Source organism: Tiliqua scincoides, chromosome 1, assembly GCF_035046505.1.
Source record: "Tiliqua scincoides isolate rTilSci1 chromosome 1, rTilSci1.hap2, whole genome shotgun sequence".
Taxonomy (NCBI): domain Eukaryota; kingdom Metazoa; phylum Chordata; class Lepidosauria; order Squamata; family Scincidae; genus Tiliqua; species Tiliqua scincoides.
In genome coordinates this window covers 61,594,438-61,649,515 of record NC_089821.1, presented here as the reverse complement: position 1 = coordinate 61,649,515, position 55,078 = coordinate 61,594,438, and the positions used below count along the sequence as shown (strand labels likewise).

General features: G+C 43.4%; 1 protein-coding gene and 2 pseudogenes across 1 annotated transcript; all 3 read left to right on the top strand.

Annotated features, from left to right (window-relative positions):
• The first annotated feature begins 10,785 nt into the window (after window positions 1-10,785).
• SYT12 (synaptotagmin 12) lies at window positions 10,786-50,598 on the top strand. Its single transcript, XM_066609501.1, has 7 exons — window positions 10,786-10,819; window positions 12,010-12,194; window positions 15,223-15,612; window positions 41,572-41,787; window positions 43,412-43,532; window positions 46,009-46,142; window positions 50,425-50,598. The coding sequence occupies exons 1-7, from the start codon at window positions 10,786-10,788 to the stop codon at window positions 50,596-50,598; spliced, it is 1,254 nt and encodes a 417-aa protein (XP_066465598.1).
• On the top strand, window positions 18,980-19,096 carry LOC136638104 (5S ribosomal RNA; annotated as a pseudogene).
• A 626-nt stretch (window positions 50,599-51,224) lies between the features above and the next one.
• On the top strand, window positions 51,225-51,344 carry LOC136638277 (5S ribosomal RNA; annotated as a pseudogene).
• Window positions 51,345-55,078: the final 3,734 nt, after the last annotated feature.

The following is a 55,078-nucleotide window of genomic DNA, read 5'->3' as shown; positions in this document are numbered from 1 at the left end:
ACAACACCACAAAGCAACTCCCCAACCACCCAGCCACAGCAGAAGCCAATTGTTTTCAAGAGTTGTGCCTACCCCTAAACTTTTTTAAAAGTATAAATACAATCAAAGCCTCAGGAAAGTTAGCCCAAAATCAAACAATAGAATGAAATGTGGAAAAAGAACCCCTCCCAGCAGTCCACCTGGAGGGCAAGAATCCTGCAAAAACAGTCCCCAACAGCATCCAGCGAGGGACTTCATGTACAAACTCTTCTTCATATTTGTTTTTACAAACAGGTTTTATGATCACAAACAGGATGTGGGTCGCAATCACTATTTTTAGATATTCCAGGGCTTGGGGGGCCCTGCAGAGCTCTGCATTGATGGGCCCCTTGCACCCCCTGGAAGGCCAATGCTGCCACTGGTAAGTGAAATAAATCCCTTTATCCCTGGCAGCAGCACAATCCTGCCAATCCATGCCTTTGCCATTGCCCTGCCCCATAAAGGGGCAGAGACAGAGCTCTGACTGGGGCATCAAAACACCCCAGTTTGGGAACTACCTATTCAGAAGTAAGTCTGGGTGAGTTAAATGTGACTTACTCCCAAGTAAGTGTGGATAGGATTGCAGCCTGAGTGAGGTCTGCCCTCTGATTCAATATTTTTAGTTGATGGATCACCATCTTTTAATTGATTGCCTACATTTAAGTAACTTTGATATATTAGTACATTTCTGAGGATATTGAAGGTGTTTTAGAGATAAAATGTAGTAAAGGCAATGTTAGAAGAAAAGTCTATCTAATTTTTTCAAGTTTCTGTTACAACAATACAACTGAGGCCAACTGCCTTCAACATATGAACCATTGTGCCCTTCTTCTTATCACAATGGGTTTAAGATTTGCCTTCACTGATTAAAATTGTGTACCTATCAGTAAGTTGATCAATCTACCAATTTAGGCATGCGGCCCTATTTTAAATTAAGGGTGTATTTCCCATTTTTGCAGTGACTTTTTGCTGTCTCTTTTCCAAGAAGCCTCTGTTCTTCTTGGGGTTGTTTTTTCTTGCCTTCCATTTCAAAATACGAGTATTTATTATTTCTCTTCTGCAAATGGAATGCGATTTCCCTAGCTTCAGTTTACCCCGCCTGTCGCTGTTCTCCAGTCTGCAGCAGCTCATAAAGAAAACTAATGAGAATCTGTCTGCAATCACCTTTGTCTTCATTAGATTTTCATCAGCCACCACAGGTTCAACTGGTGACTTAGTGAAACTACTGGTGACATAAATTGTCAGTATTAAAAAATGTTGCTTTAGAATACAAATACAGAGCTTTTGCAGCAGTCCCACTGTCACTGTAAAGAAGCCAAGAAGGCTATTCCATTGAGTGACAAGAAGCCATGGAACAATAAACTAGGAAATCTTCCTTTATAGGGGAAATAACATGCTGCCAGGATACTTATACATATGAAGTTGTCACTGGTTCATCAGCCCCATGCCATCTATTCCAATCAACAGTATGCCTCCAAGAGCACAAGGCAGAGGTCTTTCTTAACCCAGCTCTTTTAGCTGGAGGTGCCAGGGATCAAAACTAGAACCTTGTGCATGCAAGGTGTGTGTTCTGTTCCATTAAGCTGTGACCTTCTTCCATGTAGAATATGTGATGTGGATTTAAATTAAATTTTAAAAAGCGTTGATCGGCACAGACCTTTAAAAGGCTGCGTAGATATGCTGTCCTCCCCCAATTCAAGATCTGTCTCATCATTCCTTTGGAGAGAAGAAAAAGTGACTTCTTTCCATCATTTTAAAATCCAACCCCATTTGAATCTGTAGCCTAGAATAGGGCTCTTAAGGACAAATCTTGAAAAGTTCAGTGGAAAGGGAAGCAGAAAACAGCTTCAATTCCTTGCAGGTATCTCTTTGTTCTTTTCATGTCATAATGCACATTTGTGCTGATAATTTCTTCCAGTTTTGTTTTGATCCTGGACTACTCTGCTAATCTTATTTGAAGCCTTTTATTATAATAGCTAGCTAGTGGTGCAGAGAAATGGCTGGAATTGTTATTCTCTTTTCACCCTGGTTAACAAATCTAGATCCTTGTATTGATGCCCAGGGTCCTCAATTCCCCAGCAAACCCCAGCCACACCTGGAAAAATTTCTTACTGGTTTTGCCCTTATGTACCATGGAAAGAACATAGTAAGCTATTTTATTGGGTTCTTTTGACAATGGATGAGAAAAGGAAAGCTGGTAACTTCTAAGCACAAGTCTTAGAACCTGGCCAGGCCGTAAATCTAATTAAATGCAACAATGTAAAAAAAAAAAAGGCCTGTTGTCTAACATTGAGATGTAGCTAAAAATGCTGGCAGATGCCAGCCCTATTCACACTGGAATAACAGGAGTGTATTTGGCCCAGTCAGAAGTCACTGCTTATTAGCTGACTGTTTCTTTTCAGGAATGAGGTGTGTTTGAAGTTCGTCTTGTGTGCATGTTGTGGCATTGGAGAGTTGGCAGGTCATTTGGGGGTGAGGCCTCAAAGCAAATAAGTTTTGGGGCATAGTTTGCATATTTACACTTAAAAACTTAGGGCACAATCCTAACCAGGTCTACTCAGGAGTAAGTCCTATTTTGTTCAGTGGGGTTTACTCTCAGGAAAGTGTGGTTAGCATTGCACCCTCAATTATTGATTATTTACATAGCATAGTATTCATGGTGCTTTGCAGGGTAATTTAATCAAAGGACAGGTTTCTGTCCCAAGGGAGGGGAGGCAAAGAGAGCGAAAGTGAATGGAAGAGTTAACAATAAATGAATATGAGCAAATACATGCATCTAGGGTTTGTTTAAGCTGGGGTCACAAATAAGAAGTTAGGCTAAAGGTGGCATGGAAAGCCCCCCTCCCATAAAGTCAAATTAATATTTCTTGTTCTGCTTTGAACAGATCAAATCTGGTGCAGACCCAGTGTGCAGCACCAAGGACAGCTCTGGGAACCATTTAGAATATGGAGGACTGCAGCCAGCTTACATATTGTCAAAATATGTAATACTGTACATATCAAAACAATTGAAAACAGGTGTTCTTATATTTAAGAATCCAACATTTTAATCTCTGGGTACCATAGTCATCTCCAAAACATACAGCAAACATTCCAGATTGAACTAAATGTTCATTTTTGGTACACAGTTGCTGGAATGCTGACATGTCAAGTGAGTATACAAGGCAATTGGGCTTACCAAGAACTATCTCTTAAAATGGAACATCACAAATTTCACTTGGTGCATAGCATTCCCAGTGAGCTGATCTTCAGAGAAAAGGGCTTTTTGTTAAATGGAGCTTAGCATTTCTTTTTAAGCTTATTTAGCATATGCCTCTCATCTTCAATTGCTCCCTTCATTCATTTTTATTCATGGAGTAACTTAAAAATCTCTTTATTTCCTAGGTGGGAAATCTGAAGAAATTTTTTCAAATCAGAATCTTAGTCTTATGCAGCCTTACATGTAAATAATGAGTAGTTATGTTCATGTGTGTGTGAACTATACACTTCAGTATATCTGTGAAGTATAGTGTCAGGTTGATGAGAATGTTATGGTTAACATTTTCTTTAGTTAGCAGGATTGATGATGGCTCTTTTGGTTTTATTTTTTATCTTTCATGGCATTTCTGTGATTTAGTGTCAGCAAACAAAGTGAAATGTTATTTACTCTTCACAGTTGTGAGCTGCTTGACTGATGGTCTTATGGTGTTAGGTTTTTTTGTAACTGCAATTTGATTGACAATCTTGTTTCATCCATTTGGTTCCTCTGTCTTAGTTAGCTGCTACTGACACCTCTGTGTATACTTGTGACATTGCTATATCTATGATCCCTACTGTGTTAAGATGGCTTTACAGAGCATCGTATGCTTCAATTGCTGGTCAAGGAAGTATAACAAGATGCTTCCTAGTGTGACATGAATAGAAAGCCAACTTTCCAGCACTAATGCAACTGTGCCAACAGGTTATGTGCTACACCCTGCTGTAGAGAGGCAGTCACAGAGGCCTCCTCAAAGTGAGGGAACATTTGTTTTCTTAGCTTGGGGCTGCATTGTGGCTGCATCACTGCTGGAAAGTTAGATCGGATTGGGCCCTAAGTTCTTTCTAACTCCTTCTAGTATCTACGAGGGTCGCCCAGAAAGTAATGCACCACATTTTTTTTCTTCAACAATTATTTATTGAACACAATGAAACTTACACACAAGAAAGAATTATGTTTCTTCTACACTCCCTATTTTTCCACATAATCTCCGTCCAGTTCTATGGCCTTCCTCCAGCGAGACACAAGGGCATGTATGCCCTGTCGGTACCACTCCTTGTTCTGGTCATGAAACCATTTCTGCACTGTGCAAATCACCTCTTCGTCATCCTCAAAATGTCTTTCGCGAATGGCATCCTTTAATGGCCCAAACAAGTGGAAGTCTGAGGGAGCTAGGTCAGGGCTGTAGGGTGGATGGGGTAACACAGTCCAACCCTGTTTAGTGATGTGTTCCGAAGTCCTCAAACTTGTGTGAGGCCGAGCGTTATCATGTTGAATCATACATTCGCCTGGGTTGTTATGGCACCGAAGTCGCTGGAAGCGCTTCTTGAGTTTGGTTAATGTCTTCACATAAGCTTCAGAATTAATGGTGCTGCCTCTTGGCATCACATCAATGAGTATGACGCCCTCACAGTCCCAAAACACAGTGATCATGACCTTACCGGCGGAAGCAGTTGCTTTGATTTTTTTCTTCTGTGCAGATTGAGGATGACGCCATTCCATCGACTGTCGTTTTGTTTCGGGCTCAAAATGGTGAACCCAGGTTTCATCACCTGTCACAATCCTGGACAAGAACACTTCCCCCTCATCTTCAAAACATTTCAGCAACTCAGAAGAAATGTTTTTTCTGAGAGATTTGTGGTCCACCGTAAGACAGCGCGGAACCCATCGTGCACACACTTTTGAGTAATCAAGAGCTCGGATGATTGCATCCACACTTCCTTTGCTGATTGACAGCTTCAGCGCCAACTGCCTAGTCGTTATGCGTTGGTCCTCGCGAATGAGCACATCAGCAAGCTGCGTCTTGTCAGGTGTGACAGCCGTGGATGGCCGCCCCGAACGCTGCAAATCTTGGAGCTCTGCCGAACCGCCTTCTAATGGCCTCACCCTCTGTGCCCAGTGACTAACCGTACTTCTGTCGACTGCAGATTCTCCATAAACTGTACACAAATGTTTGTGAATGTTCCCAACAGTTTCTTTCTCCGCAGTGAGAAATTCAATGATGACACGCTGCTTGTAACATACATCACTTACAGACGCCATTTCAAAACACTGCTGCAGCTACGCTATCTGTCTGAAGAAACCAAAAATTTGTGTGTGCACTCCTGAAAATTCAAATAATGTATATCTAAAGTTTCGCATTCGTACCATTACTGTAGGCTGAGAAAAAAAATGTGGTGCATTACTTTCTGGGCGACCCTCGTATATTGCAGCTTGTTTTTGTTTGATCCTCAGCTCTCCCCTCAACCCCCAGAGTAGTGCATGAGAAATGCAGGCACTCTGTCACTGCTGAATGATCTTGATAGTGAAGGGTTTCCCACAGAGGCGTAATCTGAGTAGGAATGGAGGTTTTGTAGGGCTAGTTGAGAGAAGTGAGCTGCTCAATCAACCCAAGGGCCCACAAAGTCCCTCCTTGCAAAGTTTACTTCAAAAGCCATCTTTTTGCCTCAGGGGAATTGGATTTAGAGACAGTATAGCCTGTGGCATTCTGCCTTTGAGTCCAAATCCCTCCTTTATTCACAGTCTCAGAAGTGGAGGAAAACTAGACTCTCTTCTTTCCCCATGAAGTGAAGAGTGTGTGTGTGTGTGTGTGTGTGTGTGTGTGAGAGAGAGAGAGAGAGAGAGAGAGAGAGAGAGAGAGACTGGGCTCTAAGACTGAGTATTCTTTGGCACATGGTCTGTGAGCGGAAATTCTTCCTCCCATTGGTCATCTTGGGGGCAAAAGGTAACCAAGGCCTCTTTTCTGCCCTGAAAATAGTCATTGGAAAGTAGGATTTTCTCCACATTTCATCTTTCCTTTCCCCATGCAAATTTCACAGAGTCCCTGCCATTTCTTTTTAAACTACATATTACATTGAAAACAAATCTTAACAGGTTTTAGAACGTGTTATTGATGTACAGTAGGATAATTCAGGTTATTGCTGTAACAGTTTTCATGGGAGGAATCTATCCACTAACTCTGTCATGATCTATCTATGATGCAGTGACCTCTGAATAAGGTCAACTCTGTATTAAATGACTATGTCATCGTAGATTAGCCAACACAGAATCATTGTACATGGAAAATGAAGCAAGTGACAGGGAAATAACAAGAACAAGCTAAAGAGCAAAATGTTAACAAGATTGTTGCAGAGTTTGTACAAGTCCAGATGGGAGTGATGAAATCAGGTGTCTTAGGGAGTGATCTGCAAGAGGGATCTGAAGGCCTTAGGAGTGGACCTCAACAGGTGGGAAACCCTGGCCTCTGAGCAGTCCGCTTGGAGGCAGGCTGTGCAGCATGGCATTTCCCAGTTTGAAGAGACACTTGGCCAACAGACTGAGGCAAAGAGGCAAAGAAGGAAGGCCCATAGCCAGGGAGACAGACCAGGGACAGACTGCACTTGCTCCCAGTGTGGAAGGGATTGTCACTCCTGAATCAGCCTTTTCAGCCACACTAGATGTTGTTCCAGAACCACCATTCAGAGTGCGATACCATAGTCTTTCGAGACTGAAGGTTGCCAGCTACCAGGGAGTGATGGTGATGGAGTGTTGATCCCAGGAACTAGGCAAGAAGAGCTTTGAAATAAATGTACATACTCTCTATGAATTTGCTTCCTTCCTTTATTTATTTGGTTCAGATTACAGTTTATTAAAATTAGAAGTATAAAATTAGATTCTAAAAATGTCAGTCTTCAGAAAACAAAGATTTCTTCCCATCAGTATAAATTATGAGTTCTAAAAGGCTAAACCAGTTCATTCAGGAAATGTGTAAGCATTGTAGAGCTGTAGTGAAGCAAAAGGCCTTGTTATGTGGGTTATGTCTACATACATTATTAAGGGTGAAACTAGATTTGATGCTAGAGATGTAAAAGAAAAAGCAGCCACTGTACCTATCAGGGGAAGGTGGATTTTTCCCCCTGTGCCATTTACCTGATGTAATCCCTCCCTTGCACATAGCTACTGTTTGCCCTGGTAAAGAAAATGTATTTGCTGCCCAGAAAGTTGTGCAGCATGAACAGTATAATAGGTAGAATCTCTGCTTTCTGACCATGTTTTTTGGGTCGCAAAAGTGCATTATTTCATTTTTTAAATGGTGGAGATTGTTTTTTAAAAAAGGTTTTTTTGTGAGGTGGTAGTGGCAGAACAAGGCTTGAAATGCTGAAACGTTGAGCTCTATTAAGTTGGGTTTTCTCATGATGGATTTTTGTATTTTAAATACTCAAGAACTGATTGCTAAGTCCATTTCTGCATCTCAACCCAGGCAGTCTTTACAAAAAGACTGTTGGGTTCTGAGAAGAGAAATCTTAAGTTTGGGAACGGACAATCTGATGTGACACATCAGAATATGCAGTGCACTCACTGAAAGATGTGATGAAAAAATGGATGAAGGTTCTTGATGAAAACCACTGGGGGTCACTGACTTTTCCCGAAGGATAGAAGCTAAGCAGGAAAGTCTTAGGTAAATCCTTACAGACCCATTCATCACCTGGACATAAAATGGAACAATGCAGTAATTCTTCTCCAACAAAGAAAGAGCCTTCAGAAATGAAAGATAAATCAGGCCTCCCCCACTAGCAAGTCATAGTATAGTACTTCTGCAAGGTTCCAGCAATCAATGACCTCTAATCCTGAATGACCTACTTGAGAAGAAGGTTTTCCACAATACACCATGTTCTTTTAACTCAAGCAGTGCCAAAGGGAGAAAATATAATCTTTTCTCACATAAATTTCTAGCACAGTGGCTGACTTTAAACTTGCTTTCTCTGTCACCTCATCAAAATGCAGCTGCTAATCAGAACCATTTGCATTGCAAACTCCAAGACCTGATTCATGTACTATGTGACTGGCACAATTGTTGTGGCTGACCTACCCATCTTGTGGCAGCTGCTACCCTTTAAAACTGAAGGTGATCACAGCCATGTCCCTAGCTCCACTTTGAGCTTTACTGATCAAATGACCCTGATAGCAGCATTAAAAATATGATGGGGGGAGGGAGGGGGAAAAGAGAAACTGGCTTTTGTAGATTGGTTCAGACATAATAGGAAACAATGGTTTACTGCTTCATGCAGCTTTTAACCCTCTTGGACCCATGTCCCCCTCCTGTTGCCTCCTTTGTTCACAGCACTGTGGAGCCACTCTGGGTCACAAACCAGAATGTCAAACCAAAATTTGAAACTGGTTTCACATTCAGGTTTGTAAGCCAAAGTTAAACCACAGTTCCTGGCTTTGCACCAATCATAGAGCTGTCATTTATACTCCCCAAGATATGATGTCATTGTTCTGAGATGGGGTGTGGAGAGAAAGTACACAAGTTCAGGAACAACTGTTTCCCATTTCATCTGAACTGCTCTACTCTCGTTTTCTACTCTCGTTTTTAGTTTTAAAAACTTAACTGATGGCTCCAGGGGAGTTTCTCAAGGAGTCAGTCTCAGGAATGGTGAGGTGACCAGGGCAGTATAGTTTACTCTGTGATGAAGATGGTAGCCAAAAAAAGTATATGCCACCGTGGAACCACCACAGTATCAGCCGGTGGAGCTTTTTTGAGTGGTGAGAAAGTGGAAACCTCCATGGCCTACTATGGTGAGTTTGCAAAACATTTGGCAGATAAACAGAGCAATCCTAAGCATGCCTACACAGAAGTGCGTCCTGTTGAATTCAGTGGGGCTAACTGTCAAGGTTGCAGCCAGAGTCTGCAATCCTAACCAACTTTTCAGCACTGACATAAGGGCAATGCAACTTTGAGGTAAGGGAATGAACATTCCGTGGTCTTGAGGAGGCCTCCGTGACTGCCCCCCAACTGCAGGATGTAGCACATGCCCAACTGGCACAGCTATGCCAGTGCTGGAAAGCTGGTTAGGATTGCGCCCAAAATCATTTACTTCCATTCTGCCTTGGGCATCACAGTCACAGCAGAGATAGAGATGAGTGCAGCTATGGCATTTCTTGGTCAGGTTACTATGGCTACCTTTCTGTTTGTTCACCTTGAAGGCATGGGCATGTTCCTTAGAGGGTTAAGATTTACTGGCTGTGCTCTTGTTCTTGGCTAATCAACAGCCTAATCCTATCCATTTTCCCTCCATAGCATGTAGTCATGCCAAAATGGGCTGTGCAGCATGCTATGCTGGGGGGAGGAGCTGATCAGGAGGATTAGAAGAGATAAGGAAAAATATTTTATAAACCATTCAGATGCTGCAGCCGCCATTGGTACATGGCCATTGGAACATGTCACCCCCATCTTGTGTTGACTGCATTGGTTACCACTTTGCTTCCAGATTCAGTATGAAGTACTGGTATTAACTGTTAAAGCCCTTAATCGTTTGGAGGACTGTTTTACCCATTTAAATCTGCCCAGACCTTGGAGATCCTGCTCTCTGGTCCGTTTCCACAGGAAATATGTTCAGCAGGTACTTCCTGTGGTGCCACAGCCCTGGAACACCCTCCCCGGGAAGGGCTGCGAGGCTCCTTCTCTTTTGCTTCTGTGTGGTTTTAATGTTTCTGCTGTTTTATGTTTCTGTAATGCTTTTTTAGTACTTATATTAACACTTGTGCTTGTATGTCCCCCTGAAGTCATTTTGTGTAGAAAGGCAGGATAGCAGTAACATAAAAATAAATAAATATTGCACTGTGCAGGCATAGGATCCAAGGGAGCCAAAGCAATTATTCTGATCTTTGTACTGGCCTCGCAGCAGTCATTAACTCTCCTCTCCAGTCATGTTCCAATCACTGCACACCAATGCCACAGAAGGGGCTTTCTTGGTGATGAAGGCAGAGTTGCTGCTGACCCCTTACATGGCATTAGAGAGCAGCTCAGCAGCAACACACCACAGTAAGTCAGAGAGTGAATGTGTAGCCAACTGTGGAACAGCATCTTAGTAGTTGTAGGAGTGTGTGGTGCAGCACAATCCTGACAGGCCCTTGGGCCTCCTCGTGAGTCAACTAAGCCGGTGCGCGGAGGCTGACTTAACCCTCCGCCCTGACAGAGACTCCAAGGCTTGTGTCAGCTGAGCTCGTCTGATGCAAGACTCTGGGGTGGGTGGGAAGGAGGAGGTGGGAAGGCAGGCGGGTGGGGAGTGGGAAGTGGGGCTGGAACCCGGCAGTTATGCCAGATCCCAACCCATTCCCTGAGCAGCTCGGAGCGGCTTCAAGCTGCTCTGCTCTCCTCGGATGTGGTGCAAGTCCAAAGAGACCCTTTGGGGCCAGGGAAGCTTACCCAGAGGTAAGGGGAAAAGTTTCCCCTTACTCTGGCTGAGCCCCTTTGGGCACCTATCCTGCTCGGATGTAGTACAAATTTCCTGGCTTGCCTGTTCCAGCACAAGAGAAGATTGTGCCCTTAGTGACTGTAGGCACAAAAGGAGGGGCTTAGTGTTTGTACTTCATTGATTGGTCCCAGGATAAAAGAGCATGGTCCTACAACAGAATCTGCTTTTATTTGCCATACAGTCTTTATGCAGAATGGCATTGTCTCAATATCGCCATATAGATTTGACCATCGCCATTTCTTCCCTCTTTCTGTTTGTTTCTCTAGGCAGTTGCTCTACGTCTGAATAGTCACCATGGACATTAATATTGCTGAGCACCGACTCAGTGGTGAGTATCCTGAACAATGAAGAAATGTTATGGCATTATGCAGAGAAAGTAATTCAGGTGAAATTCTCTTTGCTAGAAAGAGTGTCGCATGATGTGCCTTCTGCCTTGGCAGCCATTTTCCAGGGCCAAGATCTAACTGAAGTTGTTAAAGAACCAGGAAGGTATGCAGACAATCGGGTGTGCCTTTTAAAAAAATTTGAAATTGCCCTCAGCATATATTTAAGGAGCAAGAAACGCTTCTTTGGAGCTTTCCAGGAGTGAAACTTGACTTCTCAGCAGCGGGGTAACACCTGTGCAGTAGATACCGCAATGGCTTGTTAGGCAAAAAGGGCTGTGGATGAACTTGAGAGTCTGACATCAAGCACAGTGATGGGAGGTCACAGAAAAAGAGATGACTGGAGAAGATATATGAGGCTGTCTTGTGTTGGTTCAAACCATTGGTCCATCTGTCTCTCACAAAGAACCATATTCTCTCAGCTGGTTTCTAGTGGTTTATCACATGAATCTCTGTTGGAAAGCGTATGATTATTGCTCAGCAAGTCTTTTGAGAAGTACACTGGGAAGCGGTTTTTAGAATTCCTGTGTCTCTTATACAAAAAAGAGATTTGATTATGTGGGGAAAGTTGAGCATTGAGCTAGCTGAATCATTACTGTCCTCTTGTTGATCCTTGTAAACAGTACACTCTGTGTGTTTACTTCCTTGTGAGATGTTCACATTTATCATAATTAAGCTGGAGCAATTTTCTGTGCCTGTATGAAATTCATAGCATAAAGTTGAAATCTTGGCCATTTGTCTGTGTTTGAAAAGATGATTGCTGGTGAAGAGACTAGTTGCATTATTATGGAAAGAATATTTGGAAAATAAACAGTCATATTGTGAATGGTTATTTCTCAGAAACATGAAGAAATGAAAGGCATAATTATTAACAAGGTGGAAGAACAGAGAGATGTGGACAATTTTGCTGTATTCTTGGATGGGACAATACTGCACAGTAGTGGGGATAAAAAACCTGTACTAGGAATCTCAAGTTCTTCCCTCAGTTCATCATCGCTGAGACCATTAGACATACCTTTGGGAGGTACCACTTGTTTCATGGTCAAAGAATGTTCCTATAAGGAACAATAACATATGGATAAAGGTGTAAGGTAGGCAGAGAACTCATCTCGTAAGAATTTTTGTTTTCTTTCAGTCATAAGGAATCCACCTGGATGGGAGATTGGAATCTATATTACTGGGGCGCTTGCTCTTCTGGGAATTGCTGGAGTAAACATATGGAAGCTGTGGAAATCTGGCAGTTATCCTGCACCATCCCCATTTCCAAATTACGACTACAGATACCTAGAGCAAAAGTATGGGACTCAAATCAGGCAACAGGTAAAGAGCAGTCAACGGTGATGTTGAGGAATCCATTGTGTTCATATCCATCCATTATCTCTGCATGCCATCACAATATCTAAATTTGATCAAGAGCTCCCTCTTGAGGTCAGCATCTGCATTTCCAGGCTAAGAGAAAAAGCCCCATCCTTTGTACTCATCCACCTAGCTCCAAAGTTATCAAGCAGGACTTCCCCAGGAGGTGTAAGAGTTTCATTTGAACTTAGAGGCTCACATAAGCAACTTGGAGAAAAAAATTGTGACATAGACATGCCATCTCTCTGCCTGTTTATGAAATTAAGTGCATTTCCGTTGGGTGTGTCTTAATCTTACATACACTCACTAGTTTCTGGATGATCAGTAATGATGGAGGATGTATAGGGTGTTGGAAATAACCACAATGGGAGTTCTTGCTCAGACTGGATTTCAGGATCAAATATTGGCATTAAGCATATACGCGTTGAATGCATGTGGAATGGTAACACCAGGGGGGAAAAAAGATTAGAATTTGATTTGTTAGATGCTGACTATGGTCATTCAGATTTGAACCATTTATCCAGTCATTAATGATTGTGAAACTAATGCTGGGACTAGAGTTTGTAGACATTTTCACAATCTAATAACAACAAATAGGACCTGGAAAGCTCTCTAAATGAAAGAGTTTATTGGAACTAGTGGCAATCCTCCCATTGACTTCAGTCAGTGTGGGCCATTTGCACCATACTACTGGGTTGTGCAAATCCACTGGGATATTGGAAAGTGTTGTAGATTCTACCTGTGCTTGACAGAACTTTTGGCCTTTCCCTCACAAACTGACTTGTTGCATCATAAAAAGGAAGAACACGTTTTGAACTGAATAGCCCCACCAACACAAACAGAACACTGTAAAAAGGAAAAAGGAAAAGGAAGGGGTGGGTAGGCAAGATGTAGATGCCATTCCAACACCTCCAGTAATGCTATTAAAACTAGCAAACACAGCAAAACTTGAGGCTGCATAAATTGGATTATTGATCCTCAGTCAGAGCTAATATATTCCAGAAGACGACGAGGACTTAATGGCTTGAAGGCATAATTCCAGTCACCTTGTTAGAACCTGTCTAGAATCATCCACGTATATGACAGTAGCTTTTATTATTGTGCCTGATACAAAGCCTGAGATGTGATGAAGCAGGGGTCTTTATTAATTAACAGCCCAATCTTATCTTCCCCCGCTGCTGGTGAAGCTGCACCAAAAACAGGCATGCTGGAGTCAGCAGAAGGGGGCATATTGGGAAACTTCAGAGGCAAAGAGGTATTTAAATTCTCTTACACTTCTGTAAGCCTCCTACTCTGCAGTGGGTCTCCTGGGGCCTGTGCTAGCAACTTCATTAGCACAAGTCTGAGGAGAGAAATGGGGTGGCTGCAGAAAATGGGAACGGGATCCAGCACATGGCATTGCCACCAGATCCACCCCATCATGCAGTCTTCTCACTCTGTTATGCCCCTTCCCCACAATGTTCCACACTCCCCCACCCCTTGCCCTTTCTGATGATTTACTTGCTCCAGCAGGTGGTAGGAGAACTGATGACGCACATGGGAAGGCTCCAGCCTTCCTTTCAGTGTCCCAGCAGCATGCTACTTAGTGTTCTGCTGTTGGCCAGCCCTGATAGAATTGGGCCCTGTGAAGCTTGATTTGAACACTAGGAACTGACATTTAATGGTACTACATCTTCACAGTTAACAAAAACTTGCTCACAGGTTATTTTCAGAGCACATCAGTATTTTGAAGATCCTTTTCTCCTTGTTCCTCCAAGTCTAGGCCAGATTTTTTTTCCTTCCCATAATCCTGTAAAATAAACATCAGGATACTGTTAGAATGAAATGCTGCCCGTGGATAGAATGGTCATGAAGTGATTCTCATGTAGAACAACATGGAGGGAAGGACTCAAATGAGTGACAAAATTTAAAAATGGGAAAGGTATGAGGACCCCTTTAAAATATTAAGCAAAAATGTACTCAAACATTAAAAAATAGAAACAATATGAAAAGATGTAATTCTTGAAGAGGAGCTATGTTACTCTATTGCAGAGAAACAATCCAGTCTTGCAGCACCTTAAAGACTAACAAGAGCTTCCTGGTAATGAAAGGAAATGCCACAGGATTTTTGTTTGTTGGCCTTTAAGGTAGTGGTTCTCAAACTTTTAGGAAATGTTACTGCCTAAGTAAGTCTTTGTGGGGGAGGGGGGAGGGCAGCTAAGAGGGGTGATGGGGTACTTTTCCTTACTGGGGACAGAAGCAAGGAGCAGGAGGTGCAGAGAGCTCCGCGTAGCCCTCTGCAGGGCTCCCTAAGTGTTAGAATGTTGATAAACAGCATGTGCAAACCACCTCCTGCAATCCAGAAGTGGTTTGTGTGCGCTGTTTCTCAGCATTCTGACATTTGGAGAGCCCTGCAGAGGGCTGCACAGCGCTTTCTGCACCTCTGCTCTCTGTTTCTTGTAACTAAAAGCACCCCCTTCACCCTCCATAGCGACGCGATCCTGATTCTAGGGATCACATTGCTACCCTCACCCCTTCCCCCACCCCTTAAAGGGCAGGGGAAATATTACACAAACTGGTGGGTCATGACCCACCAGTTTGAGGACTACTGCTTTAAGGTGTTGCAAGACTCTGATGAATTTGAGATGCAGTGTTCTTATGATCTCAGTATTTACTTTGATATTGAACTTCCTTCCCTTTTCCCACTAGGAAAATAGTTCTCCAGATTGTAAATATTTTTCTTAGCTAGTGGAGTTACTTAACATCAACAGCAAAGGCTGAAAAAAGAATATTTTTCACAGCTTGAAAACATGTTTGTTTGTTTTCTCATATCAGCTTTCCTGTGAAAATTTTATTTGTACCTGATTATAATTACACATTTGGGGTCTGCAAAAGGTTGATGTTTTGCACACAACAGTAAATTTTTCAAAGTTAAAGTTATTAATGAACTCTGACTTACTGAAGTTATTAATGAACTCTGACTGACTGTGGTCTTCTTTCATTCTGTCTGTAGAGATGTACAAGCAACTTTCGGCAGGCAGGAGAAGGGATGTCTCCTGTTCGCAAACCAAGTCTGAAGATGGATGACACCTTTGACAATATTAATGAGTTAGGCACTCTAGAGCTGATGAGCAAAGATCCTGAGTTGGCTTCCTGTGGGCCACTGAAAAAGTCTGTCTCCACTGACTCTCTGAGTTCCATCTCCTCCATTGGAAATAATTTTGGCCAAGAGTTCACAGTGGGACAAGTTGAAGTCAACATGGAATACAATGTGAACTCCAACACCTTTCATGTCACACTGCTGCAGGGGAAAGATCTCATGGGGAAGGAAAATGTCAACTTTGAGTCCTGCTTTGTGCGCATCAGTTTGCTTCCGGATGAACAAATTGTTGGCATTTCTAGGGTGAGTGTCCCCAACATCTCTTGTATTCAAGGTGGCCATCAGATGGTGACTGTGTTCTCCAAGTCTTCCAGCCACATGAGAAGTGCTTGTTTTTAGAATTGTTATGGTGTATTGTTGTAAGTTTAGTTGTAGATGTTGTTCCTAGTAGGAGGATGTATGCAGGTAGGTTCAATCTCTGCTTTGGTTATAGTTGATTTCATAGTTGGACAGATCTGATGCTGACATGGGTCTGAGATTCCTTAAGGCAGAAATTGTTTGCATGCTGTGTGTGCCAGTCTGCATTTTCTAGGAACTCTGCAATATCTAGGTCACTGAAAAGTTACATAGCTTTGGATATTCTTGAAAAAGAATATCCGGTTAATGTATTTTCAACCCAATGACCTAAATACCCCCTGCAGATGCAGCTGCGTCACCGAAACATGCTATGCATCCTGTGGAGGGAGGGGGAGGCAGTTCCTGTGGACTCCTCTGGATGGGGGAACATCTGTTCCTTTGCTCAGGGGTAAGCCCTCGCTGCCCTGCTGGGTCTACTATGCCAGTGATTTTGCTGGCGCAAGTCTGCATGATCCCGGAACGGTAGATTGAGACCAGGAAGGGGGATAGGATATCAGTGGTGCTGGTGCCACCGATACCGCCCTCTTCCTGGCTTCAATCCACCCTGGTCTCTGCCCAAGGCCTCTCCATTCCACCCCTGCACTGACTTACCAGCTCCAGGGGTAAGGCCTTGCTAAATGGCGTGTTGTTTTTGCAACAGCCATAAAGCATGCTGCGCCACTAGAATGCAGCTTTCAATAGTGCAGCAACCCAATAGGATCGGACCATTTGTGAATTTTAAAATAGTATACTTTATTTGTTGATTTATTTTTAAATTTGTATGCTTCTGATCCCAATGGCTAATAATCCTATTGAAATACAAAATATAACACCACACACAATGAAACCATGTTAAATAAAGATTAGGAACAGCTCAATCAAAGCACTGCAGAGATAGCATAAAACCTAGATAAGTCTCAGTCCTACCTTGGATTATACCCCAGAGGTTTGGTAAAACAATAGCTTTTTCTTGTAAATCTGAAAGCTGGGAGATACAGGCCAGTATGGAGGGTGTTCCTGAACCTGGAGGAGGGTGTTCCAGAACCTGGAGGCTACTATGAGAAGGCCCTGTACTCCATGCATTCCAAACCAGTAGCAGCAGATGGTGATGTGTGAAGCACAGCCTTCCCTGAGGCTTTAATTTGTGGAATAATGTAGAAGGAGAATTTCCGGAAGATACCTGAGACCCAGACTGCAAAGGGCTTTGAAAGTAACACCAGGCAGCTTGAATTGTGCCTGAAAACAGATGGAGAGCCAATGCATTTCAAATAGGTTTAGAGTAATGCGCTCCAGTTGAGAGGCTCCCATCAGCAGTCTGGCTACAGCATTTTGCAGCTATTTCCATTTCAGAATATTTTGCAAGGCCAGCCTCATGCAGAATGCATTGTAATAATTCAAATGGAATGTGACTCTGGCCAGGGTGATAGGCACCAGAACTGAATGAATGAACAAATGAATGCTTAAAGTCAGTACAATCAACTGATCTACCTTTTTAGGTCCTCCAGTATCAAAATAAATCAAAATAAATGTTGATCTTCCAGATTAGCTGACCCTGGATTGTGTTCTCTGACTGTAGCTGATTTGGCTGCTGTGATGACTTAATGTTAATGGTATACAGGTCCAGCCTATTTATACACGGATTTTTTATACACAGATTTGACTCAACATGAATGGCTCCTGCAAATGAGAGAGAATGTGCTGATCCCTGGAGAAGGGGAAAAATGCACCCTTTTAAAATCAGTTTAAAAAACTGAACAGTCCTTTAACAATAGCCTCCTTAATGAGAGAGAGAGAGAGAGAGAGAGAGAGAGAGAGAGGGCAGCTGGCTGACAATCCATCAGTCCTTCTCTCTCCAGCGGACCCCTCCCTTCCCCCTGTGCACATGAAAGAAAGGTGATTGCTTTGCATTGGTGAAGGGAGGGGCTGAGTGAAGCTTTCTAAGCTCTTGGAGGAGGATTGGTTGATGGATTGTCTTCTTAAGGACTCTTCTTAGAGTCAAAAGGTCAGCAAGCCTGTTTTTAAATCACCAAGCAAAGAAACTTTGTTTTTTAAATTGATTTGCTATAGTTCATTTTTTTGCCATCCGCATGAGTGCTTGGAATGGAGTCCACTCAAATAATTAGTCTCAACCTGTATAGACATGTGTGTCATGCTGTTGGCTGGGTTTCTCTGTGCATTAGAGGGAAGACTTTATGCTACACTCCAAGATCCATGGGGAACTACACTAAACAAAGTAGTAAGAGATATGTAATGACATGGCTGTTGAATGACACTTAATGGAAGTCTGTTCTAATAGACTCATAACACAGGCCTACAAAATTGAAGGTCAGAAAAGTTTTTCCTAAACTTTCTGGTGGCTTGATATGAATTTGGGGTGCTGATTCAAAAAATGGCATCCATTTTGCCCTATCACGTCTAATTTTGGAGATATAGTATAGCCTCATTAGTGAATGGTTCAAGCAACTTCCTCATGAGGAAGCTATGGTGTAGGCTTCCTCATGAGGAAGCTGCTTGAACCAGTCACTAAAGAGGCTTTACTATATCTCCAAAACTAGATGTGATAGGGCAAAACAGATGCCATTTTTTGAATCGGCACCCCAAATATACCCAGGAATTGGTGTAATGTTTAAGGAAGCAAAATGTGTGTTGGCCTGTGTAATCTTTTTGGGGGGAGGGAAGGATCAGACTTCTTTAGCTGGTTATGAATTAGGATATGTAGAACTTACATTGTAACTTTGGTGACTCCTTTTTGGCAACAAAAAGCCTTGTGGCATCTTAAAGACTAACATGTTTATTATAGTGAAAATGTTTGGTTACTGAGAGATCATGAGTATCTTCTTTATACACCATAGTAGTGATAAATTTACTGGGTAGGCAAAGGTTGTCGGAGGCACTGTGATCACAGAATCATCAGACTGTAAGGATGGCAGTGACATAAGGCTCAACCAGTCAGTTTTTCCTTTGCCCTAGGCAGAATCCATCACACTGTGCTGTCAGATATTTATTTACCCTTTGCCTGCAATTACTGTAAGTTTGTATACCTTGTAAAAGCATTAGAACCTGTGGAGAAGCTGAATTATTGTGTATCGCAAGCAGATATCTGGAAGGACCAACTGTGCATTCTGTCAGTGTATCTGTAATCCTACTTGATTGGCAAAAGATGATTTTCTTTCTTCTTTTGTCATTTCTCAAGTGGTGACCCAGGGGAGAAATTGTGGAGAGATACTGTGCTTAGGAGAATGGCTGGAAACCAGCTTGTTAGTGGTATGGATCTGGAAGCAACTGTTACCCTGCACATGCCTGATCTCGTCTGATCTCAGAAGCTAAGCAGGGTCAGGCCTGGTTAGTACTTGGATGGGAGACCGCCTGGGAATACCAGGTGCTGTAGGCTTATACCATAGTCTTTCGAGATTGAAGGTTGCCAACCAACCATTGGAAGAGAGCATGTTGGGGACCCTGAGCTTAGGTGGAATGGCATTTGTGATTTCATTCATTTCTATTTAGATGCAGCTATTTCAGTACCTAGAAGTGTTGATGTAATTGGCCAGCTATAATATCTGTTTTTTAGCAAAAGAAGTAACATAAGAATAGTATGTTTCTACTATTAGGGGCAGGAGGTCTGGTCTAGAGGGTAGAGCCTCTGTCTGCCTGAAGATAACATCCACAAGGTCGCCAGTTCGAGGCCACCAGCACCGTGCGACCTTGGAGCAGCTGACAAGCTGAAGCCGAGCAATTCCATCTGCTCTGAGCGTGGGAGGATGGAGGCCAGAATGTGAAGCCAGATCGGAATGAAACACCTTGAATATAGTCATTCTTGAAAGAAAGAACCTTCTTTGAAATTGTAAAAATCCCTATTTAATAGGGATTTAATAAAGCCTGCCTATGTAAACCGCCTTGAATAAAGTCTTGAATAAAGACCAAGAAAGGCGGTATATAAATACCTGTTGTTATTATTATTATTATTATTATTAGTAGTAGTAGTAGTAGTAGTAGTAGTAGTAGTATATTGAAGTGAACTTAATTTAGAGTTAAGACTGAGCAAATATGGTATTTTCTTCCCATTGCATGCCATTTGTCTGGATAAGGCCCATCAGAGAGTAACATAGGTGTTATTCTGAAATACAAGATTGCTGTGAGCTTTGAATTGTAACTGGTACAAATGTTCCAGATCTTCATAGGCAATCATCCTGGAGATTGGACTGGGATATCATTGCCTCTCAAGAACACGTTAAAGTTACACAATCTCACTCAAAGCAGAAAGTGCAGTGACCTCTCTAGCACTACATGCTCATATTGATGCATCTGAAATAAGGGGATATTTATTATACACAATGCTTGCAGCCTGGTTCAGCAGTGGAAATACCCCCAAAGAAACAACTTCTGCGCATGGATTATCTCAATCATGAGGCTCATCTGCATTGCAGGGAGCTTTTGAAAACTCCAATTTATTTCACACAAGTACCTCAATCCCATTTGGGCTCTGCACTGACATCTCATGGATGCCAGTGTAACATTTGTCATATCCTAAGCTTGTCCTAGCAACATTACACCCAGCATCACACTAATGCTAGCACAACAAGGACCAAATTGCCAAGCCTGGTCTGCCAAAGCAACAGTGGCGCACAGCCCTTCCCAGTAACACTCCCAGTATTTATGGAAACACGGAAACAGCCTCTTATAATAATTCATGCAGCAGCATCCTGACAGCAGCTCATCACCACTGTGACATTGGCGCATCATTTGTATGTTATCACTGTGAGGTCAGCATCTCATCTGTGTATCATCACTGTGGAATTGGCATGTCATCCACATGTCATCAGCGTGATGTCCAAGTATCCAAATACTGCATCCATTCAGCCTCTATCATGGCAGCCAGAGAAGTGCTGCCAGGGTGAACTGAACAGGGGTTGTGGTCAGATGTAGGACCAATGAGTGGCCAATGCTGGGGGATGTAGACACCCTGCCAGCTGCAAGGAATGAATAACACAGCTCCAGGCACCACCTCCATGGGAAGATGCTCCAAGGATGCCCCACAGAAACAGTCACAGTCACAACTCTGCACAAGGATGCCATAGCACTCCCATCTCCTACAGGAGTTACAGTGGCAGCAGCTGCAGAGGGGCAAAAGCAAAGAACTGCTAGGAGTCCCTTCACCCAGAGTTTAAGTTCCTTTATCCCATCCATATACGTTGTGAACATCTTTCTGCAGTAGTTGAAAAACAGTATAACAATAAATATTTCTATGAATAATTGTGAAATAAACAATACTTCACTCCATGGTGAATCTACTTCTGTTGGTAACCCTGATTTTTTTGTAATGTAATGTACAAAATAGGCCTTAGAACAACTTCTATGGGGAGAGGCTGAATTTATACTAATTGCATTTTATAGCTTGCATTTACATTCTACAAAAAATTACAATATGCATTTGTATTAGTTGGAGAGGAACACAAGTACAGTCTATTAAGTACTGTTCCGGCTCTACTTCTGTATCTTCAAAACACACATACATTCTCTCTCTCTCTCTCTCCAAAACCAGTGCTATCACGCTTATGTGAAAATGTCAGAGTGAATGGACTGTGACTGTGTAAAAGTGCAGCACAGGTCTTCTTAAGTTAGAATGTACTTAAATTGGATGTCCTTAAGTAGAGGGCTGCATTTATATCTTGAATCTGCAAGGTGATGGCATGGCTTAACAGGGCCTCTGAGAGCAATTTTATCAGGGGGTACAAAGATTCTTTTGGGCCCCTTGAAAAGGGGGAGGGGTGAAACAGAGTGGGGGGAGGGTGGAGACAGCTGGAAAGGAGCCCAGGTCTACCCACTCATGTGGCATCAGCAGCTAGATAATAGTAATATGGAATACACACAGGTTGTGTGTATCAAAACCTGCTTCTGCAGCAGCTGTAGTCTTGCAGCTGTGTCCCTGAGCTCCTATACACTCCTTCATGGTAAGGAGATCAGCAAGCCAAAGAGCTAATGTAGCAGTCCAGTTTCCTCCCAGATTTGACACTGTGTTAAGGAGCGTCATGTATGCATTCCTCTGTCCAGCATATATGGCTTGCCAGTAGCTGCACTCGTGGTAGTGTCCTCAGCATCCCATGCAGGCAACAAGTCTGATAGGAAAATGTAAGATCCCACGAAATTTCTGGGCCCCCTCCTTTGGCTCCTGGGCCCCCCTTTTGACCCTGGACCTGGGTATAAATTACCCCCTCTCCTAGGCCCTGTGGCTCAGTGTCGTTGCGAGGGGAGGTGGAGAGAGAGAGTATAAGAAATCCGTGTTTTGAAATAAAAATACAAAGTAATAAGTGTTCTGTGTATGGAATTAATATCTAATTACTGCACTAAAACAGCTTGATGAAAACCATGAGCAAGAAGTTATTGAATTAGCAAAGTTTAGTGCATGGTTTTCTAAAATAGTGAAAATACTGTCGGATATTTATTGCTTATGGTTAGAGATTTCTAAAGGGGAAATTATTTTTTCCATTGTTGTATGAAGGCTTTTCTGATTTGCAAATCAACATATTTAAATGGTTATGTCAAGTAATTGGTATACAGTTTGGTGTAGGAAGTAGCTGAAGTGCACTTTTAAATTAGTTTATTTAAAGAGGTTTCTATCTTTGAGATTTAAGTTGCTTCAATTTAGATCAATTTGTCCTATATAACATCAAAGGGCGCTGGGGCTTTGGTTATTTTTGTTTTGCTTTTAAGATGGAATAGGGAATCTAGAGTTCAATAATTTACCAGACTCCATTTGGTTTTCAGTTAATTAGGTCAATCTAATTCTAATCTGCAAGATGCACATGCCTGTAATGCATTAAAAAACGAAATTTTCTTCCATTCTCCATGGCCAGTGTCTTTTTCATCTTACTGAACTGCTTTAATTGTTCCCATTAAAATTAGCAAATTGACAGCTGGTATCCCAGGCAAATATAAGAGAGAAAACTGAAGCCTTTTAATTAGGCTTGACGAAAAACTTTGATTTTCCAAAAAAGGGTTCTGTTGTGCTTAAGTTATACATCTCAATATATTGATCAGAGGAGAAAGAGACACAGGCCGCAATCCTAACCAATTTTCCAGCACTGACATAAGGGCAATGCAACTCCGAGGTAAGAGAGCAAACATTGCCCTACCTAGAGGAAGCCTCCGTGACTGCTCCCAACTGCAGGATGCAGCACATGCCCCACTGGCACAGCTATGCCAGTGCTGGAAAGTTGGTTAGGATTGCACCCATGCTAAGTGAATGTACGCAGTCAGTAGATGTAGATGTCTTTCTGTTGTTGCTCTCTGAATTCAGCTGCAGATTCATTTCAAAAAGGATTTTGTTTGGAGTGGAACATTCAGGTGCTTTTCTCTTCCCCCTCTTTCAATCCTCTCACGATTGACTGCTATAAGACCTGTTCCAGTGGCAAGTAAGTTGCACGCCATTGTGCGCAAATGGCTGGAGGCTCCATGTGCACCCTAGTGGCTCCTGGATGCCCTACCAGAGCAAATAAAGTGCTGTCCGGGGAGGTTCAGGAACAGTTAGGAGGAGGATCGGGATGGAGAGTGAGCCAAACTAGCCAATACACCCCCTGTGGATACCAAGGTCCAACTGTAATTTTGGCTTTACTTGCCAACCTCAGAACGTAACTGTTATCTGAGTTATGGGCTGACTGTACAGGTTGCTCACTGCAGCAGTAAGGGTTTTCTTTTAAGAGCTGACATTTTTGTTTATACAGGGCTATTGTGTTTACTTGTAGCTTGAACATCTCTAGCAAATCAGAAAAACCTGGCACTTCTCCAGGACCCATTGCCTACTGTTGGCTTTGTAGATCATTTGCAGCGTCGCGTTCTGGAGGCTCACTGAAGGAAAGACTAGTGTTGGTACTGCCAACTGCAATATGATCTACTTTGCCTGCTGTTTTTCTCCCATAGTTCCTTACTGCCTTTACAACTGTGCCATTCCCCCTCTTGAAATTGATAGTGGCCATTGCAAGTGGACTGGAGACTTACTGGCAGAGCAATTTGTGCACATGGCATTTGTGGAGACGGGCTTGGCAGAAGAGGGTATATTTGGGAGCCAGGATGTGGAAACCATAAAGACAGTTACTGGGCTTGAAAAATGTATGCTTCATTGTTTTAAAAAGGATTGTTTTCCTTGCTTCTAATTCTGCTAGGGCTACGGGAGGCAACTTGTTTCTTGGTACAGTTGAAGCATGTATTGCAAAATCATGTTTCATATTTTCCCCTTAATCACAGGCTTTGAGCCTGAATTTTGTGGTTTTTGTTTGGTCATGGTGGCACATTTGTTGATAAGCAAGAGTTTGAAAACCACCTTGTACATCATTTTTATGCTTTTTATTCGTGGATTTGATACCCATGGATTTGATTATCCAAATCCGAGGGGTGGTCCCAGTTGGACTGTCCAAACGCAGCCGGAGTGGTACTGCACAGCTCTGGTTGCATTTGGGGGGTCTTAGTGCCCTAATCCACTGATTCAATTATCCACAGATTTTGGTATCTGCAGGGGTTCCAGGAACGGAATCCCTGCAGATAACAAGACCCCACTGTAGCCATTTTCTTCTGATCTCACTGATGTTTCATATAAGCCACCTGCAAACATTCAGTTTTGGCCCATGCTTCTTGGCTCTTAACAGTTCCATGTTTTCAAACCATATTCTGTTGTCTGAACCCCACATAGACCAGTTCCACCACAGCAAGAGGGTTTTCACACTGTTACAAAAGATCTCAAAGGCTAGGAGGTGGCGGAGGGATGTAGAGACATCAAGTCCCTTATTCCTGATTTTTTCCAGTTCATCTTTGAGTAGGTGTTAGAGATGAGATAAGCACATACCAAAAATTAATTATCTTTTTAGGGTGGACATGTACAACTGCAAAACAATGCCAACCTACTGCATCACAGCAGAAAAGAAATCAGTACCCAAACAGCAGCGAAAGAAGAAGCACCTCCAAATAGTTGCAGAAAGCATGTTTCACAGGATACTATGACTAGCAACAATGGCATGAAAAGACATGGAAGTTTGTTTACACCTAGATACAAGGAACAATTTCTAAACTGTAAGAGCTGCCCTGCGCTGGAGCAGCCTGCCCTGTGCACTTGTAGACTCTCCCTCACTGGGAGTTTTCGAGGAGAGGCTGGATGGTCAACTACGATGGCTGACATAGACATCCCTCTGTCAGGAATGCTGTAGCAGTTGCCTGTGCTGAGCAGGAGAGCTGGACTAGATGGCTTCTGCTCTCCCTTCCAACTTTAACTTCCTAGGATTCCATATATTTGAAAGTCCAGTACACTTCAGCAAAAAGGCTTCTTCAGGACATTATCTGCAACCAAGAACCCCTGCAGTGGGGGTCATGTTGGCAAATTCCATTTTTTCCAGTCCCACTGATGACTTTGGCAGATCACATTTTTTGCAGGTTTTTATAGTGTTTCAAAAAACATACAAAACCTGTTTGACCAGAGATGTGGAACAAAAGAAATTAGTGTGCACTTCCAAGGTAACAACAGCTTTATCATACCAACTCTTCTAAAAACTCTGGTCTGTCTCCAACCATAAACAAAGTTGCCTGAGTCTCAAGGCCTTTTCAGTCATCCTCTATGAGTGGGTGCTCAGTCAGTGCGGATGCTTTGTTTATTTGAACATTGTCTAATTTTTGAGAAAGGATTGCCCTTGAACTGCATAAGGAATAAAGGAATTAATCTCTCTGTTCTGCACAGCTGTCTCCTCGTTTTCCCCATCAGTCTCATCCTAGTTTTTCACTTGGAAACGGCCACATAAATCTTTCACCATTTTGTATTCTGTAATCCCCCAACTACTCTGTCTTCTTTGCTCCGGCTCATTTCTTCTCTAGATTCACCTGATCCTTTTCAAGAGTTTTAAGTCCCTTACCACTGTAATATATTTATACAAATGTACAAGAGTACTTTATAGGGCCACCAAAATGACCACCCATATGCCATTCACAGGTGGTGAAATGAAGGCTATTTAGGCAGTTTGGGGCGGTGGGTGAGAGTGATTGGGTGTGAAATTTACTGGTGGTGATTGTTAAGTCAAATTTTCAATGGCCACTCTGTTCACCCAGCCCCACCAGTATGAGTAAAGAAAAGACACAGAAAGCGCGCAGACACCAGAGTGAAACTGAACAGGGACAAGATGTTTATTTTCAAAAGAGATATCAGGGAAGCTTTGTCTGTTATATAAACAAAGATCTCCCTAAGCATATACCTGTTAAATCTTTCCCTCCCTGAACCACAGCTGGTCAGGTTATTGGAAGAGAAGGGATAAATAGGGTATTCAAGCTGCTGGAAAGCTAAAGCTGGATCTCCAGGCTCAGGGTGACCAGACATCCTCTTTTTCCAGGACATGTCCTCCTTTTCAGCCTCGTGTCCTGGAAAAGAAGTTAAATGTCCTCCTTTTCCCTGTGAGCAAGCAGCGCAGAGCCTTCTTGTAATTTATTAATTATACGTAATAAATTATGTGTAATATAGTTTTAAATTTAATAAAGTAATATAGACTGCAATCCTAACTACACTTTCCTGAGAGTAAGCCCCACTGAACAAAATAGGACTTACTTCTGGTTAGGATTGTGGCCACAGTGTTTAAATTAACCACATGACATCAATAGACAAGTATTTCTCACTTTTATTTTGTCATGTCCTACATTTTTCTTGGATGTCCTACATTTTGGGGTGTCTTGTCCTCTTTTGCGGCTGTGACATCTGGTCACCTTTGTCCAGGCTGGAACAGTTTCAAGTGGATAGGTGAAACCACAGATGGATGGAAGTCTGGATCTTAGCTGGAGGCTCCTTTCTTCTGCTCTCAGAGAACCAACTATGAACTGTCAGCCCCCTGACCAACACAGAGCGGTCAGCCCAAGCTGCAATTTGCTCCTCTTTTTATACTCAGGCCCCATAGAACCTTCAGCAGAGCAGCCAATCAGATCACTCCCCTTCTGGCTCATCTGCATAGCTGTCAACTGGGAGGGGCAGAGTTTAACTCTGGATGTTCCATTCCCCCCCCCCCGCCTTATGTAGGTCTTCTGCTTTGTGTTTCTGAGGAGGACAAAGATAGTTTTTGCAGCACTGTGATCTTAACTATTTTTCTAACAGTAGTGATGACAAGGGAGCTTGTGCCAGTTGCTCATAGCCAGTACATCATCATGCTTGACCCAGAAACTCCTTCCAAGTAAAGCTATGTCATAATGAAGCATCATTCCAAAAGGGGATGGGGGGGAAATGGTAGCTCCTCTGCAATGTTTCAGTTTTTCTTGGTAAAAATGAGGGCACCTGGCTTCTTGGGAAAAGCGCCACTGCCACAGAGGAGGGTGGCAGTGGCAGAACATGTGAAATTGTCACCCCCACAATGCCACCAAGTTTCAAGCTGAAAATTCTCAGTGGATAATTTTTGGTTTCGTTTTACCATTCACACAACGGAAATGGGAAAACAGTTTCCCTCCTTATTAAGCAAATGGGCTTGGGTTTCCAGGAGATCCCAGTGAGAACAAGATATTGCCTGACAAATATCTTGGCAGTGGCTTTGGATTAAAAATCCCCAGCAAATGCAGACCACTCTCTTTAGAATTACGTTCTGCTGTTATTTATTATTTATCGTCTCTATTTATAATTCAGTGCTGCTATTTATTGTCTCTTCAGTGTCTTGAGATGAGTAATAAAGACACATTACGTTCTTCCTTTTCACACGCTCTGGTCTTTTGAAAAAAAACACACATTTGTACAGCCTCTTTCATCTTCAGACTCTCCAGCATTATACTGACACTGCTCCTTCCAGTGGCGTAGCTAAGGGGGTGCAAAGGGTAGCAGTTGCACTGGGCAACAAGGTTTAGGGGGACAGCAACCTATGCTTAACACTAGTGGCCAAAATTGTGAAAACCTTGGTATTTTTGAATAATATAACGTTATATACCATTCGATGTGGAATTTAATGCAGAATGCAATGAAACATACTGTGTCAAAATAAGTTTATTCTATCAAAAATTATAGCCAAATAACCAGAAAATAAAAACATAACTGCATTAGGTAACAAAAACTAGATTTTCTTAACTCAGAACTAACCAAAGAGACTGATTGTTCTGAGAGCCAATTAGGTATTGTTATGATATCTAACCAATAAGGTGTTAATATGAGTCAGCTCTCATTTCCATGTATTATAATACAGTTACCCTTGCTAACTGAGTAAAGAGGCACTTTTGAAAATGGTGCTTCTCTTATATTTAGCAGGGGGAGAATATCTGTCCCGCTTCACCCCAGCTCAATGTCTTTAACCAATACAGGGCATGTTTTTTATTTTTATTTTATTTTATTAATTTAATTGTCTCTAGCCAATACAGGACATGCCTTTTATTGATTTAAGTAAAAAAAAACCTTCTGGTTTTGCACAAGTGGAGCGTGATCGCTCCACTTTCACTTTTTAAGCTGCGGGGAGCTCTGCAGACATTTGCGCATTGCAGTCCCTGCAGCCCCCTTAGCGACACTACCTTCCTCTGCAAGAACTTACTGTGGTTCAAACTATCCCTGAGAGTTTGAAAACCGATGACTTTGGCCAAATTTGATAAAATTACTCAGAATTGCCAAACATTACTCTGTTTGTCTAGCTTTTCTTTCTCAGGTAAATAGGAAAAAAAAAGTCTCATCTCAAACCATTTGTTGGGCCCCTCCAAACCTCCATTGGGTCCCTCCAAACTTCCATTGGGCCCTACCATAGTATCAGATAGTACCAGATTTTTTGGTCCATTTTCAAGGGTTGGCAGCCTTGTAAAATCTCTAGGCCTCACCTCAGAAAGGTTCTCTCAGGTTTTTAAACCCACCCTATAGTGGGGGGAGGGTGACCAGACAGCTTAGGAGAGGTAAGTAAAAATATTTTATTTTTTTCTTTCTCCCTCTTTCTTATCATGACCTTATTACAAGGAACTCAGTGGTACAGGTGGAGCCTATTTATGCATGTGAGTTCTGTTCCGTGACCCGGCAGGATTAAGAAAAAACGCTTATGCTAAATTGCATAGTTACACAAATACGCTGCAGCCTGACACTTGGGGATGGAAGGAAACTAAGGCAGCTGTTCTCAATCGCCTCCCTCTCCGCTCGTTCACCTCCCCTTCCTCTGCTCCTTACTTAGCCCTCCCCTTTGCTAGCTGTCTCCGCTTCTTTCACAGCTGGGATGCTGAGCTTCTGAGTACAGTCCTATGTGTTTCTACTCAGAAGTAAACTCCATTCTAGTCAATGGGGCTTACTCCCAGGAAAGTGTGGAGAGGATTGTAGCCTAAATCTCATGCTTTGGCTTGCAGGACTGTTTTGTTTGTGTAGGCTGGAGCATGGAGAGCCTGCACCATGGGGGGGGGGGTGGAATTTGGCAAGCACTCCCTGGGTTTTTTAAAGCAATCCCCTCTGTTGCTACCCCACCTGCCCCTGTTTGTGTGTGTGTGTGTGTGTGAGAGAGAGAGAGAGAGAGAGACAGTGCTCTACCTTGCTGCACGTGCTCTGGCTACAGAGGTTTTCCGACCCCCCCTTCCCTTCTTCAGCCTCAGCTGGCTTAGGGGCTCCAGGAGTCTTACTGTTCCTTGGCAAGGGGAACCTCTTCCATTGTTCCAGGACTATTTCCCTGCCTGTGTGAGGCAGAGCCTTTTTGCAGTGTTTTGGGCTGTCTGGAAACTGATCAAGACGCCAGCGCAGGGCAAAGGAGGCAAAGTTGTGTTTGACTAACAGTTCCCCCCACCCCATTCACCCCATTTGTCTGCTTTGCAGATAAAAAATCCTTTGGCCTTTGCATAACTCATAACATGATGACTCATGGGGGCTCTACTACCAAAGTGGAAGATGGGAAGTGGAAGATGGGAAATAATGATCTGATTTCTGAACAAGGGCCACCACATTCCCTCACTGTTTTCTCTATGTGCTTGAAGTTAAAAATGACAAATCCCAATGTTCTAAGCTTTTGACAGCATATTATGGACTTTGGGAATTACATTATCCATGTTTCCATCAATGGGCAAGATTGCAGTATGTGTGTAATATTGTTCTGTCTTAGTGATTTGTGTGGAATCTACAGTCCCTGGATATTTCCAGTATGTCTAATGCTATGTCACATTGGTTCTGTCATCTTGCATGCCTCTGGTAGCACATCCAAGCCTCCTGCTGCAATGCAGCCTGTCTCTTTGGCAACCTCTAATATGCTTAGGCTCTTAAGAACACCTATCAAGGACTTCTGAGAAAACACAAGCTGTGTGATCTGCAGCGAATTTGTTTGCCTCCATACCTGAGAAATACTAACATTCATCCACAGACAAAAACAATCACCACCTTTACTGTACCACCCTTGCTCTGCCACATGATGTAAAAGGGAAGGCTAATCCTTAATCAGAGTTAAGAATTTACACAAGTCATGGTTGCTGGGGAAACTAGAGATTTCAGGTACCTGAATGATATGCTTGCGAGAGCTCAGTTTCAAAGGCCGAATTAAAGTTCTTATTTGGAAATAAAATTTGGAAATAAATTTGGATTGCACACTGCAGTGGGAGGTGCCCCCAAGTTTTGATATTTGCTTCTTCTCCATCCTTATCAAAATGAAGGATATCAAAGACATCATTATGGTGGTAGTCCTGTTTAAATAACTCTTGTTTACATAAGCAGGGAATTTCAGAGTCTCTTTGCCACATCATGTTCCACATGGTCTCGAATTATTCTCCAGTCAATATGTATTTGTGCTACATTCTGGGTCCCATCAATTTCTTCTTGCTGGAAACAATGACTACAGTATTCATGTATACCAAACTAAACCAGAGTCACATATACCTAACTAAACCAGAGCTGAGTCAGGTAAATGAACCAAAGCAAGTCAAGGGGTTATTTCAGGACAACTAAGGATGTAAGTAAGCCTTCACTGTTTGAATATTTTAGCCAAACAAGTTCTTGAAGGACTGATCTTGCAAGAAATTTAAGGCACATTTCTACACTACCTACGTACATTGATTTTAAGCCATTTCTGCCCAACATTTCGTATAAGCAACAGGGATGAAATGTGTACGCCTGTGGGCTGGGCAGAAATGTGTTAATTGCAATCCTGTGTATGTTTATTTAGACATAAGTGTGTTCAATGAGATTTATTTGGAAGCATCTTCTTTACTACAAGGGGTGACATTAAAGTGTCACACTAAAGGGCCTAGAGTTTTTAAAGTGCAAGGAGATTGTATCCCATCTGTTGATTATAAAACCTCTGAACTCTATCCGTATTTCATGTTTGCAAACATTTCTCTCAAATGGCCTTTAAAAATGTGTGAAAATGAATTATATCCCAGGAGCACAGACTTGGCAGACAAACTGTAAACACTGCTACTGGGCTGGCTATGAATTCAGCACATAAGGAGTGAACACAGTCTCTTAGGTCTCTTATCCTCTTCTTTTTTTGCTCTTTTTCTCTCCCATCCTGTTCATTTCACCTACTGCACACTATTCTCCACTGACTTGCATGTACAGGCTTGCTACAGATGAGCCTAAAATTCCTGTTGACTATTTCTCTGGCAGGCCAATGCCCAAAGCTGCAAGATACATTTTGGGCCAAATTTGTATCAATATGCTCTGTGAAAGAGGAGTGTTTGCAAGCAGTCCATCAATTAGAGATGGGTCAAGGAACTTGATGTTGAAAAACGGTATATAAATAATAATTATATTAATATTATATTAATAATAATAATAACAACTCTTGGAATCTTATCCAGGACCAGCCTGTTTAATGGGACAACTCGGATCTGCACCTGCTAAATAACCAGAGCAAGTCTGAGTTGCCTTGTGCTGGGTTTTAGGGCAGGTGATAGGATTTGGCATGTACCAGCACCACCATTGCACCCACTTCCCAGGACCACTTACGTCTCACTTGGACATAAGTGCCATTGAGTGCCATATAATTTACTTCCAAGTAACGTGGTTGAAGATTCAGGCCTATGTGTTATTTTGTTCCTGGCTTTTGAAAATTGTCCAGTTTGGGTTCGCTCTTCCAGCACTGTCGCCTTGTGACAGCTGAGCCAGGCGTGTGCAGCAAACATTCTCTGTGCGATTTGCCCTTCTGTTGGGAAATGATGACAGTTTAATGCTTGCTTCACTGCTTAGCTGTGTTCACTGGGCTAATTCTGTCTTTTCTAAGCACCAGAGGGGTTCGTGTCAGGCAGTCAGAGATGCTAGAGGAAGCAGAATGGAAGAAACACAGCCGCACATCAGACGACAGCAAGAGCCTTGAAGCTTTCATTAGAGAGGCGCGCCTTAGGAGGACGAAGGACTGGGAAGTAGCCGGGAGATCGTTTCTCCCTCTCAAAGGGTCAAAGCCAAAGTTGTGTGGGAAAGAGAATGATGAAAAGGTCCAAAGCTGCTGCAAACACAGTGATGTGGGACTGCGCATGCTCATCCTGGGAAGCTTGGAAGTGTATGAAAAATGCTGTCAGGAGATGGGAGTACTGGCAGGTTACAAGCCCACAAAAACTTGTCTTGGCTTGCCTGTTCCTGTGTACCATTTGTTAGCCTGGGTGGGGAGGGGGGAGAGCTAACTTTTGCAAAGTGTCTCTGTTTGCTTGTATTCTTGCTTGTAGGAGACCAAGTAAATGGCTGTTGAGAAGCTTGCCTTTGACACGCAAGACCAGCGTGAAGGATATTCAGGCCTTTGTATTGCTTTGAGAGTTCTCATAAACCTCTCAACAGCCACTTGCCTGTTTACAAGATGGTTTGATTTTCCTATTCCTGAAACGAGCAAATGGCCAACTTTGAGAAAGGGGATCATGGCCATTTTTGCTTCCTTTCCAGTATGCTGGAAATCTTGGAAACTATATAATACCAAGACCTTGATGCTTCCAAAGGCCAACGCAACCTAGATTGATTAATGTCTCACATTCATTGCATGCATACAACCAAGCATACCCTAGTTATTCCCAGAAGATCTGCACTGTTCTGCTGCTCCAGTAGAAAACCTGAGAGGGACTACAATATGTATAGAACACATGCAAATCAAGAGCTGCTGCAGGTTTTTCTCCTACAGCTTAAGCTCGGTTTGTTTTTGCTCTTGCAAAGGTGTTTGCAAGGTGTTTGGAAAAACACCATGGGGAAGAGCAGGGAATTGAACGAGTGACTTCCATCCTTCCCAGCCTATCAGTGCTATGCGTGTAGGAGTTTCTACTACAGACAAGAAGAAGGCTGTGCCCTGAACTCAGTCCAGAGGTGCAGATTGCACATCTGAACAAAAGAGTGTACTTCTACAGTGATTTCACGTTGCATAGATTTGGATGTACTCTTAGGTTACTAACTAGGTTTAGAGAATGGTTCTGTGATAAGCACTGTAGTTAGCACAACTACAATATTAAATCAGGTTCTTCTTGAAAAATGCATTATTAACACTTTTCAGAATGCAATCTCTTATACAGTAAGAAATAAATTGTGTAAGATGTGATACTGACCAAAAATTGTCTTTGTAATGTTTGATGAAGCTACTTTGAGCTTTTCAGGGCGCAACCCTAACTTGCGCTGGAAGCAGGCAGGCCAGCAGGTCTGCACTGCATTGAGCGCAAGTCTGAGGCCAAAAGCAGCACAACCTGAGGCAAGGGGAAACGTTCCCCTTACCCCATGTGCATTGCAGCAGCCCTAATGGGTCTACTTGGATTTGTGCCACCTGATGAGGTGGCACAAATTTGAGCAGCCCAGAACTGCCCTGGGCTGCCCAGGAATGGGGTCCGTATCTGACGTAACTGCCGGGTCCTGGCCCGGCTTCCGCTCTCTGCCCCCCCGCCTCTGAGAGCCTCCCTCCCACCTCCTCTCTGTCCTCCCCATGCTCCCCAGACCCCTGCATTGACCAACACAACTCACCTCATCCGCGGGGCCTGTGGTGGTGCAGGGAGCCTGGCCTACATCCATGCACTGACCTGTCTCCCCTTTGAGTGGCGCAAAAGTGCTTTCAGCACTGGCACTGGCCCAAGTCTGGGTCTGGATTGGGCCCTCAGAGTGCTTCCCTCCCAATAAAGTGATTTTTGTTTAAATCAAACTACACAAACAAAAAAAGAAGAACATAACCACGAGGGTGGTGGTGGTTGTAGCAATGAAGATATAGGGCATATTTTATTTCTTAATAATAAATAAGTATTCCTAACAACAACAAAACCTGCAATATTACTGTTGTTGATCTGGAAATGGAAGGGTAGTGCTCTTTCACTGTGCTGGGGTTGTTCATCTGCTTGCTTCTGACTTGGGCTGTCTCAGCAAAGGATATAATAACAGCCCTGTGGATGAAGGACCGTTCTGTTTTTCGAACTGGCTTAGGAAATTAAGAGCCAGCCAAGGGAATCTAATGCAACTGTGATGATGATGATGATGCAGGCCCAAGCAGGGAGCTGAAAATATGACTTTCGGGTGTTGCTGTAGTTGAAATTGCTGCTAGAAATTCATCCTTCAGACTTGATGGGAAAGTGTAGCTGGGAGAATTACTGTTCAATCTACTTCTGCCTGAAATAGAATGGTCACTTAAACCCATGCACATTTTAGAATTTACATTCACCTCGTTTTGCTTTATCTTGTTTTCTTTTTGGTACACTGATTTTTCTGGCTCCCATTTGGATCCAGTTTGTTACGTCTGTTTGCTGTTAGAGCTCCTTGTTCGTTGGTCTTTCTCGCTACTTGCCTTCTTACAGCTTAAGTTCTGCTGTTGCTACCCCAGCAAAGATGGGTCTGCTGTTTCTCCTTCTGTTTTGCACCTCCATCTCTTCTCACTTGATGCCCCTTTTCTCTGGCATGCAAGCCCTCCTACCATCTTCACTCCTCCCTTCTGACCAACATGTAGAAGGGTGTGAAGATGCATCTCCTCTACTGAGCCTTGAACCCCTGAACTCTACCTCTTCCCCTTCTCCTTGAGATCCAGTTATCTTGGTGGGTTGTTTCCACTGTTTTTACAAGTTACCTGTGGGTATTGTGTGTTTTTAAGTTTCAATTTAGCTTAAGTTACTGTGTTGCCTAGTGTTGAGGTGCTTTATCATGCATATAATGAGAAGAGGATAGCTTAAGCACCCATGAGGGCAAGTGAAGTAGGTCCATTTCCAGACGGACGGAAGGCAGGATTTGTTCTCCAGCAACTTGACATGTGAATCTTGCTTGCTGAAGATCTGTACTTCAGGATGAGGGAAAGCCCCAAGAAGGCCAAAGACTGCTTGGAAACAGCAGTGCTGGAGGAGCCCGAGAACTAAAAACCAAGCCCAGAAATGACTTGTTGCACAGTTGCAGTTCCTGTTTTGCACAGAGCAGCTATCTGGGCTGATCTGGAATACTCAATGCAAAGGAGCACAAGTTGTCTCTGTGCCTATGAGTGAGAGCCTCTCCTCCTTTGCACCTGATGAACTTATTTTTCTCATAGGGTTTGAGGAGGGTGTTGCACCTATTTTGCTTTTTCAAAGTCTTATGGCACCCGTTCAGGACTCTCACATGTCTACCCAGATTCAAAAAGTGTGGGAAAGCTCAGTGTGTGCCAGGACACACATTCCTTATGCACAAAGGGATGATGCATGATGATTGTGCAGAAGCTGTGCACCTTATCATAGCTGCTTCCTACACTCATGGTTGTCCACTAAACTAGGAGGATGACAGTAGGGTGGCCAAATGTCATTGCACACAGAGCTTTTGTACTCTTAGTGGTAGTATAGAAGAGGGAAACTTATCAGTGTGAAGTCATTTGTGTGTGTGTATGAGGAGAACATGAATCTGTGCTATAGAGGTTTGTAGGTGGAGAGGGTTGTTGTTTTTGTTAAGAATATTCCTATACCAGTTTTAACAACAAAAAAATTCACAAAAGCAGTTTACAGAGAAAATCAAATATTTCGCCCGAATCTATGGATTAAAAGAGTGACAGGAAGCATGATGGTACAAAACTGGGGGCTCTAGGGAAAGCTGCTGCTTATGTGCAGTCCTGTCACACTGATGGCTCTGCTGTAGTACAGTATAGTTGCCAGAACCGTTTCTGTGAGCTTTTGCCTGAAATTGTGGCTTTTGCTTCAGTGAGGTAGATGATGAAATAAGAAACCCACCATGGATAAGTTCATTGTGGGGAGCAGAGAGGAGAGGGGGAGAGGAGGCGGGGGGAGATTGTGCAATGAGTGGACATGGTTTACAATATTTCCTTTCAAATAACAATGCATCAGCCTCTTTGACTTTGCAGTGCAAGCTTGATCATTTATTTAGCAAACCGCCCACGCACCCTGGGAATGGGAGACAGAAGCAGGCAGGGAGGGGAGGAGGTTCCCTTCATAGAGTTACATTCTCAAAAGCAGGCTGAGAAAAAATCTAATTTGGATCTAAATTTTTCAGTCAGTGCAATGGGCCTCTTATGTTAATTGCAGTCTCTAAAGAACAATAGAAGTAAAATACGCTTGAGTAAAGGAGGGTATGTGCATGTATATGGGGGGGGGGTCTGTTTGTAGAGTACAGTATTTACTGCTTGATCCTGACCAGAGGTCAGTACTGGCTCAGGAGGAGTGATACAGAAGAGTGCCTTTATGCATGTACAGAGTCCCTTTCCCTTGCTAGAGTAACCAAACATGAGGGAAGAGAGAAGAGGGTTCTGAATAACAAAGGTATGACTTCCCATGACCTTCAGCGAACCTGCTGCCTTTTTTATTTTTGAAAGAGCTAAGCACTGGGTGATGGTGGTGGAATGCAAACGACTATTATTTGCTTGTTAGGTTTAATTTGTAGTATTATATCCCTGAGACTGGGATCTCATACATGCCATTTTCCCCCTGCATGGCTTCAGCAGTGGGGGATGGAGACTTAAATTAAGTAACTACTGTGTGGTGGGAGGAGGGAAGTGGTGGCTCCCGCCCCAAGCCACTTTGTTTACTGAAATGGCTCCGCTGGAAGCTGTGACTGTGGACTAAAGTTTCTTTGTGCAGTTGCGTTTGCAACCATGAAAACAAATAAGCATGATTCATTTGTGTGTGTGCACCTAGGAGTATTTTCCCAAGGTATCTTGGTCCCAGTGCAGTTTGACTGGGGCTTCCTGTTTTCAAATTATGCCAGGCAGATAGAGCAGGGAGAACTCTCCCCACCTGTATCATTGTCCTGCAATCCAAGTGGGAGCTTTCAAATGGAAACAGGAACGGAGAGCCATGTGTTCCTCTTCTCTCCCCCCTCCATCCCCATGCAGTGGATTTTTCTGTTCCCCTCAGTATTCTGAAACTGACAATTTGTATCATCTGAGTAGGAGAGAAGTTGTATTGTGGGAAGGTAGTATGATCAAGGAAACCTCGGGGCAGAGACCGAAAACCTGCCCAGTTCCTCCTTTGCAAAGGGATGAGACACTGACATTGTAATCCTACCCACATAACTGCACTCCAGGCCAGAGAGGAAGAATGAGATTGCAGTTGTTGGCCCATCTCGATCTCCACCATGGTCAGCCAAAGGCAGGAACAGTCTTTATGCACATATGTGGTGTCCGTGTAATGTCCATTTTTTCGCATGAAAGACAAGGGAGCGCCCAGCAGCTGTGATCCTTACCCACCCTCCTTGATTGACTGAATTTGTTTATAGTACATTAGAGGAATACTGTAGTCATCTGAAAAAAAGTTAATTACAGTTTGGAAATTGCTTAATTTGACTGGTGTTGTGTCTATTCACAATGCTACCAATTCATTTTAACGATCTCCGACACACATTCTCTCGATACCGAGCTAAACAAGCGCATCAGTAAAGCAGCTACCACGTTTTCCAGACTCACAAAGAGAGTCTGGTCCAACAAGAAGCTGACGGAACACACCAAGATCCAGGTCTACAGAGCTTGCGTCCTGAGTACACTTCTGTACTGCAGCGAGTCATGGACTCTTCGCTCACAACAGGAGAGGAAACTGAGCGCTTTCCACATGCGCTGCCTCCGACGCATCCTCAACATCACCTGGCAGGACAAAGTTCCAAACAACACAGTCCTGGAACGTGCTGGAATCCCTAGCATGTATTCACTGCTGAAACAGAGACGCCTGCGTTGGCTTGGTCATGTCGTGAGAATGGATGATGGCCGGATCCCAAAGGATCTCCTCTATGGAGAACTCGTGCAAGGAAAGCGCCCTACAGGTAGACCACAGCTGCGATACAAGGACATCTGCAAGAGGGATCTGAAGGCCTTAGGGATGGACCTCAACAAGTGGGAAACCCTGGCCTCTGAGCGGCCCGCTTGGAGGCAGGCTGTGCAGCATGGCCTTTCCCAGTTTGAAGAGACACTTGGCCAACAGTCTGAGGCTAAGAGGCAAAGAAGGAAGGCCCATAGCCAGGGAGACAGACCAGGGACAGACTGCACTTGCTCCCGGTGTGGAAGGGATTGTCACTCCCGGATTGGCCTTTTCAGCCACACTAGACGCTGTGCCAGAACCACCTTTCAGAGCGCGATACCATAGTCTTTCGAGACTGAAGGTTGCCAATACAATTCATTTTATGAAATGATGCATTTTTAGGAAAGGAATGTTTTCCTTAGAAAAGGTAGAATAGTGGGGAAAGTTCCAAACTGAAAATTTTTCCAACCTACTTCAATAATAACAATAACAACAACAACAACAACAACAACAACAACTTTATTTTTACCCCGCCTTTTTCCCCGAAGAGACTAACTTCACTGCCCCTATTGGGCAACACTTTTGCCAGACATGAGACAGAGAAGATATCCCAGCCCCTGCATTTTTGTGCAGTGTGGTAGAGGGTGGAACTGTAGTTAATCAGTTCCTGCCAGCCTTGGAAGACATGAAATTATGGTATCATGGAGCCAGGAGGATGGGAAGTGGCAATCCTAAGAGGAAAGTGAATCCAGTGAGCCAGGCCAGGCCGCTGTCTACATCGCAACAGCTCTGATGACCTCCTTGGTATATGTCTGCCAGAAGATAATGATTAGCTATGCTGCAGGCAGTCATTCAGTGGCACAAAATTCCTGATTTCGGAGGCTAGTATTGCTTAAGTAGCTAAATCATGAATCGTTCAATGCAAACGCTTTTGTGAGTGAGCATAAGGAAAACTACTCTCGTCAGCAGAGTGTACCAAGCAGATTATTCATAGATGAATTTCAGGCAGAAGCCTATGTATGGATTTTCCAGCAAGAGCAGGTCACAACATTGGCGTTCCCTTGAAGCCTTCTGGCCCAGAGACTGAGAGGGGTCCTTGTTGAATAGAAAGTGGTGCTGCTGGTGGCAGATGCCAGCTGTAAGAGTGATTCCTTCAAGGTGATAAAAAGGCAACCTGTCTATGCAGCATCAGAGATCAGGGGATCAGTAAGTAATTAGAAGGTAATTAGCACAGGCTGACAGCACACATGAAATCCTGAGAGTCAGAATTTAAGGAAGTGCCATGTTAGAGATGCTAGACATAAAGCTGAAAGAGGCAGACCCTTAACTGGTCTGCCCTTGACACTGGCACAAAACCAAGACCACCCCTTGCCCATACAGCGCCTTTGTGCACTGTAGAAAAAGGCACCCTTCCTCTCCACCAGAAGTGACATTTCACCAGTGTTCCTCCTCCTTCCTTTGTGAATGCCACCTCCTCAAATGTAGTGCCAACCATACAGGGTGGCCCTCCACAAAACCCACTTCTTGCTTACCTTCTGTGTTATAGTCATTAACATGTTTCCAAAGGAGAGTTAGAAAAAACTCCCAATTCAGCAAGTTAAATAATATAAATATACAGGCGTTCCCCCCCATAGCCGTGGGGGATTGGTTCCCACTCCCCCCACTGAAACCAAAACCATGGATAAAAGCAAACCCTATACTTATCTCTTCTTTTGCTGTGCTCTTCATTTGCAGCCCTTCCTGTTACAGAACACTAACTGTAGCAGGATGCTATCTGTAGCCAGAATGCTAACAAGAAGTAGGGTGCTCCTCTAGTGTTCTAGCTGACTGCTTCTCGTGTTCCTCCTCTAACGCTCTGTTACAGGAAGGGCTGCAAAGGAAGACTTTGCAATGAGCGCAAAAAGTAATGAGCGCAGGGACTGAGTTCCAATGGATATGGTAGGAGGCCTGTATTTGTATAGAGAGAGACAGTATGGTTTAGTGAGCTTAAAATTGGACTCAGTTGAACTATTACATTAGACACCTAGTTTAACCCTGCATGCACATGTGGTTTTTAGAACTTAAACGACAGCAATGAGGGGGAGCAGGACTATGGGGAAAGGGGTATTTTGCCCTTTGCTTGGGTGCCACAGTTCCAGTAAATTGCTCCCCAGAAGGTACTATTTGTCTTGGGAGGAAAACTTTCATGGTGGTGATGGAAGCTTTCCTTTAGGGCTAATAGCAGCTTGGAAGGGGGAATTTTCATTTGGACAGTGGGATGGTGGGAAATGGTTAAATACCTCTTACATGTGCATCATGGTCCCACTCCTGATCACTTTCCTCCTACCCCACATGACTGTGATCAAATACACACATTTAATGTACTATATTGTTTGGTCCTCTGACTGAAGAGCTCCAAATCCTTGTTCGGCCATCAAGTGTCTTGGATGGCCTTGGGTCGGTCTCTCTCTCTCTCTCTCTCTCCCCCGCCCCCCGCTTAATGTGCCTTGCAGGGTTGCTTTGAGATGAAATAGGCGAGGAGAGAACCATGTAGCCACCATGAGGAAGGAAGGAGGATCTTGGGTGAATAATATATCTGTTCCCCACCGTGACCACTGCTGCCATTGGGCACTGGAGCTTCTGCTGGGTGCAAGCCTTCAGTCAGGGTCTTACTTGATGCATCACCCCTCCTGTTTATGCTGGTTGCAGAGAGGTGTGCTAGTGCTACTCAGTTCTCTTCTGGCTTCTTCAATTCCACAGGACACTGCTCACATACTTCCATATCTGCTGCCGCCATAGGGACTAGAAAATTTAGACCGTTTGATTTTTTTTTTTTATTTAAGAAAATTGACATTATCTGGATTATGAACTGTATGGATATGAGATTTGTCTGTGTGTGATTGCATATAGGTGATTCTTGAATATATGATACAGTGTGCATGTTGATGTGCTGGGCCGTGAAACAATGAACCCTCACATTTCCGTCAGCTGAAGTTTGCTAGCATTTCAAGGAGCAGAGTTTTCTCAGGAATTGATTTCTCAACCTTCTGTACACAGATCCCTGTGTTATTCACACATCTTGCACATGTGGCACTATTTAGCATCACATGCATGTCATGCACTTCTTTGTTTTGCCTCGTTCTGGCTCGACATCCTCTGCCTTCCCCTCTTTTTGGTCAACCTGTCCCTGAATCATCTATGCTAATGCAAGTTCAGCAGTTACTGTAAAATAAGGTTGTGATTTCCCCTTTTCCCTGTCTAACTTTACCTGCATTCCTGGGATTTTCCCGTCATTGCCATTAGGGTAGAACCTCATCATTAGATCAAGAGTTAATTGTTCTGCTGACAATTTGCTTATACATTTCTCTGCATTCTTTGCTGCAGGCAAAGTTAGCCATTTCCAGAAGAGCTGAGGAGATTAGAGTCTTCTTCAAAATAATTGTTGGCTCATTTTAAACATTACATTATTGTTTCATTAAACTTGTGTTTAGACAAGGAAGAGAGGCACTTAAAGATCTTTGGAGGCATATGTCTCTCCTGCCTGCCGGTTTGGCTGTTTAGAATTGTGACTTTCATTTCTTACTGATTGATTTTAAAAATTTCTCGAAGAGGCATGGGTGATCCCTTTGAAGGTTGAGTTATGATTCTGGGGAACTCAAATTTGTTTTCACTCAGGACGTACCAACTTACACCTTTTTTGATGTGATTGTTCATTGAGAGCATTCCAGGATCCACTGACAGCCATCTTAAAAGAAGCAAAAGCAAAAGCTTTCTCACCTGTCATTCTGAATTTCTCCTCTGCTTCCTATTTATTCTGTGCAGATCCAACGAAGTGCCTACTCTGTCTTCTTTGATGAGAGGTTCTCAATCCCTCTGGATCCTGCCACACTGGAGGAGTACAGCTTGAGGTTTTCTGTCTTTGGTATCGATGAGGATGAGAGAAACATCAGCACTGGGGTAGCAGAGCTGAAGTTGTCAGACCTGGACCTCTCAATCCGACCTTTCAACGCATGGCTCTATCTGCAGGATATGAACAAGGTAAACATCCTCTCACAAGACTCAATTCCCTGAGGATGAGTCAGTGGGCCACCAAAGGCAAGAACCATGATATTGGTGCTGCTAGGCAATCACCAAATGTTCTTCCTCCCAGCCACCTCCACACCATCAAAACAGGTGTCAGGGTAGATTGGCCATGTGGACACATACGCTGGCACAAAAGAAGAGCTTCCCTCCTGGGATAAATAGCAGAAACAGGAGGAATTAGGACTGCTGTGGGGGTAGAGGGCCAAAGCCACCTTCCTCTGCACTATTTTTCAGATTCACAGGAGGGCAGATGCAGCTACCTTTACTTAGTAAAAACCAGGTCCATCAGCCCTAATAATGAATTTAACATGACATGTTGTTTGGCTATATGGCTTTCAACCCAATCCTATCTAAATGCACACACACCCCGCTGATGCAACTGCACCACCAGAGCACATGCTTTATCCTGGAGGGGGGGCAATCCTGTAGTTTCCTCTAGGTAAGGGAACATTTGTTTCCTTGCCTGGAAATAAGTTTCCGATGCTGCTGTGGGTCTACTTGAACCTGTACCAGCAATCACTGGCACAAGTCTGAGTGAACACAGGAAGGTAGATTGAGGACAGGAAGTGGGCAGGATATTAGCAGAGCTGCTGCCACCAATACTACCCCCTTCCTGGCCTTGTCACAGACCCCTCCCCATCTTGATAAGCACCCTGTGCCCTGTTCTGCCTATCCACCACTCACCTCCAGCAGCAACTTACCGGCACCAGGGCTGTTCAGGAACTGGTTGTGTGTGACCACAGCCACTCACTGCTTGCAGTGGCATCCCAGCTGTGCAGAATGGCAGGTCATGCTTTGAAAGAATTGTAAAGCATGCTGCACCCACCACAACACATGTTCAGGTCGTGCATTGGCCCATAGGATTGGGTCATTTATTGCATTTTGACATGGAAATAGGTCTTTGGAAAATGGATATGGCTGCGTTCGGTAGGGCATCTTCAGCACTTTAGTAATGGTGGAGCCGTTGGCAGCCACTTTAGTTTTCTGAATATTTGCTGGTCTTGAAGCTTCAGTAAAATAGTTAAACAATAAAATAAAACAAAACATATAATGCATCAAAGCATCATAAATAGAAACACAGCAGCGGCCAAAACAAAAAGCAGAGCAAAGGAACAGGGAGGAGATGGGGCAGGGGCAGGACGAGGGCTGGAAGGGGGCAGAATTGGTGGCAGTGGTGTCACCAATATCCTTTCTACCTTCCAGTCCTCAATCCACCTTGTTGGGTCCACCTGGACTTAAATAGTTCCTGAAATCTCTGGCACGTGTCAGAGTAGACCCACGCCTGCACAGAGGCTTACCTCCAGATAACATTCCCAAACCCAGAGGAAACCTCTGGGATGGCTCCTCCCCTGCAGGATGCATTATGCACTCTAGTGGCATGGCTGCATTGGCAGGGGAGGAAAAGAATAGGATTGGGGCCTCATACATGTACATCTGTTGCAAGAGTAGTACAGTAATGATCAATGATTGGTAATGTGTAGAAAAAATAACGTAAACTGCTGTGAGCCCATGGGATATAGTATGCTATAAATCATACTAGTAAATAAATAAATGAATGGTCCTTTCCATTTCCCTTTAGGCAGTGGATTCTGTGGGTGAAATCCTGCTTTCTCTTAGCTATCTACCAACAGCAGAGCGATTGACGATAGTTGTGGTCAAGGCCAAGAATCTTGTGTGGACCAATGGCAAAATGACTGCAGGTTAGTAAAGATTCTTAAGGTTTTTTTTCCCCCTGCAGTGGCTGGATAAATGGTGAGGGTGCTGCTACACTTCAGTTATAGCATAATGTACCTACAGTGCTGCACACAGGTCCTTCATTTGTGCAGTGAGCATTCTTGTCTTTTAGCTCTCCATCCATGGACCTCTCCAGTCTGACCTGAAGAATATTTGGAAACTTTGAGAAGCTCAGACAGCTCTGTCAGAATCGGAATGGTTATGGAAACTATGAGGTTTATGCATCTCATTAAATTGACAAAATGTCAAGGTTTCTAACTAAATTCATAGCACTAAAAAACTTTGGAATATGGTTCTGTCACACACTGTCTGTCATTGCACCCTTGGTCAGGCCAGTCCTTCCCAGACAAATGGCTCGTGGGCTTGGGGCCAAGCCTGAGGCTTGTCCTGGCTTGCTAGAGAAGGTAGAGCAATAGACCTCAGCTCAGGCGATGAGGAGGCCTCAGACAGGGCTGAGGAGAAGAGCTTCTCTCACCTCATGTCCTCCCAACCTTCCTGACCTCTCACAGGGAGCTCCACCATCCTCAGGCTGATGAGGCCAACTCTTCTTCCAGACCACCATTCTCCTCATTGGCTGTCCTTGGCCTGACTGTGTCCCCCAGGGCTGAGCCCCAGCTAGCTTGTTCCAGCCCATCAGCCAGCATTAAAGCAGCCATGACATGCAGTCCTCTCCCCCCCCACTTCACCCTGGTGCTGGTCAGGGCAGGTCATTTGCTAGGTGTGGCCCCCAAGCATCCAGTTTCCATAGCAAAACTCCAGAAACTACCACCTATCAGAGCCAGCATGGGGAGTGGCGACTTCCCCAGCCATGGCTTGGGATGCGCCAGTTTCTGGTGCCATTAACTGATCCTTCAGGACCTCTGCCACTGGGTTGTTCCACCTGCTCCATAGTGGGCTGGGCCCCATCCCTCTCAGGTTGCCTATACAAGCCCTGGAGGGCTTGTGTTGTGACCTGCAGCAGCAGCACAGCCCACCATGTAGCTCTGGTAACCTCCTGAAATGCTGTGGGCCCTTCTTATCTGCAGGGGTTTGGTTCCAGACCTCCCCTTCCACAGCTAAGGAATTCCACAGATACTGGGATCCACTCCCGAAGCTTGCGCAATTAATTACCTGGAACCTCCCGAGGTTGGCCAGCACACCTGGCCAGCAACCCACGCTATTGGCCTCCACAGGCCTAAGAATGTCCCACAGAAGCTACTTCCAGTTTTTGGAAACAAACCAGAAGTTTCCTTCTGAAAACTGAAAACTGGAAGCTTCTGCTAGCCATTCTGAGGCCCACAAAGGCCAATAGAGTCCTGGTGGGACCTAAGAGAGGCCTCAGGAGGCTCCAGGTAAGTAATTGCAGATCCTTTCTATGTGCAGATGGTTAAATGCGTGGATATGGGACTCATGGATGCAGTGAGCCCACTTTATACAATGCAGATCCTTTGTATGTGCAGATGGTTAAATGCGCGGATATGGGACTCATGGATGCAGTGAGCCCACTTTATACAATGAATCAGCTTGTAATACTGTTACAGTAATACCTCCAATATTGCTGGGGATCCACTCCTGAAAGAATGCTATAAGAGACATCATTGAAGGAAAGTAGTGCTGATCTGCCAGCATTCATAGGGCGACTGCCAAGAATTATATGCTTGTAAGAAGTTCCTATAATAGCAAGATTACTCCTGAAGCTGTGGGTATAGTCAAGAACCCAAACTAAGAATTCAAGTTCTGAATCTTAACAAGGAGGTATTTGTTGAAACAAATATGTACAATAATGAGAAGCACGCACACACTAAAGGCCTTAGCTGTTAACTAAGAAGTGTTGCAGTCACAGATTCTTTCAATAGTGTAAGTTTCTGAGCACAACATCCAGAAAAACGTATCTCACTTAGTATTTTCAAGCCTCTCTGATTCTCTCCCAAGAGTCATCAACACAGCAGGGCAGTCATCAAATATTCTGGAGTGTTTCTCTCCCAGTCTTCACGTTTGGGCTACTTAGATAAACATCAGAAATTGAAAATCTGTGGTAGGTGATTCTCTTTGAAGGTCTCAAAAGTGACAAGTTAGTTTTCCAGTTTTAATTAATTGGTTTCCCTTCGGTTGTTCTGAGAAAGTACTTGGCCAGATGGAGTAACATGTATTTATCTGTTTAGATATGTTGTTCTACTTTATCCAGAACACTTTGAATTAGATTATAGCACTTTAAAACCATACTACTTAACAAAATTGGTGTAAACATGTGATTTTTTTACCAGGCAGTGCTAAGATTTATTTTGCATGTATGATCCCCTTCCTTATATAGGATGCATAGTCCAAGCTGATGAGGTCCACACTATTTCCAAGATTTCTTTTTCTTTTTGAAACTTCTTTTTTCTGGATCAAGTGCTCATGCAGAAAACAGTTTTCCTGGGACAATAACTTGATCAAAATGATCTCTTCTTCCCATTCAATCAGATCCTTTCGTCAAAGTGTACTTGCTGCAGGATGGGAGGAAAATCAGCAAGAAGAAAACTGCAATGAAGAGAGGTGACACAAATCCAGTGTTTAATGAGGCAATGATCTTCTCGGTGCCAGCAATTGTCCTACAGGTAAGTGTGTCCTAGTTCCCTGGTCTGCCCAATGGAATACAGTCAGAAGCAATTTCATCTCAAGGCCAGTTTATGTTGGGTGGTGTCCCAACTCAAACTTATAAGAACATAAGAACAGCCCCACTGGATCAGGCCATAGGCCCATCTAGTCCAGCTTCCTGTATCTCACAGTGGCCCACCAAATGCCCCAGGGAGCACACCAGATAACAAGAGACCTCATCCTGGTGCCCTCCCCTGCATCTGGCATTCTGACATAACCCATTTCTAAAATCAGGAGGTTGCGCATACACATCATGGCTTGTACCCCATAATGGATTTTTCCTCCAGAAACTTGTCCAATCCCCTTTTAAAGGCATCTAGGCTAGATGCCAGCACCACATCCTGTGGCAAACTTGCAGCATTGAGAGCTCCATCCATGAATGGAAGGAGCATTTTATTCATGCAAGGGTTTCCTGTGCAAGTGTAAGGGATCATTGCATGAGTGGAACAATCCTTCCATTCTCAGAGGGAACTTCCAAGGGCAGAAGCTCTTGTCAGGATCCTACCCATGGTAGAACAAAATGGGTTGCACCTTAAAGGAAAGACTAGCCCATGCTAGCCTCAGTTCAGTTTGCAATCCTAACCACACTTTTCTGAGAGTAAGCCCTTTTGAACAAAATAGGACTTCCTTCTGAATAGACCTGGTTAGGATTGTGCCTTCGTCCTGTGCCAAGCCACCTATAGGTATGTATGTTTCTGGTTGAGTCCAGTTTGGTATTTCGCCAAAAATCCCTCTGTTTAATGATGGACAGTGGTGATGTGCCAAAGCTGACACAGCAGGAGATATAACACAGTAGTGTGAACATGACCTCAGCGCAAACAATGGCACACAAAAGCATCCTGCTCAATGAGTGCATGAACAGGGCATTTGCTTGACTTAATTCCACCAACATCTGTAGTTTTCAGAATCTTTCTGAGTTCATAAGTTTTTCTTGATGGAAAATAGATTCTGCCTACAAGGGTTTGATGTGCAAAGCAGATACTTTCAGAATTGAAGATGGGGAAAGACAACCCTCAAGAGAGATGTAAACAGAATCAGTGCATCACCTGGAAGACCGAATAGAATTTAATTTGCTTTTCAATCGTTCAAAGGCTTCTGTGCTGGAAGCTGATATATTGAAAAGAATAATCTTCAAAGAAGTGATAATAAGAAGGAAGCTTTATTCGGTGGTGGCATAGAAACAAGGAAAAGGATGGGTTACCATAACGACTAGACCTACTGTTGTGGCTTATTCCTTCCTTTCTTGAGGATGAGAGTGTCTTGGGGGCTAGGCCAAAGGGTTAGGGAATTGCACAAGGAAAGAGTTCAAAGATGAAGGATGGAGAAGTAAAGTGTGTTGTACACATACATATGTCCAGGGCCTGTACAGTCCCAATTAAAAAAAAAATTAGTCTTGGGTGCTGTTGAACTGTTAAGGATAAAAGCAGCACACATTGGAGGATAAGGGGCTTGCTACTGGGAAAAAAAACATATTTTAGACTGCTCCCAAGTGATTTAGCTAGAGTACAGTTGCTCAAAAATCAAGGTGTTGGAGTGAATGCCATTCTATCTTTCCACCTTAAGTTCTGCAGGTCTAGTATAGTCCCCGTTTCAACACACATGTACACATGCACATGCTTAACTCCATGCATGCTTTCCCTCCTTTTCCTGTCTCCTCCCCTCTTGTTTCTGGTGAGCAGAAAAGTACTTTGTGGCCAGCGTTTCTGCTAAGCTGCAAAGCTCAAAGCCAAGCTCCGTGCAGCGCGGAGCTCAGCAATAACATGTGATGTCATTACCAAGCATTTAGAGACGGTGTCGCGACACCCAATTGGGGGGGGTGCTGTGAGGCCTTCCACCATCTGCAGCCACAATGGGTCACAGTGGCAGTGGAGGGCTCCACAGTATGTCAATAACAAGAGAAAACGCAGTTCTTAAGAAACACAAGTCCTGTATTCCTTGTCAGACTCATAGTCTCGTACATGAGTTATGCATCTGCATGTGTACATGTGTGTTGAAACTGGAACTGTATTGGATCTTCAGAACTTGAGGTCCTTCAGAACTTGAAGAGCTTAATCCAATTTCACCTTGCTAGTCTGCCCTCCTGTGGTGTCAAATTTTTGAAAAACTGTGTTCAGTTTGTTTTTGCCTATAGACCTTCAGTACGTACTATAGGCAAACAGATTGTTGAGCATCTGGATTTCAGCAGTTCAGCCTCTTTGTGGATCACTTTGCGAACACAAGAGAAATGGATACATATGAAATGGCTTAACATATGACAGCATGAATGAGAGATTTGCTGCTGGCGTTGCTGTGAATAGCATGTGGGTATGTATCCAAGGCATAGGCATTGGCTGCCAGCTTCTCTAGCATTTGAGAACCAGGGTTGGAGTCTAACACTCTTTTTATTCTCAAGACAATACTTGTTATCAAGCAAACATGTATGGGTTTTAGAAACATGTATGGGTTTTTGTGAGGTCTCAAATGAAAATTAATTGAAAACACCCAGTACATTATCCAGCAAGAGAATTCATGTGCAGAAGCCTGCTACTATGCATGGATCTCTCTGACTGGACCTGGATATCTCAGTATTGTCTTTCATGTATTCACTTTCTGTTACTGCTTGGGACGCACTGTCCCAAAGGAGCATACAACCATCAACAAAATAAAAGCATTGAGTGGACCTCTGTCAACTGTTGGAAGAGTCTGCCTAGGCATAGGTGTCCATTTCCATAGGAAATCTTGGGTTTGAGGTCAACATTTTTAGCAAATCACACCCCAAAGCCCCCAATGGGGCAACATCCCTTCTAGAATCTCTTATCGTCATGATCATCCTCCTTGCAACGTGCTGTTTTCAGTGGAATGCTAGTCATGGCTTTGAGGCTTTGCTCTTGATAGGTTTCTGCCATGCGAGATCATGTACTGTGTGTTTTGCCTTTGCAAATCACAAGTTTGAATGACTTGTTTGTTTTTCAGAACAATTGAGAACAAAATGGAAAGCAAAACTGGAACCTGTAAATGTGCAGAAATAATCCCATGATTTATGCAGCTTTACTTTAAGCTCACTGTATTCTTTGGATCAGGCATAAAAGAAACCTCTCTACATATAATGCTTAATAGAACTGACTCCTGAGTTACACTCCATGCTGCTCTTTATTCATGCAGATGCTGATCTTTTAATGAATAACAAAATAACTTTAATTAGTTCTGCAGATAATCCATGTAGAGCCAGAAGGATTGGCTGTAGGTGTAATTCACATCAGATATCTGGAGTGTCTAATTTATTTCAGTGCGTTTGAAGCAGGTCATGATTAAGATTATGAAGAAGTCTCTAGGTGTTAAAATGTTATCATATATAATGTTTTCAGGAGCTTAGGAGAACAAATTTGGAGACTAGTGACACATGTCAAACTTTTATTGTTCAAACCATAAGCTTCAGGTCCTCATAGTCTATTCATCCAGTGCATAGATTAAAATGTCCCAGTGTTTCTTGCTTTTCACATATTATGACATATTCGTTATTTGGAGGAACATTTCTGGGGTTGAGCCTTTGTGTGTGGTATGTCTAAAGTGCTCTTTCATTTTGTACTGAACTTCTAACACACAATAATAACTTATAGCTTAAACGTTCCAGAAGTTTCAGTCTCAGAGGATAAAGTTAATGATAGATAGGGCTGAATATCTTAAATAAACTCTAACATGCTGTTCATAGCTACTTTCCCAGCTATGGATGCAATCCTATTAGAGAGTAAACCCTTGTTGAGCTCAGTGGAACTTATTTCTGAGTAAACATGCTTAAATTTCTTTGCAGATGATACTGCTTATTTTGGCCTGTCCTACTATGAAGCTCTCTTAGATGAACTGAAGGTCAGTTGAAATGGATGCACCTCAAGCTTGATCCTAGTATTAGCTTGATTCTGAGTAGCATCTCACCAAACATGCCATAAGGATCCAGGCTCCTTTGACACTGCTGTTCCAGTTCTCCTTACCCGGCCAGTCCTTTCCCAAGATGGCTGTGTAGTAAAAAGGTCTCCACTTTCTATACGTCATTTAGCCTATAGATGGAACTGGCAATGCCAGTGCAAGGACACACAAACCAAAACCAATGGAAGGTGATAGCATGGTAACAGAAGTCTTACTTCCCAAGTAGCAGATGAAGCAGCAGCTCATTCATTGCACTGCCTCACCTTAACCCAATCTCTGCTTGTTGCCAAGGTAGTAATGTTCCCAGGTGTTGTGTACAGTGATGTGTTGATCTCTCTGCAGGAACTTTCTCTCCGGGTGACTGTGGCAGAATGTTCTGAAGATGGGAGAGCTGAAAACATTGGCCATGTTGTCATAGGCCCAGCTGCAGGTGGCATGGGCATCACACATTGGAACCAGATGTTGGCCACCCTGAGAAAGCCTGTGTCCATGTGGCACCCACTTCGACGAAGCTAAGGGCCTACTTGCACCTCACTGTGGATCATCCAGCATGTGCCTAAACTCTTCCAGTAAGCAGATACTTTTGGCACATGGAGTTTATGACACCTCAGAAACTGTTTTTCCAAGTATGGTTTTTTTCCCAAATATTCTTCACAAAATGGAGTAGTAGCAGCTACAACAACAGAGTATCAGTTGCCAAATAGGACCATCCAAGCCTTGTGAGAACTTCAGAGAACCAACACATAGCCGCTTGTGTGCTGGTGACCATACAGTAGCCTGTGGACAAATGGGATGGTGTTTTGGCTCCTGACATCACCAGCTTGGGGAACCAATCATTTATGAGTTAATTTTGCACTACATATTGCAGCCCCATGAGGGCTTTCTTTTAAACATGAAGGTGGAGACAAGGAAACTTTGGGCATAATACTCTCTTGGCATCACTCTAACTGTAAACATATCCGCTGGGAAGTAAGAGGCAGTGAATTAGAGAGTTGGTCTAGCATAGCGGCTGAGACACAGGCAGTCCAGTGCTATCCAACAGAGCATGTGGTCAGGGGTGGGTGGGGTGTTGACCAGACTGCTTGGGAGAAGTAAGGAAATATCTTTTTTATAACACGCAAGTTAGTGAAGCGTTCCATATTTTTTGCAGCAACTGTTACCCTGCACATGCCCGATCTCGTCTGATCTTGGAAGCTCAGCAGGGTCAGGCCTGGTTAGTACTTGGATGGGAGACCGCCTGGGAATACCAGGTGCTGTAGGCTTATAACATAGTTTTTCGAGACTGAAGGTTGCCAGCCATCTGTACTCCATAAGTCGCCTTGCTGCCAGTGGGTTTCCTCAGACCTATGCTAGCTGTTTAGCTGGTGTAAATTCAAGGAGCCCCAGGGGCTTGTTGGACCAGGAATGGAGAGAAAGAATCTTGGTGTGTGCCACTACCACCAAATCCTTTCCCTCCTACCTCCAAACCACTCTGGTTCGGCCCACGCCCCACCCCAAAACGACTCTGCTGCCACCTTACCTGCTCTGGCGCTGGCTGGGTGAGGTGCTGGCATATGCGCACGAAACCACAGCTATTATGGCAGCAGATCATGAAATCCGTTGCCATAGGCCCTCAGTAGGATTGGATTGTTACTTTCCTACCAGGTTTATTGTAAGAATTACATCAAGAATTACATCAAGAATTACATCAGTTACATAACACATGGGAAGCATTTTGCGCAGCCAAACCGTGCTGTACAAATGTTGCTACTATCTTGCTTCAAAATAGGTAACTCAACTTTGGGGAAGCAAGCCCCATTCACTTGAAAGGCACTTGATTTTATGGAAAATTACTTTTACAGAATGCACTTATGAGCACAGCTTCACTGTCATGTGAATCTTCATCATGATACCGATTTTAGAAGAGGGATCATGTTAGTATGTTGCAGTCAAGAAAACCAAGAAGCTAAATTAAGGATTGGCTACTTTATTGTAGCATGAGCTTTTAAAGGAAAAGGCCATCACCAGCCAAGTGAACCTATATCATGTATCTGATTAAGTAAGTTGTTCCCTGCAAAAGTTCCTGCTTCAGTAAATTAGTCTTGAAGGTGCCGCAGGCCTTTGTCTTAAAAAAGCAAAAACAAAAGACACCTACTTGATCATCCCACAAACCGTCTAGACTACAATGTAATCCTGTTTCACATGTTTCCATAATAGCTTAAACATTACTAAGAAGACTCTTTTCCTGGGTTTCTTGCTGCAGAAAGTTTAAGCTGCAGTTATGAGCACATGGAGATCCAATCTGCCTATAGAGGGTTTTACTTGTTGACATTTGGGGATTCTCAAACATCAAAAGTAATCAAAGGCAGACCAGACAGCATGTGGATTTAGCTTTTCGTTCCTGCTTAGAGTAGTGAGTTGGGGTAGGTAGTCTTCAGATCTGCACAAGCAATAGGATTTTAGAGCGTTACATTTCAGTAACTAAAGGAATTACTTACTTGAACAAAGAAGCTTTTCATTTGAAATAGGGCCTTCAATGAGGGTTTATGTACAGTTCATATTTATTTGTCATAGCTTATTATCTGCAGAGCCTGTTGTCATAAGGAAGCTCAATATGAGTTGAGAACTGAATGTATCAAAGGAAATGTCTGGTTCCTCCTGCCTGAAGGCTGTTTGGGCAACTGGTATTGCTGGTCAGCATTTTGAGAGGAGAAGAAAAAAAATGAAACATTGAAAATGCTTGGGTTTTAATGACATCATGATAACTTGTCTTTAAAAGTTGTCTTGCTGGTGAAGAAAAAGCATGTGAATTAGTGATTTCCATGGAATTTTGAGACAAAGTATGTCAGTAAAATAGAAACCCCAACCTTACATGCCCCCAGAACCTTACATTCTGCCGTTCAACAATTGGCATCAGCTTGACTTCCAGAGTTCTTTTGCACCTGGAGAGCTTGCTCATTTGCTTGGTATAGATAAGAGCCATCTACCTATTCAAAATGAAATCACATCAAACCAGAATGATCTGAAAACCTGTTCCAGCCAACTTGACACCAAATTTTAAGTCTTCTTTGCAGTAGTCCTTGAAGGATGGTGCGCTTGATTGATTTTAACTGTGCAAGAGCCAAACCTTGGCTGGTGAAAGAGAATGTTGAATGGAAGCACATTTGATGGATTTGAATGGACACTGTCATAACGATGCCTTTGCTGTCTTCAGAACCTTGACAGTCTCCATCACAAGCCAACATTTATTGCTTTGCATGTCCTGCTGTGGTCTGTTTTGCATAGATTGGAGGAGACAGTATTCCCCAGCCCATTTAATGAAGCTACCTAGCTGATGAATTTTTCTGCTGCACAACCAAATATCACTGTGGGGCTCCTTTTAGCATCTGGGAGAAAAGTCAGCAAATGGAAGGACATCCGTATCCTCTGAGTTCATGTGTTCCAGGGATTCTTTTAAGAATATTTTTGTCCTTGTTGGCTGTTACAAAAGAGGAAACTTTGCTGTATGTCTGGGGGTGGGGTGGGGTAGGGGAGGAGCACACAAAGCATTCATATGGACATGTATTAATTTTCCACTGCCTGGTAGCCAGGTATCAAATGGAAGTATATTAGTCCCTTGTCCATTCCCTACTGTAGGTAATTTGGTGTGAAATTCAGTGAGCTGAGATCAGCCATCTGAATGTTTTGCCTTATTCCTACTTAAGGATCTGGTCAACTATATTGGAGGCTCCAGTTTGCTCTAAATGCCAGCTTGGGGAAGGGGGGGCGTTTGTTATATAACTTGTAAGGTTACCACCTTGGCAAAACCATAGTTCTCTAGCTTCTAGTGCTTTTATGAAGGTAATAGTATACGCCAAAGGCAAAGCATTGACAAATCTGTTGCTTCTCATTCTTGCCGCCAGCTCTCAAGACATGATGCAAACTAAAGCAGGAATGTCATCTGTCGCTGTCTAGTTATCTATATACTAGAACTTGATATGTTTAGCCTAGAGAAGAAAGACAGGCAGCCTAATCCCATTCCCTACTCGCCCATAGCATGCAGTCTCACCAATGGAACGTGAGCTACATGGTATGATGAAGGAAAAACAGACAGTCCAGGAAAGCTAAGTAAAAATCTTACCTCCCTGTAGGCCACCTGACCTCTAACAGGTCTCCTTAGGCGTAGTATGAAGAGCCTTGGGGAGCATCAGAACAGGAAAAGGATATCTTGGTGTATGCTGCTGCTGTGACCCTTGCCCAAATTATTTATTTATTTATTTATTTATTTATATACAAACATAACTTACTTAATCTCCCAATGGGCATTCTAAGCAGCTTACAACAATACAAATAAAAACATCCGGTACAATATAAAATAGAAGCATAAAAGTATTTGAAATTGGTGTATAACTTAAAAATCTCTTTAAAAGCCAGCAGGAGACAGTAAAAGAATGCAGTCCAAAAAAACAAACAGCATAAAAACCTCAACCATCAATATTAAAACCTCGAACTCAGAAGGCAAGTGTTAAAAGAAAAGTCTTTAGGCTCCACCAGAAAGGACAGAGCACTTCTTAAACTAAAGAGGGAGGAAGTTCCATAGAGTAAGTGCCACAGCAGAGAAGGCCCTATTGCTTGCCAGTGCACCTCGGACATCCCTAGGTGGCGGCACCAGTAAAAGGGCCCTCTCTAATGATTGAAGGGGATGAACCAGATATAGAAGAAGGCAGGTTCTCAGATATCCTGGCCCAAGCCATAAAAGGTCAAAACCACCACCTTGAGTTGGGCCCGGAAATGAATGGGCAGCCAGTGCAGCTGGTAGAGCAGTGGCCCGACAGAGTTAAACACTGCTCTCCAGCAAATACATGGGCTGCCACATTCTGCTCTAACTGCAATACAAACCATTCCTGATTTGGCCCACTCCCCACCCCAATCCACTCTTGCCTCTGCTGGCCCCTTACCTGCTCTGGCATGGGTTGGATGAGTCGCTGGCCATTTATGCCACTTTTGTGCAAATCAGCCATTTGCATAGCTCTTGCAG

Bases quoted from the DNA above. Each gene is read 5' to 3' on its own strand.
- SYT12 (XM_066609501.1), top strand. From the start codon at position 10,786: ATGGACATTAATATTGCTGAGCACCGACTCAGTG. The intron at 10,820-12,009 runs GTGAGTATCCTG...GTTTTCTTTCAG, and splicing joins TGCTGAGCACCGACTCAGTG to TCATAAGGAATCCACCTGGA. The intron at 12,195-15,222 runs GTAAAGAGCAGT...TTCTGTCTGTAG, and splicing joins GGACTCAAATCAGGCAACAG to AGATGTACAAGCAACTTTCG.